The following is a 60948-nucleotide window of genomic DNA, read 5'->3' as shown; positions in this document are numbered from 1 at the left end:
ATATACAACAGTAGCTCGGCTCTTATCCCAGGTAACAGCCTGCTTCTCAGGTACAGCCTCCTAGCAACAGCTTTTTTTTTTTATCTCCTAGACCTACACAGTGTATTTCAGCTACAGCCCTAACCACATCAAATTAACACGGAACAGCTTAGTTATAGCCAGTCCCAGTGGTACCAGTATCTTACCTACAGCTTCCAGACCAAAGGCTTTTCAGTGACAGCCCCTCTTCAACACACACATAGGCATATAAACCCATTACTTCACAACAGCTTCTTGGGTCGTGTGATTATCTAGCTACAACCTAGGCATGCCAGCATCACAGCAAACAGAGGCAACAGCCTTTCTCTTGGTTTCAGATTCTAATGTATCCCAGCCTTCTCAGCTAGAGCCCAGCCCAGGTAAACACATATTAGCAAGCATCCCAGCCATTTTCCTACCTAGCAGCACCCAGGCTTCATTCTCTGGACACAGTCCCAGATGGACTCTCAGTCACTGTCAGTTTGAGGAGCCTCCCCCAACGCCTCACTTGCCAACTGGTCCTCCTCCCAGTTTGGTACAGGGCCAAGAGCCTGGCTTCTCTTCTTCAGACGCTACCCCTTCTACTCCCCAACCATTTTCCTCAAAGTCTCAGCTCTGCCTGCCCTCCCAGGGGAAAACAAGCCCCAATACTCGTACCTACATTGTTCCAACTCAGGTCCCCACAGACACAACCTGGCAGCAGGAGTAGGAAGGGACATAAAGCAGAAGACACTAATAAGCACGCCCCTACTATTACTGCCTTGGCCCAGTTTGATTCCAACCACTTGGTGCAGGATTTGGGGTTGATAGTAGGGGAGCAGGGAGGATGGAGGGGAACATCTGGGAGATTAGCATTTCCTGCCCAGCTCTGAGGCTGCTGATCCTGCTCAGCCCTGAGCAAAGGAGGAGAACAGAGGAGCCTTTGAATAGCTCCCAGCAAGCAGCCTGGGGAGGGTTTGCTGCAGTGGGCAGCAGGCACATGCTGGGGGCAGGGAGTCTGGGGCAGCTCCTCTGTGGAAGATTCTTCCCTCCGGCCCACTGATTTGCTTCTCGGTGCTGTGCTCAATGATGGGGCGAGTTTTGCAAGGGACAGAGAAAAGCCACTTAAAGGACAGGCCCTCCTCCCACCAGCTTTTTGCATTTCCTGTTGAGAACCCCAGTTGGACTCCTGGGGCTGCAGGATAGGACTATGGGCGAGTAGAGGGTCCAGATCAGGAAGGGAGATACTCCTAGAGGTTAGGGGTGCCCTTCCAGATCTCTGGCAGTTCTCCATTGCTTCTTCTGCTAGCTACAGATCTCACCCCGACCTCGAAGAATGCCCCACATAAAGAGGCCCAGAGGCTAGAAAGATGAGAAAGCAGAAAGAAAAAAAAACAGACAGAAGAAAGATAGGTAGGAAAGAGGTAGGGGAAATGAGAGAGGGACAGAGATGGAGTGGGGGTGGGGGTCGGTGGCTATGACAGAGACCCAGAGAGCAGTCGTCTCATATAAGGGCCTTTCCCAAACATAGCACCAGACCTTGCTACAGCTGCTCTTCCCCATTCGTCTGACCTGGAACATGGGGCCTTGGCTTAGAAAGCAGCGCTAGGCAGGAGGTCCTTACTGAATTGGGGCACTTGGCAGCCTGGGTACCAAAACCTGAGCAAGAGGGAGTGCCCAAGCTGCTCAAGCACCTCAAGATGGCGCCAGAGAGCCAGAGCTGAGCGCTCGAAACCAAGTATTGGGAATGTGAGACACTGCGTGTGACACGGTGTGTGACTCGCCGAGTGTGTGACAGGGAGCCTGTGGCACTGTGAGGGCGTGTGACACAAGTCGTGACACTGAGCGGCTTCACGGGGTAGCGATCCCTTTGACTCTATGAGGTGTGTTAAATCACCGCCTCAAGTACATCTCTACACCGCCCAAGAGGGCAGGTGCTGAGGGGACCCTCCAACAGCCTCAAATCAGGAGCGTCATTTCATTCTCACACTTGAACACCTACCTTCCTCGCCCTCACTCTAGAGCTCCGAGATCTCCTGCCCCAAGCTTTCTACGGTTCCCTTTCTAATCTCACCCCCACTGCAGCTCCGTCCGGAGGGGGAGGGGCGGACTTCCCCTGAGCGCAAAGAGAAAGGGTGACCCGGGGGTCTGACTGGGAAGAGGGTGGACCTGGTTGGTCAGCTGCCCAGGGAAGATGCTGTGGGAAGAGCTAGAGGAGACACTTCCCCTGTCTTGACTTCCCAGGAGGCAGAGTGTGTGTGGGGGGCGGGAGGGGACAGGTGTTTGAGGCAGGAGAGAGCATTTCCGACGGGATCCTAGATGGACGCTTGGGTGGGATGAGTGTAAGGTGAAGAGCCGAAAAGGAAGCCAGTGCACCCGGCCTTAGGCAGGAGTGTGTGGTGGTGGTGGTGGTGGTGGGAGCAGCGTAAGAGGAGGGGGCACTTGTTTGGGGGCGCGGTGCTCAGGGTCCCCTCCCAGCGGGACCAGAGCGGTCCCGGCTCCACCTCCCGGCCTAAGGCGGGGGGGGGGGGGGGGGGAGGGCGGGCAGGCCGGGAGGGAGGGGGAGGGAGGGGGCGGGCCGGCTGTGCGCTCCGCTCGCTGCTGGCTCCGCCGCCGCCGCCGCCGCCGCTGCCGCCTCACACACTAGCGGAGCGGGAGCGCGGCGCGGACGCGAAGCCGCCTGGCTGCTGCGCCCCACACAGCCTGCCGGAGCCGGAGCCTGAACCGCAGCGCCAGCCCCTGCCGTGTCGAGCCGCAGCCCGCGCCGGGGCCGGCGGCGGCTCACGGACAGCGGGGCGGGCGGCGGGTGCTGCCCCGAGGCGGGTAAGAATCTAGCGGCGGCGGCGGCTCGGGGCCCAGAGCGGCCATGGCCGGCGGGAGCTGAGGGAGGGGCGCTCGGTGGAGCGAGGCGACCGGGGCCCAGCCGGTGTCCAGCGCGCCGGGGCTGAGATGGGGGCCGTTGGGACACTGAGTGGGGAGGCTGCGGCTGGGGTTCCCTAGTCTCCGAGGTCCACTGCAAGAGGCCGAGGGAAGGGAGGGGATGCTGAGTTGGACCCCAGCCCCGGCGTCCGCACCCGAGCGCGCTCCAAGCCGCGGGGATGAGAGAGAGAGAGACTCCAGGAGCGCGCGGAATGGAGAGGGTTTGGGGGAAGCGCAAGGCCCTCAGTGGAGCCGGGGGCTGCCGGAGGAGCAGGCGAGCTAGGAACATTATCCAGCACACACACACTTGTTGGGCGATCTGCTCAGCTCACTCAGGCGCTTCCAGCTCGTCGCGGACACCTGGAAAAGAGTCACAGCACAGACCCAGACACACATACATTCATCCGTACATATATGTTAACACAGACATACCTCCCGCACACCAGCGCCCACTGGGCACAGTCACCAGCTCAGAATCTGCTTGGGTGCCTGCACGATCAGCAGCGGGGACACACAACCCGTGGCCATAGATAACTACAACACAATCCGGTGTGATACTAGGCAGTGCCAGACACACAAACACAACCTCGTGCCTTTCTGTAGGGAGAAGACTGCCTCGGTTCGCCAGATGAACGCTCTAAGCCTAGCTCCCTGTACACACCGCTGAAGGAACACACCCTGACAAAAACGATTGCCCACTCCTTGGCCAGGATATAGGTACACGGCACAGGTCTTCCTTGCCCCCTCTAATGTACCCCCACACACAACCCAGCGTCTCATCACACGCCTTGGTAGCACATACCCTACCACAGAGGTACCTACAGCAGAGACTGATAAACAGAATGCACTGCACAGAGCATCTTAACACTGGTTGTCACACACACCTTACACCAACAGTGTCACATTACACTCCGCAGCGCGCGCGCGCGCGCGAGTGGACACACACACACACACACACACACCACTCTCGCTGGTCAGATCCCCTCAGGAGTAGCTTCCAGGTTCTCCTAGAAAGCACCCTGTCACCTCAATCGGGACTTTGTTGTTGTAAATATCCACACAACTGGAGCCCCGGGGCCGGCCAGACCGGCTTCCAGGCGGCACCTCCCCCCACTTGCACTCTGGGGCCCGACCGGCTGGGTATTCCGAGAACAAGCTGGACAGGGCAGGCCGCGCCATGCCGCCACCCTGGGGCTGTGTGACCCTAGGTCCTAAAGCAAAAGGTACATTACTGAAGGAGGTGTTTGAGAGTTCCGGCCGTTTAGCTGAGTTCTCCGGGCCACCTGGGTCCCCAGCACACCTGGATCCCGCACACCTGGGTGCCCCGCTACGGGGCCCGGTCGCAGGCCTGTCCTGTGTGCTGACAAGGCCCGGGGGCCCGGACCGGAGACCGCAGCATGCGCAGAAGAGCTGGTAGGCGAAAAGGACTCTCGTCCCTTCCTTCGGCCACTCTCCGGTAGTTCAGGCTTCTGGCCTCAGTTTCCCCAGCAGTAGAGCGCGTATATTCTTTCAACAGGAAAAACGGGTGACACTGAGGCCACCGCGGACTGAGTGCAGGGCAAGTACCCCGTTTCTGCCGCCGTGAGAGGATCGGTTTTATGAGAATGTCCCCGCCCGGCCAGGCTCGCGGCTTTGTGATTCCGGCGCCGGCTTCCTCCCTGCCCCCTCCCGGCGCCCGCTGTGCTTCTCCCGCCGGCGCCGGCTTGTGGGGGACCTAGGCGGAGGCCGGAGATGCGGGAGAGGAGGGATTCCCCGCGGCGGTTCTGGAGGCAAGGGACGCGAGTGGCCGCCTGGCCTAAGAGAGTTCTCCCTGTGCTGCGCCTCACCTAACCTCACCTTGGGCTCCAGAAGACCAGGCGTCACCCTGGTGGGGGGCGGGGGTAGGGTGACTAGAGCCTTAGGAGTGGCCGCCGTCCCCCACCACCACCACCACACACACACACAGACACACACACACACACTTGGCGTCCTCTGGGAGAAGGCGCTCGGGCGTGCTGGGTGTGTGCTGTGAACGCTCACTGACCGAGATGGTGAGGACGAGGGTTGCCCATGCTGGCTGAGCCCAGGACTTAGGACCGACCGGAAGGTGTAGGGCTCTTTCCAGCACCTGCTCTCGGTCAGATGCCTGGACAGGGACAACCCAGAAGGTGGTAGTGGCACCCGTAGAAGAGGTCTGGATGTGTGTGAGAGCGCCTGGGTGGTACTTTCTTGAGTGTGTGTGGGGGAGGGTGTCCGCGGTCCGGTTGAGACCTATACTAACAACTAGGCTAGGGCAGAGGATGGGTTTCAGGAAAGAATCTACCAAACCTCCGAAAAGAGCGAGAAACAGAGTAGGGGGAACAGGCCTGGGTTCTGGTGCAACCTCATCTTGTTGTCTCGCTTCCTTCACCCATCCCTAGTTCCTTCCATATTAGAGGTGACCAACTGTAACGGGGTATCCTGCAGCTCTGGCTACTTCAGCAGAGAGTGCTGGGCAAGAGATGGTGACACCACCTGGAATGGGGCCTGCATGGGTGGGGAGGAGCTAAGAGGGAGCCCGGGTTCTGATTTGAGGTGAGAGGTATCCCTGCCTGGAACAAAGCTAGTTGGTGTTGCAGAGAGCGGTTTCGTTAAACAATGTCTTGAGCAGATGCCGTTTGTCAGTTGCTCACTGTGGGTGTAGCAGTAGAGCACCCACTATCTCTTTCTTTAGGCTAGAAGATTCGTTTGTTCCTTCTTTGAGCCGGAGAGCACCTACTATGTGACTGGTGGTGGGAGAAAATGCTCTGCTGCAGGACTGGGAGGCTTACATATCTAATCTTTCTTGCAATGTAATAGTGCCTAGGTATATTAGATCTCATTTAGTTCTCCCAAATAACTTCAAGAGGCAGGATTTTTTTTTAAAAAAAAAGTATTTGCTTTATTTATTTAGTTTATCTGTGCGTGCACACACATCTGGAGGTCAGAGAACGACTTTCAGTCGTTAGTGTTCTCCTTCCACTACGTGGATCTCAGAAATCAAACTGCAAGTCCCCTTATCCACTGAACCATCTTGCTCACCGGGAAGACAGGACCCCCCTTCCCCACACACACCATTTAATAATGTGGAAATGGGTTCAGAAAAGTGACTCACCTGGATAAGGTCACACAGCTAGGAAGTGTTAGGGTGAGGGTTTGAACTCAGCAATCTGGTTCAAGAATGCAGGTGCCTGGAAGCCTGCAGAGGCTAATAGAGGGTTCTGGAAGATAGGAAAGGAACCGAGTACTGCTCGCAGTGGGAAGCCTCTGAACAGCTCCACCCCATGCAGCTCCACTTACTTACCCTCCGCCCAGGCTCTCAGATGGTCCCTTTGTCCTTTGGTGTTTTGAGCTTGCTGCACCAGGGGCTGTTGTGTAATGGTGCTGGGGCAGAGGTGTGTGTGTGTGTGTGTGTGTGAGTGTGTGAGGGGGTGTCAGAAACTTCAGAGCTGACCTGGTCACTGCAACAGTAAAATCTCTTCACACAGCGTCCAGCAGGAAGTGGACCTTAGTCCCAAAGTGGTGTGCAAATGAAGGCTCCTACTGAACCCTCGCCTGCGCTCATAACTTCTCAGATGTTGACACAGATGAAGTTTCTTTCGACCTTTTGGGACTCTTGTCCCCTTGTCCCTCACTCCTAAAGCTTTGATGGACTTTTGTTGTTGCTGTTTTGTGGTCTGTTTGTTGTTGTTTTCTTTCTTCTTGGCTCCTCAATCCTCCTGGAGATGGGTCGCTGTGCCTTTCTCTCCTTAGGCTCTGTCTTGTGTGGATCCTGGGCACCAATGTCACTGGGTGGAGAGGCACCCTTGCCTAGGATAGCCTGTGCAGATAAGGCAGCTTCAAAGGCTGCCGCCTGAGACTAATGACTCCCAACACCAACTGCCTGGGACAAAGTTCAGCAATGTTGGGGGTAGGGACATGGAAAGGCCACTTTACTGCTTCTCCCAGCCCCTTCCTGGCAGGCCACATGACTCTCTCCACAGCTGTAAATGGCCGGGAGGCTTGGGTTCCCTCCTGGCTAGGCCAGATTGGCAATCTAGGGTTGGATGAGAAGTAATAAATGTGATAAATACCATATTTCAGTCCCACGCTTCTGTTGATTCTTTTCCCAAATCCGGTCTTTAAGAGAAGAGATGCTCTTTCACAGATCCTGCCTGTTCATAACTGCTTCTGTGACCCAGACTGTTTTACATAGTTTTGAGTCTTGGAACATCAGTGATGGGGGGGCCAGATGGTGGTGCACACCTTTAATCCCTACACTTTGGAGAAAGGCAGGGGCTGGTGGATCTTTGAGGTCAGCCTGGTCTACAGAGTGAGTTCCAGGATAACCACCGAGAAATTCCTGCCTCAAAACCCAAAAAATTTGGGGAGGGTGCTATAATAAATTAGTAATATCCATTTCAAATGATTAAAGGTTTAGCAATACACTAGTAGAACCTTAGTTTTTTGGGATGGTGGTAGCAAAGGTGGTGATGCTATAGTTTGCAGGGCTTAAGCTCCTTTTCAACTCCATCAAACCACTTTCCCTCAAGGTTGTTTTCCAAGACCTTTGCATCACAGTTGCCTAGGGGGTCTCTCCAGGTCCCACCTCCAAATCAAAATTCCTAAGGGTAGGGCCAGATAATCCTTATTTTGGTAGAACTCTTCAAGCACCTAACCCCTCTTTAACACCCTTTTGGGGCCACCCCTCCCTCCAGACACATCTCCATCCCCATAACTTCCTTGGGTTGTACCTTACCCTGTGGTAAGCCCTTCTTGACTGCTGCTGACTGGAAGGGAAGCAACCTCTTACATGGAGGTGGGGCTGGGAGGCCCAAGGGGTTTGTGTTTCAGGTTGTGATTCCCCAAATAGGATAAAAGTCCCAAGTGAAAGGCTTAATATTTAGCTATCAAAGTGGCCATGAATCAAAATCACCCTGACTTTGTCAGACTACAGACCTTTCAATTTGTTGCCAAATTTTGTGGGCAGACATTTTCCAAGAAAAATCCTGCTGGATAACGTACAATTCTCAAAGGGGATGTGATCCCCAAACATAAAGTCTTCTTGATCTGGTGGTGGGGAGCAAAAGTGGGAAAGCTCTCTGGTCAGTTTTGGGTTGGAGCTTGAAGTATGATTGGGTGGGTTCAAATGGGGCACCGTAAAATCCTTCCTTTATAGAGAAGAAGCGTGTGTGCTTACCTCAGGGGCTGAGGAGTGGCCAGGAGGGGACTGCCTTTGGAGAAGGCTCCCCAAGGGAGATGAAGTGCTTGAGTTGTTCAAGGAATCTGTACATTTGGTGAACATTTGCTGAGCGTTCCAGCAGAGTAAACTCTAAGTGGAAACTTACACTTTATCCCAGTAGATTCCTAGGGAACTGGCAAATAGGCAAGTGAAAAAAACCATTTACCATACAGCCAAGGCCACCAGGAGTTAAACCCCGGAAATTACACACGAACCGTTGACTCCAGGCCTGCTGTGTGTCTGGTCCAGTGCTGGGTGACACAGTAAACATTAGAGGGTTGTGACTGTGACTTCAGCTCTCAAGAAGCTTGAGTTTAAGGTCGTCTTGGACAGCATCTTGAATTCTAGGACAGCCTGGGTTACAGTGTATGAGACCCTGCCTCAAGAAATGCTCCCTACTTACAGTCCTGTAGGAAAGATAACAATTAGCCAATTTTCCAAACAGGCCTGAAACTACCATTGTGCTAAGTTCTTTGAAAGGAAAGACCAGGGGCTGGAGAGATAGCACAATGGTTAAGAGCACTGACTGCTCTTCCAGAGGGCCCAGGTTCAATTCCCAGCACCCACATGGCAGCTCACAACTGTCTGTAATTTCTGTTCCCGTGGATCTGAGATCTTCACACCAATGTACATGAAATAAAGTTAAAATAAATTATTTTTAAAAAAGAAAGGAAAGACCATTTGTTGCATGTCTGCATTGCCATACACATTCAACCGATATTAACTTCAACCCATTTGACAGGTGAAGAAACTGAGGCTTTCAATTGTTTACTTCAGGAAATATCCAGCAGGGGCTTGCCTCAAATTATCTGAAGTCACAACCCAGGCTTATCTCCACCCTGCTGCCTTCTATGTGCCATATGGGTACACAGAAGTAACCCAGCAACCTGCCAGTCACTGAACTAGAACCATTGTTACATGGGCCCAGTCTTTACTGCTGTGTTCTAGTGCCCAGGGCACGGCCTAGTACATCCTAGTTGACTAAAACTTTTGTTGAGTACGTGAATGAGCACTTGCTTTATACCCAGTTTGACCAAGCTACATCAGTCGGGGTGGCGGGGGCAGGAGGGGGGTTGCGTGAGTGAGTATATGAACTCTTGCCTCTTTGGAATGTCTGGCGTCTTCCTGGGGAGTCAGAGAACTCAAGAATAGGTGCCCAATACTATAGTTGAACAACAGGGCCGGGCGGTGTCCGGGGCAGCCCGGTGATTCATTGCCTTGGGATTGGAGTAGACAATAAGTGGCTGTGAGTTGAAGGAAGGAGAGGTCACTGTGGGCTGAAGAGGCCTAGGAAGGCTTTGTAGGGCTGCGGGCGGTGTCAGAACCCATCTTCAGTGGAATGGGCATGGTCAGGGTCAGACCTGAGATAGAGATTCTAGAAGAAGGGAAAATGAATGGAACCTGAAACCCTCTTCTCTCCCCCACAGAAAATGCTGGGCCCGAAACTTGGAATTTGAATAGAGGGAGGGTTTGCCATCATTGTTTAGAGATGTTGGACCAGTGACGGTGACAGTACTGGCAGGTCTGATAACATAGGCAGGCGGACAGCCTCAGAATGGGGTGATGAAAGAGGCAGGCTATTGTGGTGATGGTGGTGCAACTTGTAGTCTAGGGTGTGCGCAGCACAGCCCTTCCTGGAAGGATCTGGGACCGGCAGAGAGCGGAGGGTATGAGATACACTGGACCAGTTAGAGGTGGGGGAAGGGATGAATATGCAGCAGGTTCTGGATGTAGGCGAGATAAGGGTCAAACAGGAGCCAAAGCCAGGTGTGGTAGTGCACATCTGTAATCCCAGCATTCCGATTTTGTTTTGAGACAGTGTTTCAGGTTTTAATTCCAGCATTCCAGAAGCTGAGACAGGAGGAGTTCAAGACTAGTCTGGGATACCTAGTGAAACTTTGTCTTTAAAAAAAAAAAAAATGAAGTCTGGGAATGCAGCGCAGTAGTAGACTATTTATCCAGCATGTGCAATGCCCTGTGCTCAATTCTCAGCATAGGGCCAGGGTGGGGGCGGGGGCGTATAAAGAAGCAAGCAAGCAAGCAAGCAAGCAAGCAACAAACCAGGAGGCAGAAGACACAGTGAACCAGTGAAGGCTGATGGTGTCATTGCAGCTCTGTCCAGTTAGACCTGCTGGGCTCTCTGTTGCTAACGACAGGCCAGGGCAGCTCTCAAAGTCAACTTGAGGGTCAGTCCATCCTAATCCCAATTGTGACCTCTACTCCTTTCTTCTACACACCTGCCCATAGCAACAGGCAGCAAGGAGTATGAGAACTGTGTGTGTGTGTGTGTGTGTGCGCGCGCGCATGCAGTGCTTTGAGATATTTTTGTGGGGAAGTGAGGGAGGGCTAACACCTACTCAACTTTAATGTTTTTTTAAATTTTATTTATTTATTTGTGGGGGTGGGGAATGCATGTCACAGAATGTGGGTAGAGGTCAGAGGGTAGCTTACAAGGGTCAGTTCTCTCCTGATGTAGGTCCCAGGGATTGAACACAGGTCATCAGGCTTGGCAGTGGGTACCTTTACCCACTGAGCCATCTCATTGACCCTCCAGCTAGCCATTTTCAATGGTGGGAGTGGGGAGCATTGGACACTGTGGATGCTGAGGATTTGGGATGTAATAACTCATACACATAGCTTATTTGGCACCTCAGAAGAAAGGGGAAACATATTCTTCCCCTCTTCCTCTCGCTAACATGAATGGAAAGTGTAGGACAATACTAACTCTCAGGGTCTGGGGGACCTGAGGGGTGGGCACACGTTGCTTTTGAATGGCAGATGTGGGGAGGAGCGCTCCAGCAGGAGGTGTCCCAGGCCTAACCCTTCCACTTGGTTTTGCTCCCTATCTCAGTATCAGGGTAATTACCATGGGTGACTAAGGCAGGATGCTGGTGAGAAGGAGGTGTTGTGCAAAGCAGAGAGCTGAAAGCCGGGTGGGGGGGGCGGTACCCAGGGAACGTCAGCTGGGTAAGGGCGTGCCATGGGCAGGAGCTGCTGTAGACCTGCCTGTCATCTTACCAACTTCTCCAGCTGGGTCAGATGCAGCTGCTACACCCCACTGTGGGTGAGGCTCTGGGTTCTGGAACCACATATCTGGGCTGGGGTTGACTCTCTCTGGGAGGATGGTGAATCAGTGGGAGAGGGAGAGTGGGGGATTGGCTCTGTCAGCCTTTTGGGTCAACTTCCTCTTCCTACCTGACGGCCTCTACTTTGTGTCTTCTTGTAGTTCTCCTGATCCTGGAGCCTGCCGGGATGGGGCCTCTGAGGCCCAGCCCTGGGCCTGGGGGGCAGCGGTTGCTGCTGCCCCCCTTATTGCTGGCACTACTGCTCCTGTTGGCTCCATCTGCAGGCCATACCACCCAGGTAGTATACAAGGTGCCAGAAGAACAGCCGCCCAACACTCTCATTGGGAGCCTTGCCGCTGACTATGGTTTTCCAGACGTGGGTCATCTGTACAAACTAGAGGTAGGTGCTCCATACCTTCGAGTGGATGGCAAGACTGGCGACATTTTCACCACAGAGACCTCCATTGACCGAGAGGGACTCCGTGAATGCCAGAACCAGATCCCTGGGAATCCCTGTATCCTGGAGTTTGAGGTGTCTATCACGGACCTCGTGCAGAATGGCAGCCCCCGGCTGCTAGAGGGACAGATAGAGGTGCAGGACATCAATGACAACACACCCAACTTTGCCTCGCCGGTCATCACCCTGGCCATCCCTGAGAACACCAACATCGGCTCGCTCTTCCCCATCCCACTGGCCACAGACCGTGATGCTGGCCCCAATGGCGTAGCATCCTACGAGCTGCAGGCTGGGCCTGAGGCCCAGGAGCTATTTGGACTGCAGGTGGCTGAGGACCAGGAAGAGAAGCAGCCACAGCTCATTGTCATGGGCAACCTAGACCGTGAACGCTGGGACTCCTATGACCTCACCATCAAGGTACAGGATGGCGGGAGTCCTCCACGAGCCAGCAGTGCCCTGCTGCGTGTCACTGTGCTTGATACAAATGACAATGCTCCCAAGTTCGAGCGGCCATCCTACGAAGCCGAGCTGTCTGAGAATAGCCCCATTGGCCACTCGGTCATCCAGGTGAGACGCTTCCTCTACCTTTAGAAATGGGACCTACCAAAACCAGGTGGGAGGTTTCTTCACTTACGGGGGGAAGGGGAGAGAAAAGCCAGAATGTTTTGGGAAGCTCCCTTCTCCCCAGCCCCAGCCAAAGGAGAATTGGTCATCACCTTCCTCTCCTCCATCTGAATAAGAGACACTGACATAGCAGCTAAATAACATCATACCTCCCCACTAGACTCAGGGAAACGCAGGGATTACCTTCTCCTTAGCCTGGGCTGGATCAAGTAACTCACCTTTTTACCCAGTAGGCCCTCTCCTGCCGTTAGAGTAGCTTCCCACCCTGGGGCAGGTCCCTTTAGCCAGGTGAGAGTTTGCTTTGGTTTGAGATACAGCCTCATCGTGCCCCTTCTCAACAAAATCATGAGACTGTGTCAGCCAGGAGGGTCCTCAGTTTGGATGAATCACACTGGATTGTTTGTACATTTGCCTTCTTCCCCAGACATGGGGTACCAGGGTTTGTGGCGTCTAAGACAGCTGTGGAGGGGTCAGCAACTATGAAATTTCTCATCACCCTTCTTCATGGGAACTGCCCCAGGGGCTGGGCAGCAGCTTGGTGGGGCTGGGGCCTGGGAAGGAGCGGAGGGAGAAGCGTCCCTGCAGACAGGTGGGTGTATCTCCCGCTGTCATCTCAGCCCTGGCCTCCTGCCAGCCTCATCCTCTTTCTCCTTCGCCATGGGCTGAAGCTATCTCTGTCCATGTTGTGAGCTAGCTAAAGAGAGCTCAGCCGGCCTGGACACCGTTACCCAACCCGAGAGACCCTTCGTTCTGGGTCCTGGAGCTGGGGTGAGTGGGTGGCAGGTTTTATCTCTTCTGGAGACTGGCGGAGTAGAATAAAAAAAAAATGAGGCTGAGAAAGAATAGAAAGACAGCAGTTCAGGATGGTGAATAATAATAGCCCAGGTGCCAGGCACTGCTCTAAGTGCACTATGTGTATTATATAATTTAATCCTTATAGTACAAGGTAAGTAAGCATTATCCCCATTTTACAGACGGGAAGCTGAGCCCACAGAGATTTCTTAATTTGCCTGAGGTCAGAGCCCACCTTAGCTCATGTCCTACAGTCTTGTTACACATACTCTCAGTGAGATGACACAGGACACTCAGAGTCCTTAGAGGTCGGCAGTACTGAAAAGTGGCAGAGTGAGAACCGAGCAAGGGTAGACAGCGAGAGGTCATAGACAGGAAGAAAGATGGGAGGTGGAGGGAAGGGGATAGCTAAGAAGTAAGATGGCCAATCTAGAGACAGGGAGGGCATAGGAGCTTAGCCATAGAGCTGGTGGCAGACAGACTGGAGTGTGAAGGGACACAGGATAACTGGGAGCCCTTGTCCGGGAGTCTCCTCTGCAGAAAGCCTTGACAGCTATGGACAGAGTGTCCCTTCCTGAGGGGACAGAAGTGCAGCTGTTGCATGGGGGCCTCTAGGTATAGTGCTCAGTACCACATAATTGCATTTCTTAGAAACAGATGGGTGGGAAAATGAATGAATGAATGATTGACAGGCAGATCAAAAGAAGAGGGAAATTATTTAGGAATCACTTGCCGTGTTCTAGATAGCATTAGGTATTTCTTTATAATATCCCATTTAAACTTCACCATAATCCTATGAAGTAAGTTCTATTATTCATCCTCACTTTATACATTTGTAGAGTGAGGCTGGGGAAGATTAAATAATTGGCCCAAGGTCACATAATTAATTGGAAAACAGTAGAACTGGGATTTGAACCCAAGACTTTGGTTTTTGTTCCCCAGAGACTGCCAAGGTATGCCTACCATTCCTTTCTACCCTCTGCCCCTCAGACAGACAGACAGACAGACACACACACACACACACACATACACACGCTCTATTACATTCTGTTTGGCTGTAAATACTTTCAACCCCTCATAGCCATCCCCACCTGGCTTCTGTTGCCCCATTACCACCCATGTTTGTATAGACTTGGTCCCAGTGTAGGGCGGCATTGGCGTGGGAGGGCGTGCCCACTGCAAAGGGACAGGCAGTTCATTGTTTGGTGCTGGAAGCCCAGCCCGCTGCCAGCAGGCTCTGTGGCCTGCACAAACCCCTCCCTTCTGGCCCCAGGCTCAGGCCGGATTCCTCACACTGGTGCCTTGCCAGCAACAGACAACAGTCAAGGAGCTGCAGAAACAGGTTCCCCCAGTTTGACAGCAGTGGCTGGGTTGGGCCTGCTGGGTTCTTTCTGACCCGTATCTCTATCTGGCTGCTTTCAATAGAAATCCCCTCACCTGGGGCCTCTAGTTGGGCATGGGGGTCTCCGCTGATGCATGCACATACATGAACAAACACACTTTCTTGCACTCAGATATCACGGCTTACAGTCATATACTTCTGTGTATGTGACATGCCTGCATACAAGTTATGTACTTAAGTGCATGCATGCTCACTGTCTCTACAGCTCAAACACTCTCTCATCTCTTCAGAAGGTGGTGGGGGTTGGGGGGTGGGAGAGCAGTTCATTCGGCTGGAAGGGTTCGCTCAATGATGGTTGGCTAGCTCTGTATTTAGGCGGACTGGTGCAAACCAAGAGTGGAGTATAATTCTGCCTGGTCCTAGTGATCCAGTGCCACTAAGAAGGATTTGCAAGCTAGCTACATCTGGGTTCTTTAGGAAAACAGGTTAGCCGTGTCTACCAGGGTGTCAGGCCTAGGGGAAAGACTGTAGAGTGCTGCTTTTGGAAAGGGTGCTAAGTTAGCTTCATTGAGTCTGGTGTGCTTGTGGGAAAGGACATTAGCAACACATGCACCTTAACTTACTAACCTGTCCTTGTTCCCTGTAGGTGAAAGCCAATGACTCGGACCAAGGTGCCAATGCAGAGATTGACTATACCTTCCACCAGGCGCCTGAAGTTGTCAAGCGTCTTTTGCGACTAGACAGAAACACTGGACTTATCACGGTTCAGGGTCCTGTGGACCGTGAGGATCTAAGCACTCTGCGCTTCTCAGTGCTCGCCAGGGACCGAGGCGCCACCCCGAAGAGCGCCCGCGCCCAGGTAGTCGTGACTGTGAAAGACATGAACGACAATGCCCCCACCATTGAGATCCGAGGCATAGGGCTGGTGACTCACCAAGATGGGATGGCTAACATCTCAGAGGATGTGGCAGAGGAAACTGCTGTGGCCTTGGTGCAGGTATCTGATCGAGATGAAGGAGAGAATGCAGCGGTCACCTGTGTCGTAGCAGGGGATGTGCCCTTCCAGCTGCGCCAGGCCAGCGAGACAGGCAGTGACAGCAAGAAAAAGTACTTCCTGCAGACCACCACCCCTCTCGACTATGAGAAAGTCAAAGACTATACCATTGAGATCGTGGCCGTGGACTCCGGCAACCCCCCACTCTCTAGCACCAACTCCCTCAAGGTCCAGGTGGTAGATGTCAATGACAATGCCCCCGTCTTCACCCAGAGCATCACTGAAGTCGCCTTCCCAGAAAACAACAAGCCTGGGGAAGTAGTGGCCGAGGTCACTGCCAGTGACGCCGACTCCGGCTCTAACGCAGAGCTGGTGTATTCTCTGGAACCCGAGCCAGCTGCCCAGGGCCTCTTCACTATCTCACCTGAGAACGGAGAGATCCGGGTGAAGACGTCGCTGGATCGGGAACAGAGAGACAGCTATGAGCTGAAGGTGGTGGCGGCTGACCGGGGCAGTCCCAGCCTTCAGGGTACAGCCACGGTCCTTGTGAACGTGCTGGACTGCAATGACAACGACCCCAAGTTTATGCTGAGTGGCTACAACTTCTCAGTGATGGAGAACATGCCCGCACTGAGTCCAGTGGGCATGGTGACTGTCATTGATGGAGACAAGGGGGAGAATGCCCGGGTACAGCTCTCGGTAGAGCAGGACAACGGTGACTTTGTTATCCAGAACGGCACAGGCACCATCTTATCCAGCTTGAGCTTCGACAGGGAGCAACAAAGTACCTATACCTTCCAACTGAAGGCTGTAGATGGTGGTGTCCCACCTCGCTCAGCATACGTCGGTGTCACCATCAATGTGCTGGATGAGAATGACAATGCACCCTTTATCACCGCCCCCTCCAACACGTCTCACCGACTGCTGACCCCGCAGACGCGGCTTGGCGAGACAGTCAGTCAGGTGACGGCGGAGGACATTGACTCTGGTGTCAATGCTGAGCTGACCTATAGCATCGCTGGTGGCAACCCTTACGGACTCTTCCAGATTGGATCGCATTCAGGTGCCATCACCCTGGAGAAGGAGATTGAACGGCGCCACCATGGGTTACACCGCCTAGTGGTGAAGGTCAGTGACCGAGGCAAGCCCCCACGCTATGGCACAGCCTTGGTCCACCTTTACGTCAACGAGACCTTAGCCAACCGCACACTGCTAGAGACCCTCCTTGTCCATAGCCTGGACACACCACTGGACATCGACATCGCTGGGGACCCAGAGTACGAGCGTTCCAAGCAGCGTGGCAACATTCTCTTTGGTGTCGTGGCCGGAGTGGTAGCTGTGGCTCTACTCATCGCCCTGGCAGTGCTTGTGCGCTACTGCCGGCAGCGGGAGGCCAAGAGTGGCTATCAGGCTGGCAAGAAGGAGACTAAGGACCTGTATGCTCCCAAGCCCAGCGGCAAAGCGGCTAAGGGAAGCAAGAACAAAGGGAAGAAGAGCAAGTCCCCGAAGCCCGTGAAGCCAGTGGAGGACGAGGATGAGGCTGGGCTGCAGAAGTCCCTCAAGTTCAACCTAATGAGCGACGCCCCTGGGGACAGTCCCCGAATCCACCTGCCCCTCAACTACCCACCAGGCAGCCCCGACTTAGGCCGCCATTACCGCTCCAACTCCCCACTGCCTTCCATCCAGCTACAACCCCAGTCACCCTCGGCCTCCAAGAAGCACCAGGTGGTGCAGGACCTACCGCCTGCAAACACTTTTGTGGGCACCGGGGACACCACGTCCACGGGCTCCGAGCAGTACTCCGACTACAGCTATCGCACCAACCCCCCCAAATACCCCAGCAAGCAGGTAGGCCAGCCCTTTCGGCTTAGCACACCCCAGCCCCCACCCCACCCCTACCGTGGCGCCATCTGGACCGAGGTGTGGGAGTGATGAAGCAGATGTGTCTTGCCTGCCATGATCAACTAGATCATGTGGGAACATCCTGAGCTAGCTGTGGGAGGTGGGAATACTGATCCGGGGTACTGAGGCCTCACTAAGGACCCTGCTGCCTTACTCAGATATGAAGGGTTAGGCTGAGTGGAAACAGATGGGGGAGGGGCTCTGTAGTGTCTTCCCTGCTTCTCCCCACAAGGGAGAGAAGTCTGTGACTTCTTGTCAGATCCCAGGATGCTGTACTAGCTACTGGGTCTTTCAGGTGGAGCCAATGATGGGCAGGTGAACGGGTTTGGAGACAAAAGGGAACAGGGTAAAGTGGGAGACTATTCCAAACCTGGGTCTCCTTCCGAGATCAGCTATACAGGTGCTCCTTTGGAGGGGACACAGAAGACCTAGAATCTGGGTGGGGACTCTGCTGGGGAGGGAGGAACCTCCCCATTTGTGCCTTCTGTATGTATTGTGTATTAACTTCTTCCTCATCCCCAGGCCCCGGGGGCTGGCCCCGCATCCCCTACCCCAGCCCTATTCACATGGCCCTGATAATAAAGTTCTCTATTTTTGGAGTTTTGGTTTCTTATTTTCCCGGAACTGAGAGAAGCAGCGAGAGAGACTGGAAGCAGCTTTGTTCTCAAGTCCTGCCTCAATCTCCCCATGTCTACCCTTTATCCCTCCCTACTCCCTAGGCCTGCCTACTTTACTCCAGCCCTATCTTAGTATATCATCTCCTGCCCACCCCCACACCCGTTTCCATGTCTGGAGAAAGTTCCAGCCTTCAAATGGGGGAGTATGCTAGCACGCTCCCTCACCCCATGTCTGTGAGGCCTTCTCCCTGGCATGAGACTCCTCACCAAGAAAGGGTAGGAGGGGAGGCTCTGCCTCCTAATCCAATTCAGTGTTTTCCCATCTGCCTTAATGGAGTAGCTTCTGAGAGAGCTGAAACCAGAACACCTGTGTGGGGTGACAGCCAGCCTCCTGCCTCAGGTGAAGCCAGAGAACCTTTTGATTACACCATCTACCTTCCCTCAGGGCAAGCTCTTCCCCCAAGTCCCTTTCCCAGCCTCTTCTGCACACCAACACTCAGCAATTAGCTGGCCCTGCCCTGTGTCTCCCCACAATCACCAGCCTGAGCTCCAGAGAGGGAAGGTCCTGGGAGAGGCAAGGGGCTTCTCCTAGGCTTCAGAGATCCACTTTACACCCTCCTGCTTGGGTGAGCCATTGTCACAGGAAGAGGTGTCCCAGTTCTGCCTCCTGCCCAAGGCCACCTCCTTCCCCTTCAGCTCCTTACTCTAGCCAGGACTGCCAGCTAGCTCTCTTTCTCTCTCTCTCCCTCCGTCTCTCACTTCTTGCTCTCCTGGGTCTGCCCTGCCTCTGGTTATGCCTGAGGGAAGTTAAGGTGTGGGTGAGGGGCCTTTGGTCCTGAGGAAGTCTCTGAGGCCAGAGGCAACCCATCTCCATGGTGACCGAAGAGGCTTGAGACACTCCCAGGAGGTCCAAGGCGCCAGCTCTCTTCTGGGTTCCATCTATAAACTCCCAAAAGCCCTGGGGTACCCCCAAAGTGAAAAACATCTGAAGAGTTTTGGAGGAGCAGAATATGGGGAGGTCATATCTAGTTACAACTTCTTTCTCCTGAGAAGTTAGCTGTCAGGTGACCTCCAGAAACTCCTGGCCTCACACTCTTTCTCTTCCATTTCTGCCTTGCAACCATTGCTTCTTTCATTCCTTATTTCATTGATCCTTTTTTTTCTCTCTCAAGGTCTGAGGGATTGTCCCTCACTGGGCTCCAGCCCGGCCAACCCATCCGTGGAACCACACTGAATACCTCCTCCCAACATCTGAGTCTAACCAAACCTTTCATTGTCATCGCCAGAGCACATAGGCCAAGTTCCTAGCGCATGTTCAGTGTGGTATTCGACTTTGATAGAAAAATGGTGTCAAGTGAGAAGGACCATAGGCAGCTTTTCCTTATGTGTACTTTTTAAACTTTCTTTGGGGTACAGGGTCTCACTATGTTGCTTTGAGTGGCCTGGAGCTTGCTAGCTATATAGACCTGAGTGGTCTTGAATTCAGAGAGATCCACTGTCTCTGCTTTCCTAGTGCTGGAAGTAACTCATGTGCCACCACATCTGACTCCGTGAAACTTTTATTACTGCTGTTCTTTCCCATTTTGGGAGACCTGGCTAGGTGCAAGGTACCCTATGTGAGTTCACTTAGTGCTCATGACTGTGTGACACAGGCCAGTTTATTATAGTCATTCCATAGAAGTGAGAACTAGCAGTTGGTGGAGTCAGAAATGAAGCATAAAGCATCAGGGAATCTGGTTCCCAGACTCTGCCATTATCTACTATACAATTAAAAGCTGATTCCATGATTAAGTTAGTGAGAGACTAGCTATCACTTCCTATAAAAAAGTTCTGCAAAACCCTGTCACAAAGGGTGAACTTGTTAAACTTGTATAACTGAGTTTTCCACATTTGTTTGACTGTAGTGTCGCCTCCTACTTTCAGGACATAATATGGGAGAAAAAGGAATGAGCTTCTGGGAGGAGACTAGGAACCCAGAGCTAGCTTGTGATGGGTAGGATTAGAGCAGAAGGGCCGCCTTGCCTAGGGATGATCATGACCCAGTTGGAAACTGGGAGAGGGCAGAAAGGGAGCGATCTGGTTGGAGTGGAGGTTGTAGGAGAGAATACAATGAGCCAGGAAGAAGCAAGGATGCCTTGCTAAACATCCCTCAAGAGGAAAAGTCCCGCACATCCCAGTTTTGCAGATGAACTGACTTTTAGAAAGGGCATTTGCTTTGCCTAGCTTGTGTAGAGCCCTGGCTCTATTCCTATTTGTGCTAGAGGTGGGGGGACTGGAGCACTGAGGTTTGGACTAAGGATGGCAGTGAGGATGATGAAGACAGGTGAATAGATTTGGCTGAAGTTAGGGAGAAAGGGCCAACGATATTCACGATCCTAATTGATAGGACATAGGGGTGGGTTTGAGGGAGATATCAGCTTTCTGAGTGCTGGTGATGGGCTAGTAATGAGCTCACTGCTTATGCGAAAGGCGATCAATGAGAAATAATTTGATTTCAGACATATTGGATCTGGAGGGTCAGTATGGGTAGCCTGTGAAATACTCAGCAAGTACTCAGGACTAAAGATTGAGTGATTTGGGACCTGATATTTTAAGATTTGACAGGCGTGCAGAAGCACTTAAGGTTGAGTATAACCACCCAGCATGGGGGAAGCCCAAGGGACTTGTCCACATGCAGGACTGAAGCCCCTGATAACCAGGTTCTTCAGGGAAGAAGGAGAAGCACCAGGCTGCCTTATGCCTTTGAGGACCATCCTGGAGCCTGTTTATCCCATTACAGGTGGACCTCACTCCTTTATAACCTTCTAGCTCCAAAGGTGTAGATCAGTTCTGGAGATCTTGTTTCATCACCTAGACCTTGCATTGTTTGGGGTTGAATGGGTTCCTGCAAAGGTGGGGAGGTAGCAGTGGACTGTCCTACCAGAACCAAAGTTCCTTGTCCTGGTACCCCTACCCTTGACCTCAGACATCAATAGGAGGTTGCAGGAGGGGTAAGGAGTGGGCTTACAAACCCAAGATCACCTCTCTTGGCTAGTTCTTTGACCTTTTATGAAAGGGCCACAGAGCTGAGACATGGTGCTTCTGTCTTGGAGGATTAGAGTCTGTTGATTCCTCAACAGGACCTGGGCCTTTGATGCTCCTCTGGCCTTCAGGGATCCAGGATCTGTGCCCTCCATAACTCTTAATTTCTGGTTGGCAGGAAAACCAGTGGAGGTCCCAGGTGGGTGGCTTGATGCTTGTGCCAAGTGCCAGGCTGAGGTTGCCAGGTTCCTGGTCTGATCATTAACCCATGGCAGGCAGACAGGATTGCTGGCAGGAAACAGCCTGTCGCTGTTCCATTCCTCCAATGCTAGTACCCAGTCTAAACTCAAGTCTGGTTTCACCAAGCAGGGCATCCCTCCTCGAGCTCCTTTCTGTTTCCTAGAGAAGACTCTGTCACGTGTTCCACCACACTGGCTCTTGCCCTCTACAGCCCCTTCCCTGACATGGAGCACTGAAGAGGTCTATTTATGTTCTCTGACACCACATGTTTGACTTGCCAAGTTCCCTCTCCTCCCTCCATCCCCTCCCACACTCCGGCCTCTATAAAGGGATTTGTAGAGGGCTGGGGCCTGAGTAGGAGGGTCTCTTGGAAGCCTCAGCACTGCAAACTTGGTCTGAGGAGCAAGATGCGAAAGGTTGGTACCCCTTTGGATGGAGGCAATGGGAAGTTGCAAAGCAGTGGGACAGGAGAGGAGCCCAAGCCTGGAAGGTACAGTTAGACTAATAGCGGATGGTTCTCTGTGGCAGAGCTGAGTGGGAGAGAGGAGTCCTCTGCTTCCAGGAAGCTGTTTCAGAAGCTTGAGGCTGTGCTGGTGTTTAGAGGCCAGGCTGGCATCTGGAGTTGGCTGAGACTGTGCTGTTCTGCTCTCGGGCTCTACTCTACTGCAACTCACTCTCCTGAAAGACAAAGGGAGGCCATGCCTGCATCGGGAAGCTGTGCTGGCATAGGGTTAGGGTGGTCATGGCAGTCTGGGGCTATAATAACAGTGGGGCCTATGCTGTGTTGGGACTTTTAGCGTGTGAACTTGGCTGTACTGGGAGCGAGCCTTGAAGTAAGAGGCATCTCTACTAGAGTCTATGCTTTCTGGGGCCTATGCTGTACTAAAGGGGCTGGGCCTCTTCTTGGCTGTTGCTGAGGTCTGGGAGGGTCTTGTTGGGTTTGGGATCAGTGTGGTGCTGGGCCCCATAGAGGAAGCTAGCCAGCCAAGAATAATACCCTCTCTCCCTACAGTTACCTCACCGCCGCGTCACCTTCTCGGCCACCAGTCAGGCCCAGGAGCTGCAGGACCCATCACAGCACAGTTATTATGATAGTGGCCTGGAAGAGTCTGAAACACCATCTAGCAAGTCATCCTCAGGGCCTCGACTTGGTCCCCTGGCCCTACCTGAGGACCACTATGAGCGCACCACCCCTGACGGCAGCATAGGTGAAATGGAGCACCCCGAGAACGGTGAGGAGCGTCCGCATGTCTGAGGCATCCTAGGAGGGAGTAGAAGTTCAAGAGAGACGGTGATGCTTTAAAATGGTCCTCCATGTCTTGAGTTCCATTTGTGTGTGAGCGCCATACTTTCAGATCTATCTACTTGGCTCCTCACACTCTCTGGCCTGGGAACGTTATGGTACCCACTTTACAGTAGGGAAAACCAGAGACTCAGAGAGGTCCTGCAACTTGTCCAAAATTACACCTCTGGAAAGTGACAAACCCAGAAGGGATTCATATCTATGTCTGACTCTGGGTCTTTGGGGTCAGCATTGCCTTACACTGACTTCCTGGGGACAGGGGCCCCTGAGAATGGTGGCCTGGAGGCTCAGATAACGGTGAGGAAACTGGAAGGATGGTGGTCCCCAAATGAGTGAGAGGATTTGAGATGAGAGCATGAGGCTCCCAGATGCTACGAAGAACTCAGAGAAGGATGAAATCTCCCCCGTCCCCAGGAGAAGAGTGGGAGAAACTTTGGCTAAGGAGGAGCTGGGAGGAAGTCTGGAAGGGGTGGGCCTCCCTAGGAGGAGTTTGAAGGGAGGAGCTGGAGCAGAGGTGAGTGTGGGAATGGATGGTGAGGTATCTTGTGAGTCTGCCTGTGCTGCCCGGGATGTGTGTGTGAGAGGGCATTCATGGCAGCCTGTGGAGGGGAATCTGAAGGAGCCAGCCCTTGGGATAGAAAGACTGACTTAGAGCTGTCCTTGGGCCTCATACTTCTCTTAGTCCAAAGTCTCCCTCCTCCCCAAAGATGAAAAGTACCAGTCTTCGGCCCTGAGTCATAGGGCCCTGTCTAATCTCCCAGGCCCTGGGCCCAGAGCACCCTCTGCCCCCTCCCCTGCCACTCCCTGCGTGATCTCATGCCAGTCTCGTCCTTTTTGTGCCCGCGCAGAGCCGGCTGGCCGGAGCAGGCCCTGAGGCAGAGTGCCAGGTAGGTGGGAGCTGCTCTGGGGTCTGGGGTCTATGGGACTCGCCCCAGCACCCAGCCCCGCCCACCCAGTGCTCTGTGCCATATTGGGTCCCCCAACCGTGAACTAAAGAGCTTTGGTGCTTTGAGGGTTAATAACAAAACTATCCCCTCCTCACCTTACTCTGGCAGGAGGCCAAGCTAGAGTGGGTGGTGCTGGGGGAGCCCCTGCCCCAGGCAGATCTTCTCAGTAGTGTCCCTGAGGGGGGTCACCGCCTGGTGCTGTCCCTGAGTGAGGGCGGCCCAGGGGCAGCAGTGACAGGAAGTGCTCATGGCCCAGCCGTTCCCATGGAGACTCTCGCTGCCCAGCAACCACACTGGCTACTGCTGATGTCAGGCGGCCAACTCCTGTTCCCGTGGGTGTTCTGGGCAGGGAGCTGGGGGCAAGGCCAGGGTGGTGGCTGGTGAGGGGCTGGTGTGAGGTGGGCAGGGGCTGCATGTGTGCGCTTGTATGTGTGTGCTTATGCGTGAACATTCCACATAGAAGCTCATCCCCTCCCCTTGGCCTTAAAGTAAGGCATTGCTGTGCTGGTGTGGGGTGGGGTTCTAAGGAAGCGGGGAGCATGTAAGGCTTGAAGGGACTCGGAAGGAAGGTACGTGCTGTCTTTGTCTGAGGACCAAGGTGTCCAATGGCGTAGATTTGTATAACCATGACTCTGTATGTGTGGGGGGATGGGCCTCTAAATTAGGATGGGATTTCCTCAACCCTCTCTGAGGGTGGAATTCCATGATTGAACCTGTCTGGAGACAGGTGACGGTTTGTAGACGAGCTGTTTGTGCACCTGTCTGAGGGCAGATTTGGTGGGTGTGTGAGGAGTGCTAGAGGGTAGATGAAGCTGGAAGAGCAGCACCTATGCACCTATTTAAAGAGCGTGTGTGTGTGTGTGTGTGTGTGTGTGAAAGAGATTGTGTGTGTATGTGTGTGTGTGTTGTATGTGAGTGTGTGAGTGTGTGTGAGTTTGTGTATTTGTGAGTGTGTGCGTGTGAGAGAGAGCATGAGTGTGTGCGTGTGTGTGTGTGAAAGAGATTGTGTGTGTGAGTGTTGTATGTGAGTGTGTTTGTGTGAGTGTGTGTGTGAGAGTTTGTGTATTTGTGAGTGTGTGCGTGTGAGAGAGAGCATGAGTGTGTGCGTGTGTGAGTGTGTGTGAGTGTGTGTGTGAGTGTGTGTGTGTGAGTGTTGTATGTGAGTGTGTTTGTGTGAGTGTGTGTGTGAGAGTTTGTGTATTTGTGAGTGTGTGCGTGTGAGAGAGAGCATGAGTGTGTGCGTGTGTGAGTGTGTGTGAAAGAGATTGTGTGTGTGTGAGTGTTGTATGTGAGTGTGTTTGTGTGAGTGTGTGTGAGAGAGTTTGTGTATTTGTGAGTGTGTGCGTGTGAGAGAGAGCATGAGTGTGTGCGTGTGTGAGTGTGTGTGTGAGTGAGTGTGTGTGAAAGAGATTGTGTGTGAGCGTATGTGAGTGTTGTCTGTGAGAGAGTGTGTTTGTGTGAGTGTGTGAGAGTGTGTATGTTTGTGTGTTTGTGAGTGTGTGCGCGTGTGAGAGCGTGAGTGTGTGTGAGTGTGTGTGTGAGAGAGTGTGTGGTGTGTGTGTGTGTGTGTGTGTGTGTGTGTGTGTGTGAGACTGACCTAGAGAGCAGCAGTACAGTAGATAAGGGAGTCTCTGCTTGCCTGAATGGTGTGTGTTGCTCTGTGGGCAGGAGAAACCGCACCTCAGTACAGAAGCCGAATGTATATGATAATGGGAGACCACGGAGCAAAGGTTTTCGCGGCCACCATCTCCAATGGTTGTCCTTGCTTTCCTACAGACCTCCGCCCTTTGCCCGACGTCGCCATGACGGGCACTTGTACCCGGGAGTGCAGCGAGTTTGGTCACTCTGACACATGCTGGATGCCTGGCCAGTCGTCTCCCAGCCGCCGGACCAAGAGCAGCGCCCTCAAACTCTCCACCTTCGTGCCTTACCAGGACCGAGGAGGGCAGGAGCCTGCGGGCGCCGGCAGCCCCAGCCCCCCGGAAGACCGGAACACCAAAACGGCCCCCGTGCGCCTCCTGCCCTCCTACAGTGCCTTCTCCCACAGTAGCCATGACTCCTGCAAGGACTCGGCCACCTTGGAGGAAATTCCCTTGACCCAGACCTCGGACTTCCCACCCACAGCCACACCGGCATCTGCCCAGACCGCCGCCAAGCGTGAGATCTACCTGTGAGCCCCCTTCTGGCCGGCGGCCACCCCTCCCCCAGTCGCCGGCCAGCTCCCAACTGGGTCTATTCCAGGGCCCCACTCAATCCCTCCAGCGTGGACTGTGGCCAGGTCCCGTTCCGTGTGAGAACTGGCTTCAAGACCACGTTGGCCCTTGCCCCCATGCAGGGTCCAGGTCCTTCCCCCCCATTCCTACCCCTTAGCTCCAAGGAGCCCCTTCTTCCCAATCTATGGGGCTCCTCCACCCAGCGGATGCCCACGGGCTCCTCTGCAATGACTGGGCTCCCTTCCATCTACTTCTAGGGAGTCCCCCCTTGTTTTGGGCAGATGGTGGAGTCAAGAGTCAGCAGCACACTTTAACTCCTTGTTTCCTTCGCGGCTGACCAGGGCAGTGTAGCCTTGCAGCTGGGTAAACTGGGGGACTTACTCCCTGGGAATGCTCAGAGGAAACTCTCCACCACCAGGGACTCTCTGAAGGGCTGTTGTTACCAAAGGTGGGGTGGGGATTGGGGTGAGAGCACTGCGAAGGCCTTCTTCCAGTACTGCTCCTGGGCTGGCCCACCTGCCTACAGGCTCATGTCTGATCCCGTCTGGGCACCCCCTTCCCTGCTGGTCTTGCGGTGTCTGTATATAAGGACCTTGGAATGATGTCCCCATTTCTGCCTGATTTGCAACTTTTCTCGTTGATGTTGTGTTGTCTTGGGGGGCCCCTTGGGGGACCTGCCCTGTGCCCCTCCTCCCTGCCGCAGTGCCCCCCCCCAGGCCTCTATTGTTCCATGTTGTAAATACCCCTGGGGCCGTGGTGGGATGGAGGTGCAGGCCAGGGAAACAAATGGTGGGTGGGGGGTGGGGACAGGGGTAACATTTGCCTATCAGCAGAGCTGGGCTTTTATTTAATTTTTTTTTAAAAAAATACAAATCTCTATTTTTTTGGAACTGTTGCGCTGTGCCCTGGGGGGTGGGGAATCCCCTCTCAGACTGGCCTCCCACACCCAGACAGACGAGCATCACAGAGGGGCCCTGAGGCTGTGGGGGGCAGCTGGACAGGGATGGGGTGACTGTGCCTCTGGCCTGGTTGGGTGAGTTGGGAGCAGGAAAGTTTGCTCAGGAGGTGGCTGGTTTGCTGCCTCCTATATGGGGGACCCGCACCTTGCCTCCTCCCTGCCCCCCAACCCCCAGCCCCCGCCATGACTGACCCATCAGCCTGTAAAACCACCATTGCCTTGATCTCAGGGGGTGGGAGGGCTGCCTCAGGGCACCCTGGGCTCCAGGCCCCTTCTTCCAGTTGGGCTTCCCTTCACCAGGGTCAGGGGTCCCATGGGGGAGGGGTGGGGAGGTTAGGGGGCAGAGAAGCCCAGTCAGCCATGATGAGGTGGGGGTTTTCTTCACCTCAGGGGGCCAAGGTGTGAGGGGTATCCTGCAGAGCCCCCGTCTCCCACTGTGGCCATCTCAAAGCCTCAGCCTCTCTTCCTTCCAGAAGCCCCCACTGCCTTGGCCCCTACCTCTCCAGCTCCCCAAGGGCCCAGGCTGGGAGGCTGGAGACTCAGGGTATGGCCCCCACTTGACTTAGTCTAAGCTTGGGGGGGTGGCCCATGTGTGGGAGGGGTGGACAGGCTGGTGGGTCGTCTGGTGCCTTTGGGAGCTGTGCTGCTGGAGTCTTGACTCCTGTAACCCCAGAGACCCCACTTCCACCCCAGAAAAGCCAGGGGGCTGTAGAAATCACCCTATTCTCTGCCTCCTTACCCCTGCTTTTGTTTGGGGTAACAGTGCTGGGAAGGAGTGCATTGTTAGGGTGATGGCCCCAGCATCCACAGCCCTTCTGTGGAGGGCAGTGGGTAGAGTGGCTAAGGTGACAACAACCAGGTCTGGGGGTTGGCCAAAGGCTCCTTTCCCTGGGGGAGGCCCAGGAAGTGGGCCAGGGGCTTGTTAAAGACACAGCCCTTCCCCCTGCACAAATGGGGCAGGTGCAATAGCGGTGGAGCTGGTAGAAAGAGGTGCGGAGGCCTGGAGGACTGTCCTGGGTCCTAAAGCTTAGGATCAGGACAAAAAGATTGTATGAGGCCCATCTGCTCAGCGGAGAGGGTAATCCAGCCAAGAGGCATCCCTGGGGTCAGCAGACTCCCACTGGAAGCCCCTGGTGGCCTGGGTACCCTGGCCTGGCCTTGGAGACTCCTGAGCACTGAGCGGGAGGGCAGAGGAACATTTTGCACAATGGAGAAGCCAGAAGAAGGAAGGGGGTAGCCTAGATGGCTGGGAGGGCTCAGAAGCACAGAGCAGAAGCCCTTCCACAGACAAATGCAGCGCCCTGGCCCCCTGGTTGGGGTAAGGGCACTGAGTCTGTCACCACCTGGGCACTCAAGAGGTGAAACCAAAGGTGGGCAGGGGACGGGTGACAGCACTAAGGACTAGCCTTGTTGGTCCTAGGTCTGTAAAACCCCTCCCCAATGCCTTGTGTCGCGTACAGTTTTATGTACCAATAGGCGACATTTGGCCAGAGGAGACCCCCCTCAAACCCAGCCTGACCCAGTCAGTGTCTTCCTAGAGGGGACCAGATTGGTCCCCATCTCCCTACTTCAGAGCATGTCTCTTAGTAGGGGAAGGGTATATGGGGACATACTTTCTAGGGTCCCTGAAGCATCTCTCACATCAGAAGGGGAGCTGTCTCTAGGCATCCCTAACCTGGGGGCTCCCTAGTCTTTATGTCTCCCCTTGGGAGTCTCTAGGGACATGAATTCCCACCAGGGACCATGGGAACATGTCTCGCTTCCCTATCCAGGCTCTCTGAGGAGCCTGTTTGCCTCCCAGGGTTCCTGGGAGTACCTAAGACAAGTCAGTCTTGGGCTGGCTCTCTTTCCAGGGAAAAGCTGTCTCTGAAGCTCCCCGGAAGAGATGTCTCTGGCCCTCCCCCATCTCTCCTATGAGGGTGTCTGTCCTGCAGCACTTGGAATAAGGCTGAGCATCTCTGAATTGTCTTTTCTCCTAGGGGCTCGAGGATACCACTCTCTCCTGAGGGAGGCCCCCTGGAGCCATTTCTTTCCTGGGTGGGGGCTGTCCTGGTGTTGGGAGGGCTTGTGTTGACCATGTGAAAGTCTCTTAGGGAGGCATCTCCTTGTGAGACTTCTCTGGGAGGGAGGGCCGTCTCGCCCATGGGGGTTCCAGGGCGGGTATGTCTGCCCATGGGAGGGGAGACTGTGTCTCTTCGGGTTATCTGAGTGGGGAGGGGGGCCGTGTCTCTCTCGTGTGTCGGGGGGTGGGGTCGGGAGGGGGGTTTGGGCGCGTCGGGTGCCCACTTCGGGGTCGTGTTTCTCTTGGTTCGTGCCACTTCCCACCGCCTCGCTCCTCCCGGGAAGGGCCCCCGCCCCCACTCCATCCCCACCCCCGGCGCTGCGAGCACAATCCCGTTGATTTGTAATGATTTCTGTCTTTTCTGTCTTTCTCTTTCTCTGACCTCCCTTCCCTCGCCGCGAGCATGCGCAGGCACCGCCCCTACCCCCTCCGGTTCGGTTCGTTTCCGGTTTGTTTGCTGAGCTGTCAATGAAAGACCCATGTAATTATTCCCGAGCTTTACAATAAAAGTGTGAAAACCGGACCCCACTTCGCTTCTTCCAGCCCCTAGAGTCCACAGCCCTGGGAGAATAGAGCTATTCTTGGGTGGAGGCCTTGGGCTAGGAGGACATGAGAGAGAGAACCATACTGGAATCACAGTGCCTTGGGGGTTGAGGGGGCAGGGGGCGGCGGAAAGAACTCAGCGGAGAGATCCCGGGTTAGCACACCTCAAAGTGACGCCGATTGGCTCCTGGCACACCACCCGCCCCGAGCTCAGGTGCAGGTCAGGGACGGAGGGGCTCTCTGGGAGGATGGTACCGTATGATTTTCTTCAGTGGGGAGGCCTCGAGGGACTCGGGGGTGGGAACTGAGGCCCGGGTGTCGTTCCCTGGTGTATCACTTCCCGCTCCTTTGGCAATGAGTAGGCATTGCGGAACTGGATGGGAGGGGGGGCGGGAGGCATCTGTGTGTCTGGCACTTCCTCCCACGCTCAGGAACGAGGGTTGGAAGTTGATTTTGGGGAAGGGGACTGACAAGGTTTCTGTCCTGGGCTCCAGCTGCGCTCTCTTTCCCCTTTCTGGACTGCAGCTGCCTATCCTCCTCCTGTCCAGCTCCCGGGTAAACACCGGCTGGAGAGAGGTCGAAGAACTGATACCGGATCGGCCAGTTCCCGGCCCCGCCTTCGGGGACACGCCTCCTCTCCTCGCCAGGCGTGTTTCCGCTCGGCCTGCGCCCTATCCAGGGCGTGTGCTTTCAGGGCCTAGGACTCTGTGTCCATCCAGCCACTGGGATTAGTTGAGCACCGGGACTAATCCGGGATGAGCCATGGTGTAAACCCGGATTGACTGGGGGGACGGTGTGTGTGTGTGGGGGGGGGGGGTGTCGGTCGCTGGTGCCCCTTCATCCATTCCCAGAGGCATGGTATGATGGGGTCTAGAGTCTCACTCCAGGTCTCTGCTACTTTTGAAGTGCCTTGCTGTGTGTTTGTTGAGGGGTCAGGATGGATGGGGGGGGGGAGTGCTCCAGGGCTAGAGAGCATGGCGAAGACGCAGTGCATCGGGCACCCACAAGTGTGCCGCGCATTGGTACTGAGGTGGGGGAAGAGAGGAGAGAAGCAAGGTTCTTGGTAGCCTTGAGTCCATAGGGTTAAGTCAGCTCCCTAGTTGAGTCTGCAACCCAGTCAGTCACCCTATACTCCAGCTATAGACTCACAAACCCTCCCTCTCTCAGTGGCCATGGTGATGCCCCCAGACTTTAAATCTCACTGAATCAGGAGGCAGGTTAATCAGTGTGGAGGTCCCAGATCCTTCCCACCCTGATTTGATTAAACAGTGGAGGATGGGGAGCCCCTCCAGTTAAGGCCAAGCCCAGGAGGAAAAAAAAGTCAAAGGTCAAGGGAGTTGAAGGAAATGGGAGTGGCCAGCCAGGTACCAGAATTCTGATCCTGATTCACTTACTAATTCTACAAACATTCCCCAGCCTCTCCCTCTTACTAGCCCGGCACCAGATACTGGGACACCACAAGAATGACACATGATCTCTATGGGAAATGAAGACAGGTAAACAATGACCACATCTTGACTTGAGCCTGAAATTCTGGCTCAAGAACCACGAGGGTGGCTTCCGAAGGCCAGAAGGCTTTCCGGAGGGGTTAGGTTAAGGAGGAGTTTCAAAGGTTCAAAGGGCACATGACTGTAAAGTCATGGGGGTGGAGTGGGGGTGGGTGGAATGGTTCTTCCCTACAAGCAAAGGAAGTGTGTTTGTGAAGGCCTGGAAGTGGAATTTCTATAGGGTGTCCTGGAAAAGCAAGAGAGGTTGAGTAGAAATACAAGCCAGAACTAGAAGGACCTACTAGTCCATCTAAGAACTGGGGGGGAGGAGAGGGCCAGAGAGTCTACACCTCCGAGAGAAAAGGTCAGATTTACATTTTTTATAGATTCTGTCTTCCTTCCTTGCCCAGTTTCTCTGGGGATGTCTGGGCTGTGGAAAGACAGGAAGAGGAATCAGGTTTGTTTCCGTTTAGTTAGCATAGTCCCATGTCCTTCCATCACTTGTGGACTTAGTAATAGCAGAAACCTGCTGTTCAACGCCTAGAGTGACCTGGTTGGGGCTGAGTATCAGCCGCAGTTTCTTCGTCTGTAAAACGGGGATGGTAGTAGGGTGATTGTAAGATTTCAGTGGAGTCAATCACCTGTTTTTTATCTATAGCATATGGAAGGCCCTGTGCCAGGTGCTGGCATCAGGGCACTGAGTTAGGCGGGGTCCTTACTCTCTCCCCTGGAACTTAGATTCCAGTGGAGAAGACAGACAACAAACAAACAAACAAATGAGATAATTGTAGACTGTGCTGGGAAGGAAACAGTGGGACACAAAGGAAGATAAATAGAGGTGGAGTAAGGGAAGGGGCTGCTTTATTCAGCATAGCCAGGAATCTTTTTGATTGTTGTTGAAGAATTCTAAGCTTTGGTGCTTAGAGAGAACATTCAGGTGCTGGGAACTGCAGCTGCTAGGGGTTGGATATGGGAGATAGCCTTCCTTTTGAATCCCACTAAGATGCCAAGCTTCCCGAGGGCAGGTACCTTGAGCTCCTTCGACATCAAACGTTCAGGCTAAATCCAGGGGAAGCAAGTAGAAGAGAAGGGTATCCAGTTTGCTGACACCCTCTCCTGCCATTTATTGGAATGGTGTCGGGGAGCTGTTGGTCTCTTTATTAGTCAGCCAATCTGTCTGGCTGTTCTACAACTGCCTCCCCCAGTTCTAGGTGAAGTTAACCCTAGACCAATTGAGTTCTGTTCACTCCTTATCTTTTTCTAGGCTTCTTCTTCCTCTTTAGAGGCTGCCGAGGCAGGTTCTGTCCCTTCAGAATCTGCCTGTCCAATGCCTGGACTAGATAGAATTTAGTATCTCACCTGGGGGGAGAGTGTTCCCAGAGGAAAGATACCCAATATTTAAAGGTTTAGGTCCTCCAGAGTGCCCTCGCCTAGAACAGTCTCATTTCAGGGAGGTGACCTGGATCCCTGTCCAATTCCCCCTTGCAGAATGCTTCCTACACACCGATGCATTTCCCACAGAGCCGCCCGCCCCTACTGCAAAGTGCATACAGCTCCTCTCACACACTCACCATCCAGCTGCACACTGCGTCTCCATGGCAACTGGGAGGCCTGGTCCATGGATGTTAGAAATAAGTGCCAGAGGAAGAAGAGAGAAGGTGGGGGAAGAGAATGGGAAGAGAAACGTCAGGGGAAAAGAAAAGGTTTTAAAAGATGGCCTTGTGGGGAGACCCCCTAGCCTGGCTTTGTATCTGCTTGTCAGGAAGCTTCAGTGGACCCAGGGCCTGAGAAGGAGGGGTGGAAGTGGAGGTTGAGAGTGGACAAGGAACTGGGTGGTCACAGGTAATGATGTTCCTGGGCACTAAGAAAGGAGCAGAAATAGGAGAGCTTGGCTGACAGTATAGTCTTGGGAGGAGACTATTCCTTTTGGGTAAAAGGCAGATATGGGGGGTAGGTTGGTGGGGGAGAGACCTGGGGAGCTACTTTCCCTTATTCCTGACCCAATTGGTTGTTCAGGCTGAAACCATCTCTTAGTCACTTAGTCTAATTAGAATTGTTCTGGAGAAGATGTTGGGGGAAGGGTGGGTAGAGACAGAAGGAGTGGGAATAGGTCTTCTGGTTCCACCTCTCATCATTGGATGGGGTGGTCTGTAAGAGTCCGGGCTGGGAGTCACCCCACATCTGTCTAACCGTCATGGGACACCGTGCTCTTACCTGCTTTCTACTCCCCCCCACCTCTGTCTGTGTGTCTCCTTCCTTCTACTCCCCATTCTCCCCTAGTCTTCCTTTGGTCCCTGAACCCTGCACTTTCTCTCTTCCCCTTCTTCAAGGTCTCCCAGCCTCTGACCACTGACGAGTTTTATTTAATGAACAGATAAGGTATTTGGGAACCAAAACTGGGGAGCTGATCCACTGGGACACAGAGACTGATTTGGAGGGGACAAAGCAGAAGCTGGCCTGTCAGAACTCCCCAGACTGGTGGGGACAGCAGATAGAAGGACTTCCTAGGCTTCACCTCTTGGGAGGCTATCAAGGAGAAGAGGGGGGCCTGTGTGAGCTCAGCTGCTGGACTGTCTGATTGCCCACCTCTGTGAGCATCAGTTTCCCTAGATGGAACGAGGATAATAAAGCCGAAATGCGTCTGTGGATGTAAGGTGATCGTGCATGCAAACTGCTAAGTAAACGCTCAGGAAGTAAGGGCTTGTAAATGGTGGCTTTAAGTCAAGCATTGTGAAATATGCTCATAATTCCAGCACTTGGGAGGCTGAGGCAGGAGGATTGACACAGAAAGTTCAGGACAACCGCCGAGTTACATAGTGAGCTCAAGACTGGTCTGCGCAAGAGGGGGAGATGGTGTCTCAAAAAATTAAGTGGATAGCCAGGCATAGTGGTGCACACCTTTAGTCCCAGCACTTGAGAGGCAGAGACAGATGGATCTCTGTGAGTTCGAGGCCATCCGGGTCTACGCAGTATGTTCCAGGACAGCCAGAGCCAAATATAATGCCCTGTCTCAAAAGTAAATAAATAAATAAAATGAACACACACACACACACACACATGACCAGACTCTTTTTCTCTAGAGCACTTCAGGGGCATTGTCCTCTTGAAACTTCCTCTTTCACGGGAAGCAAAATGACCCCTTTCTAGGTCCAGACCCACCCCTTCCCTTGCTCTTAGGCAACTAAATGGGTAAGCTCTTTCAGAGGGTATAGCTGCCTCGGGGGTGGGGCTTAGGCTCTGCCTCCTGTCCACAGGATCAGAAAGACTTTTCTAGCTTCCGGGGCTGCTTTTCCCTGCTCTGCCCGCCTTGAGGGGAGGAAAGAGGACAGCCATAAATGATGTAAAGGAGAAGTACCCTTGCTGAGGGGGACAATAAGAGATGAGCAGCATCCAGAAGCCTAAATATTTCATGGGACTGCAGCACCAGGAAGGGCGAAGTCCCTAGGCAGTGTTTGCCTGTGTGCACATGGTTCCAGCATGTGGCTTGGACCTATTCCACCTGCCCAGTGCCCTCTGCACTCCCCGCCCTCCATAGCCTGCACCCACAGAAAGCTGCCCCGTGAGCCCTTTCCTGGCCAGGATTCTTCACGAACACCCCACCACCACCATGCGTATTTCATTCTTGCAGCACTAGGAGCTTGTGTAGCATGGACGCTGTGCTAAAACCCTTTACCCGAGGGCGGGGAGATGGCTCCACAGTTCAGAGCACTCGCTGCTCTTTCAGAAGGCTTCATTCAGCCCGTGGGGAAGCCAACACCCTCTTCTGGCCTCTGAGCACACTGCACCCAGGTGTACAGGCATACACATACATAAAATCAATTAAAAAATTTTTTTTTGGCTTGGCTATGGCTTTTCTTGTCCATGTATTCAGCACCTTCTTTTGTTTTTTGTTTGTTTTGGTTTTTTTTCTGTGCAGTGTTGGAGATTAAACTTAGAGTCTCCATGCATGCTAGGTAAAATTTCAATAATTGAGCCCCAACCCAAGTTTCTTTATTTAAATTTCCCTCAAAAGGCCTAACATAATAGTGCACATCTTTATTCCCAACACTCAGGAGACAGAGGCAGGCGGATCTCTGTGAGTTCAAGGCCAGGCTGGTCTACAAAGTGAGTTCCAGGATGGCCAGGACTGTTACACAGAGAGACCTTTCTCAAAACAAAAATGAGTTCCCTACTAGCTGGCACCTTAACTCCTCATGCCCTGAGCACTGTGAGATACGAGAAGCTGGAAAAACTGGTGGGAGGGCTGCTGTGGAGGAAGCCACCATCTCTGCCATGGTTGACTGAGCAGCTGGTAGCAGAGGATAGCAGCAGACTAAGGGCCTCCATACCCATGATGTGCTGGAGACAGCCCGTGCAGATGGCACTTCCTTTCCAATGGCCCTAGTGGACCGCTTATCACCCTAACTTTCCATATCCAAGTGGCAAAGTATAAGGTATCCTTCCCTTTTTTTTTTTCTTTTTTGTTTTCTTTTCTTTCTTTTTTCTTTTTTTGAGACATGGTTTCTCTGTGTAGCCCTGGCTGTCCTGGAACTCACTCTGTAAGACCAGGCTGACCTCAAACTCACAGAGATCCTCCTGTCTCTGTCTCCTGAGGGCTGGGATTAAAGGCGTGTGCCACTTACACCCAGCTGAGGTGCCCCTTTGAATTTGGGTCACAGACCCCATTTGGTCCTGTGTCCTGACCTTATCCAAATCTGTTACTACTTTGTTGTTTGTTCGAGTTCTGTCTCTTCCCATGATAATAAAAGCTTACAGAAGGCGAAAATCTTGTTTGTGTTAGTTCCCACTGCACCACCAAGAGTGACTGAAGAAGGAAGGATGGACAGAAGGGCAGGAGATCTGCTTTGGGATTATACAGCCAAAGCAAGAAATGAGAAGGGGGAAGGGGTAACTGGAGGTTTGGAAAAGGCCTGTAGGCGAGGACTGTGGTGGGAGAGGGAAGAAGTGGGGAGGGGCTGAGAGGGACATTGTGGGGTGGGGTGGAAATGAGGGAGGACTGGAGTTGAGAGCAACTGGACCTGGAACCTGAAGCTGTGGGCTTTGGGGATGGAGTCCAGGTTTCCAGGGGGGCTAACAGCCAGAGTTTTGGGAAGGAGGAGGTCAAATAAGATCTGCCCTCATCAAAGCTAAGCCTGAAATTGGGATCTGGGGCCACAACAGGGAGGATAAGGGGCTCATAAGGAGCAACCAAGCCTTAGGGATTTCCCAGAGCTGCTGACTCCATAAGAGCTTCTCCAAATTACCTTCACCCCCAGATCTGGGCTGGATGTCCAACCGAGCGACTTTCTCTTACCCTTCCAAGTCATAAAAAGAAGTGATCTAGGCTTGACTGGCCAGAACGTGTTTTCCTGTAGTTGGGGAAGTACCAGAAGCCTGCAGGGGCTCCTGACTCTTTGATTTCCTATGCTATAGGCAGGGGGCCCTTTATAAAGCTTCCATCCTCCCAAATCAAAGATGACAGTGATATTAAGTCATTAGCACTGAGCCCGGAGAAAACTAAGTTGGGAGGAATAATTGTGTAGGGGGTTTACTCCGGTCCCTTGGCCCTCTCCCCAGCTGAAAGACTTTCAGAGAAGGCAAGGAGAGGCAGAAGAAGTGGTCCAGAATAGGTGTTGGGAGATTTTTATCATAAAGTACTCCCCCACCCTGAGTTGGCCAGTATGGCTGTGTTGGGATGGAGACGTTGGGGAGGGAGCAGAGGATATTGGAGGTGAACACCTGCAGTGATCATCATGGCAACCGGACTTGGATCCCAAGAGGGTGGCCTCTCCCCCAAAGCCCTATGAAGTCTGGAAAAGAAGGCGCACACACACACACATACACACGCGCGCGCGCACACACACACATACACACACACACACCACAGGTTGGGTTTGGCAGAACTCCTAGCCAAGGGTTGGTCACTTCTCCAAGTGTAGGGAGCTGGGGGTGGCATTCATGTGCACTGTGCCTGGGGTGGTGGCCCAGCGTGTGGAGGACAGCTGTATGTATACTCAGCTCACCCGCCTAGGTCCTGCAGCCAGACCACACAGCAGGGAGGTTAGAAGGGAGATGATTATTAAGAGACAAAGGCAATCACAGTTAACTTTAATTGAGAGCTTATTAAATCCAACTATGTATGTGGTTATGCTAAACATTTTACGGGCAGTGTCCCATTTGACTCCCAGAGCAATACAAGGTAGGAATTATGAGCCCCACTTACAAGTGAGAAAACAGATCCTAAGAGGTTAAATACCTTGCTCTAGGTCAATGAGCTGGAAAGAGATAGGCAAGACCCTGCCGGGAAACAAGAACTTGGTGGCAGCCCTGAAGTCATTGGCCCTGTCTCTAGGTCACATGGGTCACTCATACTCAGGTGCTTTTGTGTTACTTGGCAGGGCCAGTTGAGAGGCAGGCCCGGGAACCCCAGCTCCTGGTGCCTGCCTGGGCTGAGCTGGGGCAGCTGAGGGCACCTGTGGGGGTGTGGGGTACACTGAGCAGCGGGCATCGTGATTGGCACGAGCCAGGGGAGCGGCTGGCAGCCTTGTTCCTGGTAAACACGAGGAGAGGTTACTTCACAAGGAAACAGTAATTAACTTTAATTAGCACCTTGCATCTCAGAATATTATTAACATCTCAATTTCTCTAATCAAGGCAGCAGGAGAAGGGCGGCATCTGCTCTGCTGACTCTTTCCTGGCCATGCTTCCCTGCTTGGCATGGCTCCTGAGCGGGCCCCCACCCCTGGATGGTACCCAGGAGTACATCCTCAGGGACTGGTTGCCAAGAGGAGCCAGCCAGTGAGGAAAGAGGGGACTTGGGCTGGCAGGCCAGAGAGTAGATACAAGCCGAGACTGCCAAACCAAGGGACCAGAGTTCAGGGGTCTGTCTTTGGCCACATCCTCTTTGCAGATAGATTGTAAACTCCCAGGCAGGGCATCCGTATGCTCTGTAATTCTGAGAACAGATCTGGTCACCCATCTTCCTTCTTCCCTCCCTCCTTCTTTCCCTCCCTTTCTTTTATTCCTTCCTCTATCCTCTCCTCACTTCTTAGAAGTTGCCATCTTCTCTGTTACTCTCTCCTATTTTCTCCTTTCTCGTTCTCTCTCTCACCCTCTCTCAACTGGAATTCTCTGTCCCAACAGCAACACCCGAAGTCTCTTTTTTTAGAATAAGGGTTCTGCTCCCACCTTTGGGGGATACAGAATGAGCAGAAGGTAAATCTGCCCCAGGGTTTAAAAGTCATGGGTCTAAGGAAAAGATAAGGCTTGGGTATACAGAACTCTCATTTGGGTTTCTTACTGATAGGCATCATAAGGTAAGAAAGATAAAGGCTGTGGGGCTCCAGGAGAAAGGCAGGGATAGGAGAGGCTAGAGTCCTAAACATACACCGGGACAGAGACCACCAGAGGCACCAGGAAGGCCGCAGGACCCTCAGCCAGACATGGGTGCTGATTGCCTTCTTCTGAAGGCCATCTCAGAAGGAAGTCCCTGAGGGCACAGGAAGTGATTCTCTCTTCATTATCCCTACCCTCAATGGCTGTTAACCCTGCCATGAGTCCAATATTAATAAGTGACTGCCCTCCTTGGTCTAATTACAGCAGCCAGCTGCTTGCACAATTTGGCATTTATTAGACAGACTTCAGGGGTGTCTCTCTGGTTCCTCGAGTTTGTATTTTTTTTTTTAAAACTGAGTACCTACTATGTGTCGAAGGCTTTAGTCCACCCTGGAGTATGTACTGTTATTGGAGTCTCTCTCTAAAGGAGCTGGAGGAGCCAAAAGAAAGTGGCCTGGGTATTTTGGCAAAAACTCCTGGCAGTGTAAGCACAGGAGCCTCAGAAATGAGGCTGTGTCCACGCTGATCTGATCAGCAGTTCTTGTCTGTTACCACACTCGTGCCCACAGCATCACACTGCTCCTCGTCTTATATAATATAGAGGGCAAAGTTAGAAGGAAAGGAATTCGGGGGGCAGAGGAATGGTTAATGGGGAGACCCAGCTCAAGCCCACCCGTGTGGAGGCACAAGCCACATCACTGCCTCCTTTACCTGGCTTAACAAGCTGCAGGCGCAAGGGGGGAGGGCGCCATAGCTCAGCTCATAGGGGCCATGGAGAAGCCAGCGGGTAGGACTGTCGCTGAGGCCTTAAGTCTCACTGAAACCTGGAAAAGCAGGAATCGTCAGACCTAGTTCATGATTGAGGATGGATGTAAGACGGGGGTGAAGTCATCTCGCTGGGGAGAAAGTGGAAGGAAGATGGGGCAAGCACTTGTGACATCATGTCCTTAGTGCTAGTCTGCCCACTTGATCGTGAGCCTTCCCCACCTGAGCTTGGCCTTTGGTTCAATGAGAACTCAAAGGAAGGCCACTAGCTTGTGAGGAAACAGCCTGTCAGTTCTCTCTCCCTCCTTCCCTTCCCGCCCCCCCTCCCCCAGTTCCAGCACCCCGAGGGCCAGGGGCTGGGCCGCCGTAATTGTACAGTAGTCTGCACAGGGCGGGGAATAATCTGACGTTTCCAAAGGCCGTTTTGATGCTGATGATTATGGCGGTGATGAGACTGTCCTTCTCCTAGCGAGAACCAGGCCTTTCTTTGTTTTTCCCCTCTAGCTCAGTGCTCTGGGGACTACTTCTTAGGAGCATAAGCACTGGCTTCTCTTTGGCAAAGGGAGGGGACAGAGCGGTCACAGTGAAACCTGGGGTTGCAGCTCACCCTCACCTTCTTGCTGGGCACTGGGATACATTGATGAGATCATTAGCATAACATTTGCATAAGAAACAATTGAGGAGATTGGAGGCCTGCCTCAGAGGAAACACCTGCAATCATCTGTGAATGAAAGCCTTTCCATCTCCACCGAGATCCCTCAGCCCAACCCCCAGGATCCCAAGATGGCTGGGACCCGATTTGATTAATGATGGCCGTGATCGGTTACCCTGCACAGAGCGCCTACTAAGCACCGAGCACAGATGTGCACGCTGTTCCTTTTGATCTTCACAAATGACTCCCCTGAGGGGATAGATTTTATAATCCCATTTTACAGAGAAGGAAGCTAAGGATCAGCTACACACAATCCATCTACATGCCTTCAGGACAGATGGACTTTGAGAAAAGGCCACGTGACCCATGCCCTCCGCTTTCACAGTGGAGCTGGGTGCTCCAGTCACCACGGAAGCATGCAGATTCAGGGCCCGTGGATTCCATGATCCCTAGAGGCTTAGATCAGAGCTCAGAGACAGGCTCTGATCTAATACACAGATACACATGCTCACACGCTCACACGCACCGCTCTGCCCCTCCCCCACTCTAGCTTCTTGAGGCAGAGAAGCCCGCTGACTCGGCCCATAACCAGGTTAGCCAAGATCCAATTAACTAGTTAGCACAGGCAAGACTGGGGGCAGGCAGGGCGGGCAGGGGAGCGGACGGATGGGTCGGGTAATATGCGGAGACAGCCAGAGACTTCGGCTCCCAGCTAACCTGATAAGCAGCTCTCAGCATCCAGGTGCCCTGCTTAGCTGGATGAGAGACCCGACCCCAGCAGCTGAAGGGAGGGGGGAGGGTTGGCCTCTGACCCTCTTCTGCCCTCCCCCAGTGAATTTCCAGCACCCTCAGCCTGTGGCCTTCTCTCTAGGCAACCCTCTCTCCCCTCTTTTTTCAGATGCTGTGATATATTTCCATTCCAATGAGGCCAGAATAGGGACCTGGGCATGGCTTATCCTTCAGGGAAGGAAGCAGGAGGGTAGGGAGCTGCTGGAGACCCTGGGAGGAGGTGAATGTAACAATAGCCACTGTTTATAGAGTTCACCAAGCCCTAGGCTCTGGGGAGCCTCTCCTGTGTGCTATCTCATTTACTCTCCAACAGTCCATTGCAGTAGGTATTAGCAGGACCTTCATTTTGCAGATGAGGAAATGGAGACCCAAGGAACTTGCCCAAGGTCACACTTCCAAGCTGCCTCAGCCTCAAAACGACTGTGCTGCATCCAACCTCTGGACCAGGTCTGACAATAACTGACAATAACACCGTTGCTTTGTACACCCCTGTAGGTTGACAAAGGTTGTCTGGCTCTGTCATAGGCAGGCGCTTTACCCTAAGGTAGCTTTATTTCCAATCTGCATTCTGCAGTGAAATGAAGCTGAGGCCCCGAGGAGCAATGGGATTTGATCAAAGCCTCACAACTAGTATCGGTCAGAACTTGAATCCAGGCCAGTTCTGGCTTCTAATCTTGCACTCTTCGGGAGGCCACATGAAAGGAAGCGACAGCCTCTCCTGCAACTGAGGTAGGCCACCCATCTATTTTGGTTTACTTCATCTCGGGCTCATTGGCAGTCCGGGGTGTGTGCCGAGCATACGCGTTCAGAGGTAGAAGCAGCCTCTTGCCTTTGGTTGCAGCATCAGGAGAGGGAACACTGAAGTTCAGTGCCTGTGGACTCAGGGCTGCCTTAGGGGACTTCAGGGCAGCAGAGGACCAGCAGATGTCCTCTCTCTGCTCCCCTCAGCTCCAGCATCTCCGCTTTGTTCCCCTCACTTCCCAAGGCTGTATCCCAAGTACAGAGCTGAGGATCACAGCACCCAGCGAGGTCACAGCACCCAGACGGAGACAGAAATACTAACCAGGTTTCTAACGTTAAGGCCTCTCAGCCCGGGCTCCTCATTTCTGGCAGGGTGGGGACTTCCTAACCCCACTAGCTTTGGTTCAGGCTGATGTCCTCTCACCCCAGCAAAAGTGACAGAGCATGTGAGTGCACGCGTGGCTTTCTCTGACACCAGCACCAGAAGGGTTAAGGCATCCTCAGCAAAAGGGACAGAAAAGTTGTCCATACAGGAAGCTACTCTCCAGTCCCAAAGGCCTCTGGGGAGGGGGAAGGGAGCCACTTTTTTCAGCCTGTTTCCCAGGCTCCTCAGCCTCCCCGGGGATCCAGCTCTACATGCCAGAGACTGACCCTTGACCTGGCCCCTTCCATACAACCTCCCCAGCCGGATAGAGTCTGATTCCACCCAGGGCCTCAGGGTAGTGGGAGAATAGGACTCCCCCACTTCCTCACCTCTCTTTCTCTTCCACCCTCCCATCTAGTCCCCAGTCTGGTTTATCCTCACCCCAGGGTGCCTCACTCCAGTCCTGTACCACAGTCACCGAATTCAGGCCCTCCTCCACTCTAACTCTGGGTCCCTAGTCCTCTCCTCCCCGCCCCCCCGCCCCCCCCCCCCCCCCCCCCCCCCCGCCTTCATAATCTTCTAAAAATAAGAGCCTGCGATTCAAGCAGGCAACTCCGGAAATACACAATTCAGCCCAGGCATCCGCCGGGTGGGGGACAAGGAAGGACCCACGAACAGAGAAACACCCATACCAGGCAGCCCCAGGTAAACACAGGAATCCAGGCTGTTCCCGAGGAGAAAGAAGGCTGGAAGGGGCACGGAAGGAAGAGAACATCTCCGGGGGAAGGCGGACTCCCGAGGACGGGCTCTAGTAAAGAGTGTCTGGGGTCTTTCAAGGCTTCTTGTCTGCTGTCATGGGTGTGTCCTACATTCTCAAGAAGTATTAACTCTGTCCCCACGGGTGGGCCTGGCTACCTAGAGTCTCAACTGAAATCCTCTTCCTACACACAGGTTTGAGCCCATTCCCTCAGGCCTTCCAGTTGATTGGATTCCCAGGGAAGGAGGATGGTCACTTGGGGTATGCTTGTTGAGAACCATCTATTCCTGGCCTGCTGCTGCCCCTTCCTGGGCCCTGGCCAGGACAAAGGTCAAAGGGAATCTGGAAGTTGGACCTTCTGAGGTCTGCCTTTGTTCCCAGCAGTACCACTAGGTGGTCATGGGAAAGGGCTCCAAAGGGGCCTGAAAGGGTACTCCTTTAGGGCAGTCCAGGCCATGAAATCAGGGCAGAAGATCCTACCACATCACACTTTACTTGAGTAGGATTCACTTACTGGGTTCTTCAGCATTTTTGACTGGGATTTATGTAATTTCTTGATCACAGAACATTTGGGGACCTTGTATGCTATAGCAGTTAATTGGAAGAAAAAAACTAGCTAATATCTTTTGAGTAGATCCTATGCTCCATACATGGGCTAAAATGCTATATGCTTATTATATGTGGGTAATCCTGTTGTGAACTCATTTTATCATTCCCAACTTACTGATGAAGAAATAGATATAAATTACTTCAAGAGTTGACCCAAGGATCCTAGTAGCAAATAGCCAAACTGGGATTTGAACTCAGATCTATCTGACTCCATAGCCCTTTCCTCTTAGCCTCTGTGCCTCGGCCTGAGGGTGTGGCATATCCCTGAGCTAGAATCTGGAAAGCAAGGGCATTCCTAATTTCAAGTGGTACCACGTGTCCTGGGGCCAGATATCTGGGTAGGGAAGCTGGGGTCTCCTTCTGTATTGGCCTCACTCCCACACTGTACCAAGTGACAGATCCTATGGGCACAAGACAGGGTCAGGGGACCCCTGGACCTTTTCTTTCTTATCACCGCTAGTCAGACCTCAAAAGAGCTGCTGGAACAGTGATTACGGGGATTCAGGAAAGTGCCCTGCCAGCTTCTTCCTTGTTTCCAGGGACTATCATCTAGACTGCTGTTTTGTAGGCCTGGATGACTCTTGTTGGCTACAGCCAGGCCACTTCCGGTGGCCTCCTAATAGCACCAGAAATCGTGTTTGCTGTTTTTATTTCCTTCGTTGAGTGGAGATGGAGCCAGGCAGCTTGGAAAGGCTGGGAAGTCCACAACCCAATGGCAAAGGAGAGAAGATTGGTCTAAAGACTTGGCCATCGCCCGGCGGTGGTGATGCATGCCTTTAATCCCAGCACTCAGGAGGCAGAAACAGGTGGATCTCTGTGAGTTCGAGGCCAGCCTGGTCTATAAGGGCTAGCTCCAGGACAGGCTCCAAAGCTACAGAGAAACCGAGTCTTGAAAAACAAAACAACAAAAAACAAACATACAAACAAAAGAGACTTGGCCGTCTATCTGTCTGTGCGTCACTCTCAGCCCTCGGCTCAGCCGGTGCCTGTGCTGTGCTTCTATGTGCAGCCTCTGCCTGCTAGAGCCCAGCTGGCCGCTTTGCTGAGGCTCTGCAGGCACTGTCCTGCTCTCCCTATACATGATCGGGCAGTTTAGGGTTATAGCCTTCATTTACACAAAAATTACCCATCACATGGACATTAGACGGTGTGCTTGAGAGGACTCTACCATTAAAGCTGATAAACATAAGTAAACATACACACACGTACATGCATCTGCACATACCACAAGGCTTGGGCATGCTAGGCAAACGCTCTACCATGGAGTTGTATCCCTAGCTCCTATACACAGTCCTTGTTCTTGTTTTAGAGATAGGGTTTCTCACATAGCTTAGGATAGCCACCAAATTCCAAATTTCATGTGGCTGAGAGTAACCTTGAATTCCTGATCTTCCAGTCTTTACTTTCCAAGTGCTAAGAGCTGTTAACTCAGAGACAGTTTTTGGTAGTTCTGGAGTTTGAACCCAGAATCTTACACAATGCTAGGTTAGCAATGTACTGCTAAGATAGAGTTTCGGTTCATTTGTTTTGACTTTGAGACTGGCTGGCTTGTATCTAGCTATGTGGCTCAGCAATGTGGAATCCTCTTGCCTCATTCTTCCAAATGCTGGGGCTCCAGGTTTATACTGTCATACCTGATCCCATATGCATCCTTGTTTTTTTCTCAGTGTGTTCACGTATGAGGGTGCGCATTATAGGGTGCATTGTACGTTCATGTTGTAGAGGTCAGAGGACAACTTCAGGGATCATTCTCAGAAACACTGTCCCCTCTTGGAAATGAGTCTACCTTTGGCTTGAAGATAACCAGTTAGACTAGACTGACTGGCCAGTGAGCTCCAGGAATACACCTGTCTCTGTCTCCTCAGAGCTGGGATTGTAACACACACCACCACACCCAACATTTTTACCTGGGATCAAACTCAGGCAAGTACTGTATTAGCAGCCCCCCAGCCCCTTCCCATTCACTTTCTTATTTAACACTTTATTTAAAGGCAACTCTTAGGCATTGGTGATAGTCATCTTCATTTTACAAGTGAAGACACTGACGCCAGAGGTTTAAAGTTAGAAAGTAGATGAGCTGGGGTTTGAACTCCCCGATTATAGACAGGGCCCTGCAGACCCATTGGCCTTTGTATGTGGCCCATAAGCACACATACCCCTGAGATAACATTGGTATTTCTTTCTGGATGTCTAAAATTGCTCCAGGTTGTTCCTTCCTATGGGTAAGCCATAGCCACCAACCTAGTAAGGCTTTATGATAAGCCTCTAATTGGCTTATGTAATCTCTAATAGGCCAGCACCTACCCTCCTGGTCCAAACTCTCCTGTTCAGTAACTTGTGGCTGCTGTCACCCGTATAAAGCCCTGTGACGTTCATCTCATTATGACAATTCTTCATAGTCCCCCGCTACCCAAAAAAGTCCTCTGTCCTTTTCATGTTTGTCACTTGAGATCCTAATTTATATGTTCCCTTTGTCCTTTGTGGTTTTAGATCCTACCTGATCCTCTCTCCCGCTGTGACCTTGGGGGTTCCAGGACAATTTTCATTCAGATCCCCCCTCCGCATTCCCACTCAGACAACCTTGATTTAAATCTAGCCATTTAACTCTTTGGCCATTCTGTTACCTGGCCACATTTCTGTAGACTCGTCCCTCCTGTCTTCCTGTGACTGCCTCCTGTGTCTCTATCAATGCCTGTCTCTCTGAGCCAGTGTCACTGAATCGCTCAATACATGTAACTTACAAGGAACCTGAGGTTGAGTGACAGTAAACAGAACCTTGGAGACCCAGACAGAAACGAGGGTTTACATGGACTCAGGAAGAATTCAGAAACACGGCAAGGCGAGAGAGGAAGGGATGGGAATGATCAAAGCATTGATTCGGAGGAAGGGGAAATGGAGGGTGGGAGAATCATTCATCCAGGTCCAAACAATCCTTAGCTATCAGCATGGGAAGAACCTTCAGAGATCAGCCAGTTCAGGAGTGGCAAGGACGCAGTCACAAGCTTTTGTGGAATGAGTAACCTGGATGCGTGCTGAGAAGAGCACACTAGTGTTGACTTGCAGTGTCTGCCAGGAGCACTGGATTGGAAATGGGGGTCCATGTGCTAGAATTTCATATACCTGCTCCAGTTGCAACCTTTCCAATGTAGGACAACAGAGAACCTCTGGCAAGGCATCTGTCTAGGGTTCCAATCCCACCCTCACCTCCGCTCTCTTTTTCTTTTCTTTTCTTTTCTTTTCTTTTTTTTTTTTTTTTTTTTTTTGAGACAGGGTTTCCCTGTAGTTTCTAGAGCTTGTCTTGGAACTAGCTCTTGTAGACCAGGCTGGCCTCGAACTCACAGAGATCCTCCTGCCTCTGCCTCCCGAGTGCTGGCTCCGCTCTCTTTTTCAAGAAGGGCTTGTGTAGCCCAGGCTGCCCTTAAACTCCTGGCTCTCCACTTCCCAGGTTTACAGACTTTTGACACCAAACCCAGCTGGAATCTTCAAACTTAACACAGTCAAGGGACTTGAGATGGATCCGGGTACCAGCTGTGTGATAACAGCCAGAGAGCAGACAATCCCCAGCTGTGGGGAAGGAAGTGGTGAGTCACCGGCTGGGACGTGGGGGTCAGTGTTTCCACTGAATGCTAACTCGCTAGACCTGCCCAGCCCCTGCCTCTGCCTCCTCTCTGATTTTACACTTCTCTTCCTACCTTGGTCTTCCCACAGAAGACCAGGAGGCTCCTTGGAGCAAAAGTCTTGACTTTCTTTAGACTGAGTAGAAAATACAGTTGGGAGGCAAGAAGATGGGGGAGAGTGTGGTGCTGGACAGGGATTGGCACCCATGTGCAGAGGCCCTGGCAGTGTGGCAGCCATCAGGAGGAGCAGAAGACCAGAGAACATGAAGCTAGCACGCACCGCCCCTGACTGGAGGATACCAGTGAGGCTGGGAGATAGGTCCAGGCACCCAGGAATGGCTCACCTTCGAAATTTGCTCATGAGCCTCTGCCTTCTTCCGCTCCTGTGCTGTCCCTGTTCCTGTCCCTATCCATACTAGAGTGTTAGGCCAAGGAGCTGCTTTAATCTGGATTGTGGGGGCTGAGTCTAGGCAAAGACACCAGGCTGTGAGGATGCCTCCAGAGCGTCTCAACACCCCGCCAGTTTTACACAGAGAGGAGATGCTGCCCCCGTCAGTAACAAGGCTGGACAGTCGCTGTCAGTCACCGCCAGGTTCTCATCTTCCCTCTGGTGAGCACCCCCAGATCCTGCCTGCAGAGCAATCTCCCCATGTCTGGTTAGAAAGGGCTCTCCAGTCTTCTTCCTGGATAGATAAAGGACTGGATCTGGCCAGTCTGTGCCACCCGTTCATGAACTACAAGTCACTCAATAGAAAGAGACCCAGTACCATCATCCGGGGGCCTTTTGTTGACCTCCTGGGGAAAGGGTGCTTTTTCTCTGCATGGTTTGCTATTCTGGGACATTTAAATATGGGGCTGCGGGGCTGGAGAGATGGCTCAGCGGATAAGAGCACTGGCTTCTCTTCCAGAGGTCCTGAGTTCAATTCCCAGCAACCACATGGTGGCTCACAACCATCTGTAAGAGGGTCTGTCACCCTCTTCTGGCCTGCAGGCATACATGAAGGCAGAATGTTGTACACAAAATAAATAAATCTTAAAAAAATTAAATAAATAAATATGGTGCTGCTAACACAAATGAGAGCAGGCCTGAGTCAAAGAGACAGATACCCGGTGACATTTTCTAAGTGCCCCATCCAGATATTGCCTGAAATCTGTATCTCTGAGTTTTTCAGTTATGTGAGGAAAAAAAAGCTTAAGCTGCCCTGATTTGGAACTCCTCCCCCAAACCCCCATGGTCACATGTAACCCAAGCTGGTCTTCAACTCTGTGTAGCTGAGGATGCTCTGAACTCCCGATCCTCCTGCCTCTACCTCCCAAGCAGGGATTATAGGCATGTACCATCACACATGGCATGGCTTTATGTGGCACAGGGGATCAAACACAGGTCCTTGTATGTGGAAGGCAAGCACTGTACCAACGAAGCCTCATCCTCAGCCTCTTGAGTTGGATTCTTATCTTCCTGTCATTTACATGCAAGAGGTTGTGGATCAGCCTAGAGACAGGCAGAGAGAACCCAAAGAGAGAAAGAACGGTAAGAAGAGGAACAAGTCTGAAGAGAAAGGGGGTGCATTTCTGGTGGTGAGGGCATGGGGGCATTTGGATCAAAGGGCTGACATTTAGCAGTGAGACAGGAAGATGTGAGTTTGTGGATAAGACCAGAGCCAGAGAGGCCTATTGGAGGCGGGAAAACTCCTCCTTTGGCTGTCTAACCATGTAGTGATAGTGCATTCGAGCCGCAGACCTGTACAGGTGGTAGGAGAATACAGGCCGAGAGGAAGACAAGGTCAGAGGTCAGCTGGAGTGTCTCTAGTTTATCAGCACTCGGTCGCAACGGATGTCCTAAAGATGAAGGAAAGCACTCAACAGATCCCCGCATGTCTCACGCCCAGAATACCCTGTTCCTTATCAGACGCATCCGGATTTCGTCTGCTGTACAGTATACAAAACCCAATGATAAACAAGGGAGACCTAGGAGGAACTCGGTGGCCAGGGTTGCCTTCCTCCAACGCCATCGTGAGACGGCCCAGAGAGGTGAGACCTCAGCATTCCTCTGCAGTCTGTAATGGCGAGACGTGCTCAACCTCCACTGTTTAGGAACCTAATGAAGTGAACCCTGGGGCCCCAAACAGGGGTCCAGTCTGAGACTCCTTCCGGAGGTGCCAGGCCAGGATGGGGATGGTGGGAGGAAGCGGTGCCCGGCACTGATAAGCCACTCCCTTCCTTTGTCCCAGGCACTTTTCAATGTCTGCTATGTCTATGCACTGGGAATCCTCAAGAGAGAGACAGAGAAGAGACAGGCAGGGTGGAGGGACTGCTTCCTGGTGCCTCGGAGCCTCTTTACCCTTCCCCACCTTGCTTCACTTCCTCTCACTGGGGAACCATCAACACCATGTAAAGAAACCTCAGCTATATAAATATAATATGTATATGCAATATATGTGCACATATAAAATATACGCAAATATATCCAATAGCTGAGGTACTGTATTTTCTCCGTTGGTGTATAGTCTGGCCTGTCTTTTTCTGTGGTCACAGTACTGTACTTATCCTTTCCCTTGCCAGTGGACATTCAGGTTGCTCCTGAGCTTTTGATACTGCAAACAAGAACATCTAGACTCTGTGCGCATGTGTAAATGTTTCTTGAGGATTCATTCCTAGAAAAGAGATTGCTGGCTCAAAACGTCTATGAATTTTTCATTTTGAAAGATTGTGCCAAGTTAGAGTGGAGACCTCTTTCCTGTAAAGAAGCCCTTCCTCTCCAGGGCTTAACCAGAGATGAAAGATACCCAGGCCAGGAAAAGCACAGACTTCCCATTAGACACAGGCAGGTTCAAGTCCTGGCTCTGTCACCTTCCTGTGTGACTTTGGCTAAACCATCCTTCCTCTCTCTCTCTCTCTCTCTCTCTCTCTCTCTCTCTCTCTCTCTCTCTCTCTCTCTCTCACACACACACACACACACACACACACACACCACACCACACCACATACACAAAAACGTGCACCCAAACAGGCACACTTCATGGCACATATGTGGACTTCAGAGGACAACCTCAGGTTGAGTCTCAACATTCACCTTTGTTTGAAGAGGGGTTTCTTTGTTGTTCGCCATTGTGTATACAAGGCTAGCTGGTCCGGCACACAACAGGCTCTTGACCAATATATGTTCTCTTTCCCTGTCTGGACCATCTGTCTACATCCACCACACAGAGCAGCTCTGGGGAAAGGCTGCAGAAAATGCTTACTAGTGAGTGTCATGCAGATGTAGGACTGCCTGAGAACAGTTTCCCTCCAAGGTCCATTCATCCCAGCCAATGCTTCTGCAGTCTCTGCAGAAGAGAAGGGGTCAAGAACAAAAAGATGGCTGGATCCAATGACAGGGAATGACCAGATGCTCTCTACATAGAGCACACCACAGCAGAAGCACAGTAGAGGTCTGTGGTTAGCAGCACAGGACTTCAGTGTAGAATAGCACACGTGTGTGTGACTCCAGCCCAGTTCAGAGGGAGGGCTTCTGAGAGGGGGTCTGGAAGTCCTTGGGAAGGCGGCAGCTGCAGATCACCTCCAGAGTCCCGGCGGGGACCCTCATCAGCACATCATTGTGCTCTGCCAGCTCCAGAGCTTCCTGTGGTAATCAGATCTATAGTTTCCCACCCCTGGCAACATAATGGACCATGGGACTTCCAGACCAGGCTGCACTCCCTGGAAGCGGGTACAGAAGTTGCTGGTATGGGAATCAGAGTGGTGATCCAAAATGGTAGAACAGATCAGCATTGTGGCAGCTGTGGCCACAGACCTCCAGAAGATGGAGCCCTGGTGGGCAGTGACCTGCAAGGGCCTTGCCTGGGTCTGCACAGGTGGTTTCCAGTCCCAGATCCATCCGGTAGATGCTCTGTGGTCTGGAGTGGGGGAGGAACAGTAATAAACCCTTTTAAATATCAGTTTCTTCACTGGTAAAATGAAGATAATAACCTCCAAAGGCTGGGTGTGGTGGCTCATGCCTGTAACCAGCACTCAGGAGTCTATGGTAGAAGGATTTAGAATTAAATCCAGTTACAGAGCGGCCTCATTTTATTGAGTCTATTTCAATACAAAAAAAGAAGTTGAGTAGAATGTGGTGGCTTCTACCCACAAGTCCCCCCGCCAGAGAGGCTGAGGTCTGAGGACTACTGAGAATTCAAAGACAGCCTGAGCAGCTCAGTAAAGTCTAGGTTTGCAAGAAATACACAGTGAGATTTTTATCTCCAAAAGAAACAAACCAACCCAAACCTAAAAGAACTGCAGAAACCAAGAAAGTAAAGAGGCGCCTTTCAGGGTGGGGGTGGGGACAATGGAGAAGGGACAGGTGATCTGAATGGAGAAATGAGGAAAATTGAGGGGCTCTAATTAGGGAGGACATCATGGAAGGAGAAAGGAAGAGAGTAAAATAACATTAAGGACATCTGGAAAAGCCACCAGGAATCCTACTATTAACTATCTACCCCCAAAAGCCTATATTTGTAAGTTGATATATAAACACACATATATAGTTTAAATAAAAAGTTTCCATCTGGACTGACAGTGCTTTCTCCAAGAGCCTAAAACTCCAACACCAGTCACGAAAAGCTCTTTTTTGAGTTGCTGGTCAGGGTTGTCCAAGAGACTCTGAAAACATTACAGGCTATCGCTACTGCCCTTGACTGCCCCTGGAAGTGGAAGGTGAGTGTCCCTATTGCTGAAGACACCCTGACCTTCAGACACAGGGCTCAGAGAGGTGGAAACCACCCAAATGTCTCCTCCCTGACAACTAGCTTTCATGGTACCAGAAGGTATCATTCAAGTTTCCAAAGAGGGGAAACCACCAGATATGACACCTATGAACCACATAACTGTGCAGCCTGGCACGATAACACCAAGGGTGCAGTAATGGCATGCATACCTTAGCAGTAACCAACAGCTCTCTCTAATTGGACTTAGGCCTACTCAAGAAGAGCAAAACCATGCGTGTTACCAGAAACATAGCCAACTACCCAGGGCTAGTGAAGTCATGGGTCTCGGAGGAGAACCCAAAATTACCATTTTACTTAAATAGCATAATCCCTAACTATATTCTAAATATGTCCTTATACCCACAGATAAGTGCAGTTCTCACCCCGCACTGAATGCCAGTGTGGATATGCCAGAATACCTCAGACAAGGGGGGAACGAAGAGAAAAACATCTGCTAAATCCTGGCCTGACCTCGTGCTGGAACTGTGTTTAGCCTGACCCTCGGGCAGGCATAGTACTTTATGGGAACTATAACTCACCTGCCAGTGTTCTGCTTCTGTAATTGCAAGGCTTTCTGCTCCCCTCTCTGATGAAACAGTTGTATCATGGTAGCACAGAGATGCCTCATTTTAGCAGAAAGTTCGTAGCCTGTTATGCTCGTCAGTAGCCACCAGACCCGCATCAACAGAAAGTGCCCAGCTTGTGGGTTTTGTCTTTATAAGTGTCCTACTTTACTGACTTGGGGGTCACCTCTTTAGACTTGTAGTCCCAGGACTGCAAGCCCCAAGCTGGGGCTGTGTGGCATCCTGGTCTCTCCTTGGATGACAACAACCTGCTTAGCAACATCATCAAGGAAATTTTTCTTTGCTAAAGAAAGAGACCATTTCAGAAAACCACAACCAATCAAAATGCAGAGTTATGAGGTTCAGTCCTAAGGATACATCTACAAAGCAACCCTTGCACCTAAGGCTTGGGGGTCATTGTGCAAAAGAGGGCAGAAAGAGTGTAAGAGCCAGAGGAACAGGGAGTTTGTTGTGAGATTGTGTCTCCTGGAATGTCATAAGCTATACCCAGAAAGTCTCACCGACAACTCCCTAAACAGGAACTGAATAAGGACAACAATAGACACACAAAGAGGTATAGGGGAAATCCCAGGAGGCCTCAGTCCTAGACAAAGAACTACAGGCAACTATGGGATGGAATGGGGTAGTGGGTGAGGGGGCAGAGACTTCCCCAGGGAAAAGCATACCAATTGGTTATTCAATACCAAATGATCAGCCCTGAAAACATCCATACAAGTAACAGTATACAAATGAGCAGGCTGTATTTGTGTATTTAGGAATATGTAGTGTGTGTGTGTGTGTGTGTGTGTGCAACAACAATTAATAAAAAAAAGGAGGCCATGGCTGGGCAGTGGTGATGCACACCTTTAATCCCAGCATTCAGGAGGCAGAGGCAGGTAGATCTCTGAGTTTGAGGCTAGCCTGGTCTACAGAGGAAGTTTCAGGACAGCCAGTCTGCCGTCTCACACACACACACACACACACACACACACACAGATCAAGGAAGAGTATATTGGAGAAAGGGAAGGGAAGGGAGGGGGATAGTATAATTAAACTATAATCTCAAAAATAAAATAAATAATTTTTTAAAACCTAAAGGAGTCAGTACTAGGTACACTCCTAAAATCCCAGTACTTGGGAGATAAGAGACAGAGGATCAGAAGTTTAAGGCTATCATCAGCTACACATAAAATTTGAGGCCAGCCTGTTCTATATAAGACTGTATCTTTAAAAGAAAAAAATTAAAAGGAAAAGAAAAGAAGAGAAAGTTTTTTGGTCATGCCTTTTGCAATGTCTCTGTTAAAGCTCTTTGCTGGTGCTGGAAGTGGGACCCAGGGCCTGGTGTATTCTGAGCCAGTGTTCCACTACTGAGTCACACTCCAAACAACTAACAGATGCTACTAACAAGCTCACATGAAGAGTGAATTTAAGTCTGATGTGGTGATGCATTCCTGTAATTCCAGTACTCCTGAGGCTCAAGCAGGAGGGTCGGGCGTTCAAGACTATCTTCAGCTACATTTAAGTCTGAGGCCAGCCTGAGTCACATTGGACCCTGTCTCTAAAACAAACAAACAAACAAACAAACAAACAAACAAACAAGCGTGAATTTGAGTGTTCCAGCAGATGGACTTTGAGGAGGTGACAAAGCTGGCCTGGTCTTTTCTTCCCTCCAGTATAGTCTGCGTCTCCTGGAGGCTCCATTTTCTTTACTGTATCTCGTGGCTCCTGATCCCGGACATGGGAGTAGCAGAGATTTTTCTGGTTCTCCCTTCCATTAGCTCTTCACAGTGATGTCCTGGCTTCAGGCCCAGTCCCCACTCACAGGTTCTGGAACTGAACTTGCAGGCCCCAACACCCTCCCACCCAGCTCCAGACAGGGCCAGGGCTTGCTGAAGACAATCCATCAAGACTTTCATGGAAGCCAAATGTTTTGCCCACCTCCCTGATTGCAGTGGCTGGCAGGTTGGACCCACGTGTCTCAACCCCAGTGGTGCCCACCTCTCTGGGGTCAGAAGGATGTCAACTCTGTACCTGAGTAAGATTCCAGGGTGAGCAGGAGAGAGAAAACGCAGGGCGGGGTATGGAAAACTGCCCAGGGTATGCTTTCCCTAGATGGTCCTTGATCCTGTAACCGAAATGTACCCTGGAACTCCTGAACTTCTGATTCTCTGTCTGCCATCTCTGGTCACCCTCCCTGGGCTTCAGGGCCCTCCACCTTGCCACACTCCGAATGATGAACAGTGGTCAAAGCACAGGCCACCATAGAAGAGCCCCCTTCTAGGGCAGTGCCTCTCAACCTTCCTCATGCTGCGACCCTTTAATACAGCTTTAATGCAGTTTCTCATGTTGTGATGACCCCCATCATAAAATTATTTTCATTTTTACTTCTTAACTGTAATTTTGCTACTGTTAGGAATCGCAATGTAAATATCTGTGTTTTCCGAGGGTCTTAGGCGACCCCTGTGAAAAGGTCGTTTGACCACCTCCAAAGGAGTCGAGACCCACAGGTTGAGAAACACTGCTCTAGAGCAGGGTGGGGGGGAGGTGTTAGAGACAAAGTTCAATCTGCCTTGGAAAAAGAATGATGCTAGGCTAGGGAGGGGGTAGTGCTCGCCAGTGCCCTCTAGTGGGGGAGTATCAGAAGAGAACGACCCTTTCAGGGGTCAGCCATTTCTTTAGGTTTTAGGAGAGCCTGGCGCAGAAGGTGCGAGCTCCAGGGTCTAGTTCATTAGCTGGGGAAACTGGGGGTCTGAGAGGTTCTCACTCCTGCTGCTAGAGAGACTCTGACCTGGAATGGAAACTCAGAATTGCCTGCCCGGCTGCTAAGGGGTGTTTTGCGGTCCTTCCCAGGGTTCTGTATCATCCTCCACACGCAGGCATGACATCCACCCCATCCAGGCCTTTGCTCCATGCCCTGGTCCCTCCCACCCGCCCTATGGCTCCGTCTTTCCCTGCTCCTCCGGTCTCCTCACACTCCTCACTTCCTTCCCTTCCACTTTGGAAAGCAGCCATGGGCTTTTTTCTTCCTTCGGAGGGAAAGAAAATGGTCTCATCCACTACACCCCAGGTCCTTCCATTCTCTCATCCATCTAAACCTAAGCATCTCTCTCTCTCTCTCTCTCTCTCTCTCTCTCTCTCCTCTCCCTTCCTCATTTCTTGCTCCCCCCTTCTGTTTATCCATCACTAGAAGCCACCCCTTCCCTCTTGCCTGTAGGTTCTGTGGCTATAATCAAATCATAACTTTTATTAAATTTAAGATTACTTTTTAATGGAATCAATTTCTTGTGTGGTGCTTCTCTGCCTGCCCGCGGGCTCCGCCGGCTCTGCGCTCAGCATCCCCACCCTCACAATTGTCTCTGCCGCTGGCGTTTCTAGCTAAGCTGCCTCCCAAGGAGGGGTAGGTCTGCCATCCCTACACACAGCACACAGAAACACGCACTTGCACACACACACACACATTAAGCTGCACCTTCCTCAAAACCCCAGATACACAACCTCCAAGCCCCAGGCTCCCACGCTGGGTGATGGGGGTGGGGAGCCCGCCCGCATGGAGGTGGCAGGGGCAGGAGAAACGAGCTGCACAGAGAAAGCGGTGGGTGCAATACAAACACGGAGTGGAGCAGACATTTCTCAGCCTGCTAATTTCTCACAGTTCTGTTTTCTAGCCTCAGAAACAAGCTGGTTTCTGCCAGTTCACCCCTTCCCTTCACTCCATTGTGCAGCTGGTGAGCTGGGGGAAGTTACGGGGGGAGGGGAGTCCAAAGGATCAGCTAGCTAGGAGACTTCCGGCTTCCTTTGATTTATAAAAGCACATGCATGATGATATAAGATGCATCATACCGGTTCTACGATTCCCCCCAATCATAAGCTCATCAGGCAGATTTGCAACTGGTTGCCCCCTAAGCCTACATACATGCATGGGCCATGCAGGGAGGGAGCCTAAGCATCCAAAAGGGAGGAGAGGGACACAGAAGAGAGGAGTATAGAACCACTTTGATAAACTTACACAAGCAAGGGGAGATGGATTACAGGAGAGGGAAAGCCATATTGGCCTTTAGGTTGGGGGGCCATCTGTAGACTCAGCAAGGATGTGGTCACCTCCAGGGGCTGTCTGGATAACTGTGGACTCAGCTCTAGCTTTTCCAGGAGGTTGCTTAGGCAGACCCAGGCAAAACACATAGATGGGCAGGTGCATTTGAGGCTGGGGTATTGCCGTCTTGGCTCTCTGTACTGTCTCAGCACATCTGCTTTACTGTTAGGAATGGAAGCTCATCCAGGGGGTGGCGCTTACCTTAGTGGGTAGGAGCCCAGCCTTCAGCGTTGGGGTGCTTTCTGAGTAGCCACTTGGATGTTTTTATCAGGATGACCTTGAACATGTGACCTAACTTCTCCGAGCCTGACTCTTCCCCTGAAAAGGGGAATTTATTTGAAGTGATGCAGGCAGAAGAGCTAGCCTCACCCAAACTGGGAGAGGTGGTCCTCAAGAGACGAAGGCAAGGGGATGGCTAGAGTTCAAGGCTTGTCTGGGCTACGTGGTGATCACTAGGCCAGCCAAATCTACATGGTAATACCACTCTGTCTGACCAAAAGTGGGGCAGGGGCTGGAGAGATGGCTCAGTGGTTAAAAACACAAGCTGTTCTTGCAGAGGACCCAAGTTCGGTTCTCAGTGTCCATATCAGGGTCTCGCAATTGCCGATTTCTCCAGCACCCAAGAGATCTGATGCTTCTGGCCTCCGCAAGCACTGCACTCATGTGCACATACACAAAGACACACACAGACACAGAATTATTTTTTTAATCTTCAAAAAAAAAAAAGCAGGGCATGGAGGGATAGACCTGCAATCCCAGCACTTACAAGGCAAAGGCAGGAGAATGCAGGAGTTGAGTGCGCAGTAAGTGAACCACACGGTTTCTGAGCAGCAGCCAGAGGCATCTACAGTTGCCCAGCCTACATCAGTCCTGCCACTGGAGACACCTCCAGGTGAGCCTGGGTTCCTGGATGAACTCAGGCTGGGACCATATAGCTTGTGAATGAGTGGCCCTGGAGTGGACCCCAGGGAATGCCCAGCTCGAATCTAATCTTTCATTCCAGTGAATTGGTGGCAGATGTCTGTGAGGAGCCAAGGAGAGGAACCCATGAAGGACTTTGACATTGCACCCTCATCCTGGGCTTTTAAGGAATGTAGAGTTGACACTAGTCTGCTTCTGGGGCGAATCAAGGAAAACCATCCAACCCTTCTCTGCAGCCTCAGCAGGCACCTGTTGGTTTTGAGACTTTAGAGGGCCCTGACATCCATAGACGAGGTCCAGACAAGGAAAGTCTATAAAGCTTTAATCAGGCACTGTGCATGGGTGACCCTTGCTGCCCATTCCTTTCCTCCAACTCTGGAGAGAAGGAAAAACATTATGAAGAATGCAAAAAAGGGGCCAAAATGGTGAAAGCCAATTTTCCAACATTTAGCTAAGCTTGGGAGCAGATGGCAAACATGGGCCCAGTCATAGCCTCACCAGGTTCTGCAGCTGGGCCCAAGATGAGAGGCCCCTTAGAGCTTAGCAGCTGTTTTGGGGGAGGCACAGGAGTCTCCCCGCTCGGGCAGACCTTTCCTCAACTCCAGCAAGGAGGCCGGTCCAACCTGCTCAGCCTCTCCCTCTGGTTGACCCTTGGCACAGGCATGCTGTTCGGTCTGTACCTGAACCTACACACCTGTGTGGGCCTGTCTGGAGCTAGAACATTCCCACGGGCCATGCAGTCACTCCCACAGAGTTACTGCCTGAGGGGATGATGGGCTTGAAACATCATCCTCTTCAAATCATGTCACTCAGGACAGCATTCATTGGGGGTGAGGGGTAGAAGTCATTCAATCTAAGCGGCAGAGCCTGACCCAGGTCTCCTGAACTTTCTCAAGCTGCTTGCTGGGTTCTAAGACCCTTGACCTGTAAAGTAGTTGTAACCCTGATCAGCACCTAGGGTGCACACCCTTGCAGAGGGTTTATCACTAACTCTCCTCCTTCCCTTTCTTTCCTTTTCAGATTTTTTTTAAATTTGGGGCAGGGGGTGTGCACATGCCATGACAAGCATGTGTAGTCAGAGGACAGCCTACAGAGCCTGTTCTTTCATTCCTCCACGTGAGTCCCGGAAGTGCTCTAATCCGATGAGCAATCTCTCCGGCCCTCGCTCTTTCTTTCTTTTTTTTTTTTTTTTTTTTTTTTTTTTTGGTTTTTCGAGACAGGGTTTCTCTGCGGCTTTAGAGCCTGACCTGGAGCTAGCTCTTTTAGACCAGGCTGGTCTCGAACTTACAGAGATTCGCCTGCCTCTGCCTCCCGAGTGCTGGGATTAAAGGCGTGCGCCACCACCGCCCGGCCTCGCTCTTTCTTTCTTTTTGAGGGGGGATGTTGCTATGTAGACCACAAAGGTCTGAAATTTGCCATCTTCCTGCTTCAGTTCCCTGAGTGCTGAGAGTCACAGGTATGCACCATCACACACACCCAGCTAGACTAGCCAGGCTTTATTTGAATACCCAGCGGTCATGGCAGGCACTACTGCGCGCGCGTCCTATTGTAGAGATAAAAGAGATGAGACTCAGAGAAGTCAAGTCAGAGAGTGCTGCAGCTCTTTTGTCTTTTGTTGTTGTTGTTGTTGTGTTGTTTTTCGAGACAGGGTTTCTCTGTAGCTTTGGAGCCTGTCCTGTAACTCATTCTGTAGACCAGGCTGGCCTCGAACTCACAGAGATCATCCTGCCTCTGCCTCCCGAGTGCTGGGATTAAAGACGTGCGCCACCACTGCCCGGCTGTTTTTGTCTTTTTAATGATCCTGAACCCAGACATCCTAGGCAAATACTGTGCCCCTTAGGCACACACAGGAGCTGGAATTTGAAACCACAACATCTGTTCCTAGATCCCTGGCTTTTACCTGTAATGTTGCTTCTCCTTTCTGGAAGCTTAACCCGCACCTGCATGTGTTCCCTTCATTTCCGCTCTGGAAGCTTCCCCCGCGCCTATATGCATTTCCTGCCTCTTGTCCTTCACTCTCATGCTTTCTAATCCACTCCTGTCACCACCTGCCTTCACAATTCATCATCTTTTCATTTCTCATTTCGATTCAAGACAAATAATTACCCGAGACTCAAAAGCAGGCTCAGTGCCACTCTGGAGGTCCTTCCTCCTCTTCTTCAACATCACCGCACCCAGGGCCATTATTACCTTCACCGTTTGTAAAATATCTAACTGCAGTGGTGGCCATACTTACAGAGTAGAGCTCACCCACCTCCTTCTGTGGGACCAGAGCGGGAGGCGCAGTTTACACTACAGGAACAACCTGAGAGCGTGGAAAGTCCTCAGAGAAGAAGGGCAGGGCTGGGGTGGGGGCGGGAGGAGAATTGAAAACAGCCAAAGAGTGTCTGTTGAGGGAATTAATCAATGGCCTAGGAGATTGCTCGTCATCTTTCAATATCTGTAAAAATAACAGGCCTCTAGAGAGGGAGAACCAGAGCGCCAAGGGAACGGAGACCAGAAGATGTTCTGCCCAGCCCAGGCCAGTAAGGATCTGCAGGGGACAGAGAACCACAAACTTTGGGTGTTGGCCAACAGTCCGCTGCATCTTCCCTAGCCACAGTAGCTCTCCCACCCCCTGGATGCTGGCAGCCTCCACGAATACCACCCAGGAGTTTGGGAACTGCTTATCGCTACTAGTCTGAATCTCACCTGCCTCCCAGCCCAATAAGCTTGTCTACTCCCTGTGAATGTCGGCTGCCATCCACGTCATCAGCCTGCATAGGAACTTGAAGAGAGGGCAGTGGCTTCCCGGATCAGAACCTCCACCCGGACTTCCAGCCAAGGCCCCAGAGCTCTCAGGACCTGGAGGGTTTTTTTTCCTCCTGGTTGTGTTTGGAATTGGCTGGTTTTCTGGGCACCAGGCCCAGCTCAGTTTAATTTTTGTTTATTTTTATGTACAGATTCTCTTCTGTTTGGGGAAGAGCTTTGTGTAAATTATTATTATTTATATGATAAAGAATAAATCACACCAAATAAAAAAACCCACAATCTCTTTTCTCAATAGAATTACTAAATTAGGGGCTGAAAAGAACAGCCGATATCTGGGGTTTGGTTTTCGAAAGCTTTGGACATGGATTCTCACAAAGTGTCTTCACTGGGCTCTGTCATCTGGATTTGATGCTTTGTACAGCCAGCAAAGGCACGTGGGTTGGCCGATGAAGACCAGAGCCCAGGCAGGACCTAAGGGTATGCGTTTCCTGATCTGCTATACTCCCATCCCCTGGGAGATGAGTTGGGCATTTTGATGTGATTTGCTAGCTTGGAATGGGGAAAGGAACAAGGGGAAATAGAGGAGCTAGGGGATTCCTGCCAGAAATAAAATCCAATGCCCCAAATGGGCACGGGGGTGGGGCACATAGGAGTTACTTGAATAGTGGCATTTATTACATCAGGGGAATGAGCCAATCATTTCTTTGCCTGCTCATTAAATCTGCATATTTCAAATCTATTGGCTGGAATGAAATGAGCCAGGAGGAGGCAGGGATGCAGATGGGCAAAGGACCAACTTGGCCCTGAGAGTGTCCCCAAGTGCCCTCTGCCCCTACCCCCAACCAGAGTAGGGAGACAAATTTACCCAAAGTTCTCTGCTCACCTCTTTCCTATCCCTTACACCCTCCCCTCCACCCTCAGTCCCGTCTACTGGTTTGTAAAGCTCTGTTAGAAGGCTAGAGACACACCCAGGACTGGGACTCCATCCTGGGCGCGGGATAGCCTAAAGGCCACGGAGAGGAAAAAAAATCACCAGTAACTGTTGTTTGTTGATGAAGGTTTAGAACCCCAAACTACCCCAAAATTGATCAGACAAATTAGGGCTAGGAGCATAGCCCAGAGGTAGTATTTGCCAGCTAGTCATGAAACTTTAGGTTTGCCCCACAGTAGACAAAAACAAAAAGTGAAACTGCTCACTCTGTGGCCTCTTCCTGGAATGTGATTCTCCAATATACCCAATCAGGTTCAACTTCATTTTTTATTTGTTTGTTTGTTTGGAGACAGGATTTCACTGTGTAACAGACTTGGTTGTCCTGGCTTACAGACCAGGCTGGTCTCAAACTCACAGAAATCCATCTGCCTCTGCCTCCTCCTCCTGAGTGCTGGGATTATAGGCATGACGCATGATATATTTGGCTACAACCACCATCAGGATGAGGAGTGGAGGGAGGGCTTCTGCACCTTCCTGAGTCTGAAAATCCATCCTTCCACTGAATGGCTAATAGTGGAAATTTTGAGCAAATTGCTTAGCCCTTCCCGAGCCTTAGTGTGCTTGTCAGGGAGAATATT

At 52.0% G+C, this 60948-nt stretch overlaps 1 protein-coding gene across 5 annotated transcripts; it reads left to right on the top strand.

The window, feature by feature from the left end:
- The first annotated feature begins 2633 nt into the window (after window positions 1-2633).
- Window positions 2634-29194, top strand: Pcdh1 (protocadherin 1). Of its 5 annotated transcripts, XM_038329600.1 has the most exons (6): window positions 3998-4139; window positions 11361-12223; window positions 15061-17256; window positions 22201-22420; window positions 23340-23378; window positions 25215-25337. In XM_038329600.1, exons 1-5 carry the CDS (start codon window positions 4094-4096, stop codon window positions 23363-23365), a joined length of 3351 nt encoding a protein of 1116 aa, XP_038185528.1. In that variant the 5' UTR covers window positions 3998-4093; the 3' UTR covers window positions 23366-23378; window positions 25215-25337. The 5 variants fall into 5 exon arrangements, with proteins under 5 accessions (XP_038185527.1, XP_038185525.1, XP_038185528.1 ...); XM_038329599.1 differs by lacking the exons at window positions 3998-4139; window positions 23340-23378 and adding an exon at window positions 2634-2820 and having other exon boundaries at window positions 25215-29194; XM_038329597.1 differs by lacking the exon at window positions 23340-23378 and having other exon boundaries at window positions 3997-4139; window positions 25215-29194.
- Window positions 29195-60948: the final 31754 nt, after the last annotated feature.

Source organism: Arvicola amphibius, chromosome 5, assembly GCF_903992535.2.
Source record: "Arvicola amphibius chromosome 5, mArvAmp1.2, whole genome shotgun sequence".
Classification (NCBI taxonomy): Eukaryota; Metazoa; Chordata; class Mammalia; order Rodentia; family Cricetidae; genus Arvicola; species Arvicola amphibius.
Note: the sequence above shows the minus strand (reverse complement) of the source record. Positions and strands in the feature narration are given on the sequence as shown.

What these genes read in the sequence shown, in the direction of transcription:
- Pcdh1 (XM_038329597.1), top strand. Translation starts at nt 4,094, where the DNA reads ATGCCGCCACCCTGGGGCTGTGTGACCCTAGGTCCTAAAGCAAAAG. An exon ending in TTGGCCACTCGGTCATCCAG is followed by an intron (nt 12,224 to 15,060) that starts GTGAGACGCTTC and finishes TGTTCCCTGTAG; the next exon opens with GTGAAAGCCAATGACTCGGA. An exon ending in CCAAATACCCCAGCAAGCAG is followed by an intron (nt 17,257 to 22,200) that starts GTAGGCCAGCCC and finishes CTCTCCCTACAG; the next exon opens with TTACCTCACCGCCGCGTCAC.